The 72089-nt window shown below is 47.6% G+C and overlaps 1 protein-coding gene across 1 annotated transcript; it reads right to left on the bottom strand.

Annotated features, from left to right (window-relative positions):
* Positions 1-20363: 20363 nt before the first annotated feature.
* On the bottom strand, positions 20364-50800 carry LOC146180974 (alpha-(1,3)-fucosyltransferase C-like). Its single transcript, XM_084575677.1, has 2 exons — positions 50451-50800; positions 20364-21142 (listed from the first exon to the last, which is right to left on the bottom strand). Exons 1-2 carry the CDS (start codon positions 50798-50800, stop codon positions 20467-20469), a joined length of 1026 nt encoding a protein of 341 aa, XP_084431803.1. The 3' UTR covers positions 20364-20466.
* Positions 50801-72089: the final 21289 nt, after the last annotated feature.

The following is a 72089-nucleotide window of genomic DNA, read 5'->3' on the forward strand; positions in this document are numbered from 1 at the left end:
GAGCGATTACTGGCAGATAAACTTCGATGAAAAGCGCGATGGACTTTATGAATTCAAGGTTCTATGTTTCGGATTGTTCTCCGCTCCAGCGACATTTCAGTAAATGATGGGCGCAGTTCTATCTGGCCCTGAATGGCAGATGTGCCACAGGCACATCTGCCTGGAGACACTGTTAGGTTTTTGCAAACGTTCGAGGAACACCTCCAACGTCTCTGCACTGTGCTGCGGGCTATCAGATTTGCCGCCCTCATGTTCAAACCCCAGAAGTGTCATTTTGGTTATGAAGGCCTCCTGCTCTTGGGCCACGTCGGCAGCCATCGAGGCGTTCGGCCCGATTCCGCTAAAACTGCAGCCCTCATAAATTCCCTACTCTGTCCGACAAGAACACAATTCGCCGTTTCTAGGGCATCTGTGCCTATTACCGTAGGTTTATTGAAAATTTTTCGCGCATTGCCGCTCCGTTGCCACACCTCACCCGAGATGTCACCTTCACCTGGACAGACGAATAAGAAAGAGCATCCGACGACTTACGGTATCGCTTGCAGACAATACCTGTGCTTGCCCTTTTCGATCCGCAAGCCGAGACTCTGCTCCATACAGATGCCAGCAACGTGGGTCTCGGTGCTGTACTCGTCCAGTGGCAAGACCGGGCCGACTGAGTTATTGCATACGCCAGCAAGACTTTGTCCTGTGCCAAATCGAACTATTTCACCACTGAAAAAGAATGTCTGGCTGTTGTATGTGCGGTGATGAAGTTTCGGCCCTATCTTGTGGCCGACACTTTCGGGTCGTGAGCGATCAGCACTCTTTGTGCTGGCTAAGAAACTTACAAGATCGTTCCGGACGCCTTGCACGATGCTGTTTACGGCTACAGGAGTTCATCATGAGCATCGTGCATAAGTCTGGACGACAGCAGAACGACGCCGACTGCTTGTCCCGTTCACCTGTCGAGGCTGCGCGTGAAGACGAAGAAGCAGACTTCCCCCTTATCGCAGCCGTCGATACGCTCACTGTTTCGCAGCACGTGACGACCCGGCTCTCGCACCGCTCATCGATTTTCTGGGAGCGCGCTCTACAGAAATTCTCCGTCACTTCGCCAGAGCGCAGTCATCGTTTTGGATGCGAAACAATATGTTATAGAAGATCAACTTCGATTCGACGGGAAGATATTAGCTCCTCGTCGTGCCTTCGCGAAGAAATCTTGCAGGCATGTCATGACGAGCCCACCGCTGGTCACCTGGGGTATGCTCGAACTCTAGCCCGAATTAAGTAGAGTTTTACTGGCCAGACTTGACGGCCACCGGACGAAATTACGTGCGAACATGCCATGATTACCAGCGACAGAAAACACCGCCTGTGAAACCGACTGGTTTACTGCACCCTGTTCAAATGCCAAGATACCCATTTGAACCAGTTGGCATGGATCTGTTGCGTCCTTTTCCAAATTCGATTCGGCCAACAGGTGGATCATTGTCGCTACAGATTACCTGACGCGTTACGCTGAAACAAAGGCCCTGAAAATGCGGTACGGCAATCGAGGCAGCGAAAGTTTTCATCGAATGCATCATCCTGACGCACGACGCCCCGACAGTTATAAGAACGGACCGAGGCACTGCTTTCACTGGCAAGCTACTGGAATCGGTCATGCAGCTGAGCGGCACTACCCATCGCAGGTCAACCGCCTACCATCCACAGACTAGTGGCTTGACAGAACGTCTGAATAAAAATCTCGCCGACATGATGTCCATGTACGTGGATGTTGGACATCGGTCGTGGGATGACGTCCTGTCGTATGCCACATTTGCGTGCAACACGGTGCAGCAGGAAACAACACAAATGACGCCGTTCTCCCTATTGTATGGCCGCGAAGTTTCGACAATGCTGGAAGCCATGTTGGCCCATGACGGCCGTGACCTCGAAGTTGGCGTTGAGGAGTTTACTCAATGTGCAGAAGAAGCGCGACAGCTGGCGAGGGCAGGCATTCGTATAGGATAGGACAGGAAATAAGTTTATTGCTCTAGGAAGGTCTTATGCACGCATCCGAAACCAGCAAGGCCGAGACGCCCAGCGTTACAATCACCGCCACCGTGTAGTGACTTTCAAACCGGACGACAGAGTGTAGCTCTGGACTCCGATTCGACGTCGGGGACAATCCGAGAAAGTTTGAAACAGTACTTTGGCCTATACAAAGTGCTCTGTAAACCGAGTGACGTCACGTACGAAGTGCTTCCGGACGGCTTTTGTACTACTCGTCGCCAGCAGAAACCCGAGGTTGTTCACGTCGTGTGCATGAAGCCGCACTTTTCGCGATAACTGCCCTAAAAGACTAGTACACCGCCGTACCGCATGTTTCTTGCTTACTTCCTTTGTTTATTTTTTCTGCTTTCGAATTTATCAGGTCGACTTTTTGTTTAGAGAGGGCGGCTAATGTAGCCTGTGCAACAGCAGCCGCTGGGCGGCGGCTCATTGAGAGTCTCGTGCGCTGATTTGAAGCGGCGCCGTAACGTTCTGTCAAGGAAAACCTTCCATGGATGTGGGTATTCAGAATTTCAAAGTATTTACCATAGTTTCAAGTTCACTGTTTCTTGTTGCAACTTGTTTTTGTGAATTGCACTTGCTGTCTTGAGTCAAACAAAATTACGTGCTTAAGGCCTTGCCCCCCCCCCCCCCCCCCCTTCTTCATGCCTTTTCCTTTTTGCGTGTTGACTCATGGCCTTGAGGCATTGTTTATGCGCTCTGAAATGCAGGTCCACAGTCGTGGGCATGACATTGGGGAATGCAGAACGCACTTTAGCTATGAAACATTTGTTACGCTTTACCGAAAAAGCGTTAGGAAGCACTTCATATGTTTGCTACCTCACGTCATTGGTGCATTTGCTCATTAAACTAAGGAATTTACATATTGTCTGCAAGGAATGCGTGAGAAAGTTTCAAATGCTGAAGCATACGGCCGAAACAAGATGCCGCCCCCCTCCTCTGGAAGGCGTTGAAGTAACTAGCGTTAGCATTTTCGTTTACTAGAGTTGATATGAATGAGATTAGCGAGGTACACCAATAGAAATACGTTCTCGTGACATCGTTCTCGGTCGTTCTGCTATCTCGTCTTTCGTTCCTTTTCGCTTGCGGCCGCCCGGCGCTGTCGAAACTACAGTCGAACCTGGATATATCGAACACGGATATATCGAATTATTGATTATATCGAACACTTTCTATATCACGCGGAAAATCGCATGCATTTTTAATTTTTTATTTCGAACGGCGTCGGTTGCCAAATGGATAAATCGAACTCCGCCACCCCAAACCATGTGCACTCTGTTGACAGGAGACGAGCTTTCCCTCAACGCCCTCGAAGATAGCGGCGGCGCGATGGGCGTTCCCTGACATTTGCTGCGAAATTGGAAGTGATCCGCCGCGTTGAAAATGGTGAAAAAAAGTCAAGCGTCGCCGAAGCTTTCAGCATACCGAGGAGCACTTTGAGCACTCTGCTGAAAAACAAGAGTGACATAAAGGCCAAGGCGGAACAAAACCAGCACTCAGGCGCGCGGTGGGTGCGCAAACATGCCTTTGAAGACGTTGAGAAGGCGCTGCACAAATGGTTCATCGACGCAAGGGCCCGGAATATTCCTGTATCGGGACCGATGATACAACAGAAGGCCAAGAACTTTGCGTTCATTCTCGGTGCCGAGAACTTCAATGCCAGCAGCGGTTGGCTGCAACGTTTTAAGGCCCGCTTTAGCATTGTCGGGAAGACAGTCTCGGGGGAAAGTGAGGACGCCAATGAAGGCGAGATCAAGAAGTGGCTTGAAGAAGAGTAGCCTAAGATTCTCGTCAAGTATGAGCCCAATCAGATATTCAATGCTGACGAGACGGGCCTGTTCTGGCAAATGCGTCAAGGCCGGACGGTTTGCCTCATCGTTGACAATTGCACAGCACACCACACTGATGTCCAGCTGAGCAACATTGAAATTAAGTTTTTGCCGCCGAACACGACGTCGAAGCTGCAACCATTGGACCAGGGCATTATTCACGCTTTCAAATCTATTTATAAACGTCGGCTGATCGACATTTTGCTTCTCAAGCTGCGGATGGGCCAAGAGCTTAAAGATAGACCTTTTGGGTGCCATTCAAATGCTGAAAGCCTCGTGGGACAGCGTCAAGCAGTCGACAGTAGTTCACTGCTTTCGGCATGCGGGTTTTGTAAGCCGCCATGAAGAAGCTTCCGAGCAAGCAACTGAAGAATCAGCATTGGACGACGGCACAGAGGAAGAATGCCAGCTCGAAGAAACCTGGGGCCAGTTGGAGCGCTTTGTCGGTGCTGAGCCACACAGCATGTGCATTGATGACTTCGTTGGCGGTGATGACAGCCCCGGAACAGTGGCGGAGTTGACAGATGTAGAGATTGCGGCGGAAGTTACTGCTGAGCGGCCAAACGAAGACGCTGCCGAGGTTGATCCCGTAAGCGCTGCCCCGCACCCGACTGCAACTGAGGCTGTAGCTGCTTTGGACCTTGTACGCCGCTACTGCGGCGCAATAGAAGGCGCTGGACTATCGCTTGTGGACCGTTTAGACTACGTTGAGGACGCCGTGGTTAAGCACGCGGTTGCCAATTTGAAGCAAGCTACGCTGCTACAGTACTTTAAGCCAAAGGAATAAATACTTTGTTTGAAACTTCAAGTGAGTCTTTATTGCGCCACTGTGCCACGATTGGTTCATTGATTGATTTGTACTAGTTTTTGACGCGTTTTCTAGGTGATTTTGTATATCGAATTCCGGCTATATCGAACTACGACTTTATACCATTATGTCTGATCTCTTGGAGTGATTTCTGGGATCTTCCTAAGCAGCGGCGTAAGACGTCGATGGTATGGGATCAATCATGTCTTTCTTCAAACACACTTTGGACGTGAAAGTATCGGCAAAACGTGCGCACTGAGAGGACCTCCCGCGAGATAGACGGCTCTTTACATACGCCTGCACGCACACCGCCTAGCGTCATCTAACGCAGAAATTACGTTCACGTGATTACTCTACGCTTCTTTTCCAGGTGATTTCGTCAAATTCAGTTGTTTGGTACAGGTCGCATTTGTGTATATCTAACTGTTGTCGAATTACACCCCCCTCATGATACGTCCCAAATAGGAATTTTGCTTCGTTTCAGGGTCAAGGTCGGCCAAGAAATTGGCTTGCGGTGCGATATGTTTACGTTTCAATTAGTAATTGCATGTATACTATGTTTACGTGTTATTTAATTGGGGTTTATCTATTTACCACCCCCATAGAGCGTTATTTACATACCAAATTCGGTACACACTGTTTCAGGATACATATGCCTTTTTGGCGGTGTATAGACCGACACCATATTTGCAAAGGTGGCGCTCGCGCGGCCGGGACACGCTGGGTGTGATATGTAAGCTTAACACCGAAATGAATACATGGAAGCGAAAGTTTTCAATGTAATTTAATGGTTTCTAGGGTACCTATGAGGATGTTTTTGCTGCAGAGCAACCACGAATACGCTAGAACAGTTCGCATTAGTATCCAACCTCGTTTCGTAAGTTGTCTAAAATGCCTTGAAACGTATGGGGGTTTCAGTTGAGAGGCCTACTCATAGAACTACATGTAAACACAACTTACCGCAACAATTTTGCTGTTGCGCAGAACAGCAGCTTAGGAGGCCAGCCGTTAAATATTGAGGAACGCCTTGAAAAATGTGGCAATGTATGATATGTCTTTTCGAAGACGATATGTTTTAAAGCGCAGCCCAAAATGTGTTCTGAAGTCATACATACCACCGACAGGCTCGCCATCCACTGTGTCTCTCCGAATCTCAGGAACTTCTCCTGTACCCTGGTATGATTCTGAATGCACTCAGTCTTCATGCTTACTAATACCAGTCGTTCAAAGTAAGCAGCCTCGACAAAACCATATTCAAAAAGAACTTCTAAAACGTCATGAGAAGCGAACGAAAGAGAACAGCCCATTGTAGCAAACGGCGGCGCAGACGACGCTCAAATCGAGCGGACAGAAGGCGCAGACGACGCCGGCGTGCACTAACGCGACGTATGTGCAGGCGGAGGATTTCGTTTCGTTCGTTTATCGTGCTGAGCGAGGACTACCTTAAGCTGCCTATATTAAGGCAAAAGCGTTTAGTTGCTCATGCTGTCGTGGACAATATGTGTCCCGCTTTTGCGGCGGCTCTGATTGACCGAGGCGGCATGACGTCATAGAGATCTCGACCAATCACAAGAGCACCACAGTATGCGAGAATGCGTGTTCTATAAGGCCATGTGTCAATAAATAGGTTACTTGTTTTAATTAAGTTGGAAATATTTAATTGCTAATTAATCAATAACTGTTCAATAATTTTATTTATGAAAATAAAAATTTCTCATCTAATTATTGGATACATAATTCATTGCCTAATTGCCCAAACAATGACTAATTTTAAAATATTAATAATTTGTGCCAGTTGCATACTAGAATGCGGCACGGCTTTCGCCTTTCACTACTTTAGTCGCTAAAGTCCCTAGTAACTTTTTTGTATTATTTCACCGGCAGTATTTAGGAGGGAATGTGTGCTGCAGCCTGTCGGACAACACAGAAATACCCAGCTGATAATGACCTTTTCAGGGGTATGTTGGAAAATAGAATGTACAAATATTTAGGCATTTCAAAAATATATTGCCTTTAAAATGACAACGTCCTTAGTAACTTCTTCTAAACGCTCGCTAACGTTCAACCATTGCCCAAGTTTGTTGTCAAGCTCCGAAACAGGAAAATTATTTTGGTGAATTTTCCTTCAGAAGGGTAGATACTTGGGCTTGTTGGTACATGATCGAAGGGAAGAAATTTTAGCGCACCAAGACAAGGACAGAGAAAGAAGACACACACAGACACACACAGGTTCCGTTGTGTCGTGCTCACACTCCAATGTAATGCGGTGTTTTGAAAACTCTCCGCTTGTGTAATGAGATCATCTCATACTTTAACCATCCGTTCTACGATGTTTATAGTCACTCTGTGCCATATGACATCGTAGGTGCACTGCAAGATAAGAAAACTGCTTTGGAAATATTTTGGATCCATGAATAGCTATGGTCGCTAAGCCTTCTTTTCATTGTGTCTGACGCATGTTGGCCTTAGCTGCCTACGTGCCACAAAACCCATGGAGAAAAGAAAAACTGGGAGAGAGCATGGCGTCACGCGGCCAACCTTCGCAAGCCATGTGCCGATGAAGCCGATCCCTCCCTCATTTTTTGTTCTCCTAGTTAGACCTTCTGTTTTGATGTAGGTGCGTTTTAGTAAGCGCGTCTGCCATGGCGCGGGCACCCGGCTGTCTGCGCGCATGCGCGCGCGCCGCGGTAGTAGATATCACCGCACGCTATCACGTGGTCTAACATATAGGGGCCGACTCGTTCTCTTTTATTTCTTATAGCTAGGCTTCACGGATATTGCCGCGCACTCCCTCCTAGTTTTTCCTTCCTCCATGCATAAAACCCAACTCCACACAAGCCCAGCCTGGCGACAGCAGCATCACCGAATCTTGTTTATGTCACAGATGGGTGCTGGTCTACATATAGCGGAACGAATCCGGTATGGGATGGTTTTACTCCCATTACAGGATCTATTTGGGGGTTTAAGGGAGTGCATTTTAGTGGCGGCCATCTTGCCAATGACGAAACATCAAGCACCACCATCGTATATATTGATAAATAAATAAATAAACAGAAACTATCTCGCGATTTCAGTTATAGCCACCATATTGGACCATGACGTCATCATTGCCACCCGAATTTGGCTGCCATCTTTGATTATGATTTCATAATCCGTGGTTTAGCTTTTTATCCGCCACATGAGAATATGATGTCATCATAGGCACACCAATTTGGGTGCAATCTTTCACTATGATGTCATCATAGGCACACCAATTTGAGTGCAATCTTTCACATTCCGAAACTACGCCGCCATCTGTGATTAAGACGTTAAGTACGGCCGCAACTAAATTTATTGGTCGCCATCTTGGCTCAGCGTCACACAAGGAGCCGCTATCTTGGATTGGGTTAACCAAAAATATGGCACCATTTTGTCTCCTGGCACCATAATAGCGTGGTTCCACTTCTATTCAATATATGGTATCGTAACAACATCATTGACACTCGAATTTGGCCCCCTCTTCTATTTAAGACTCCGAAACTGTGCTCTTAATTTATTATGTATCATAATTACGTTGTTTCACTCCTATCAGCCATATTGTATTATGACATCATTGGCGGCCTAATTTCGCCGCCATATTCCTTGAATAACACATTGCGGGCTAGTTGGTTGATTATCACAAGGTAAAAGAGCGCAAAAACCACACACAGGACGCAGAAAGGTGAGACGAACACAGGCGCTGACTGACAACTAACGGTTTTTGTTCTGATACCTCAGTAGATATACAGCCGGCATCAAAAACAAGAAAAGGAAAAAGAATACAGCCACATCGCAAAAAGAGATCACGCAGGAGCGCTATGATCGCCCAGGTCTCGATAGGACAAGCAGCTGTTTATCTAAAAGGGCCATGCAAGAGGTTTTTTTAAACAGGCCTTTTCAAAGCAGCAGCGCGAAGCAGATCTTTAGGTTTGTTGATGATTATCTCGTAATCCTGGATTGCGAACATAATGCCCTCCGGTCCGAAGCGTCCAACGTTGTTTGCAATTTTTCAAGCATCCTGAACCCTTTGATAAGCACCTACGAACTGCCTATCATTGGCTTCATCAGATTTTTGGAATTAGGATTGTATTTTGGCTCCAATCATGTGTGCTGGGCTTTTGAACCTCAAGCCAACAAACCGCTTCTTCCCTTCGATTCAGCGCACTCGAAGTGGGTTAAGCGCTGCATCAGTTATTCATGCTTCATCAATGCACTCAATCAATCGTGCGACCACAGGCTGCATGATAGTTTTCTAAACCAGACGCGCCGATTCATGCAGGTTGGATACCGGCAGACGCTTTCATTCTCTGTGGAAGAGAGCTTGCTAAAAAGGGGAAAAGGGACACAAATAAAAGACAAGAAGAGAAAGATCGCTGTCATTCCTTACGCACACGGAATTTCACACATTCTAAGAAAAATAGGTAAGAAGAGCTGTTATTGATGTTATTTTTTCCACTCCGGAGCGCTTGACCAGCCTGTGCAAGCGTGTGAATGAATTGCGCCGAACAAGGATTGGTTGCAACATGAGACATCGCGATCGGTTCGTAACTTGTACTGAGGGCGTAGTCTACTCGATTCCGTTGTCTTGTAGCCATGCCTATGTAGGCCAAACTGGTAGATGCCTTAATAAAATATTACTAGAGCATAATTACAATGTGACAGAGTGGATATCAGGCCATTTTGGCATTCACTGCCGGGATTGTAAATACACACCCGGCTTGAGTAACACAACTGTCCTGCGCAGCTGTGGCGACAAAACCAAGCGAGAAATTATCGAGACCCAGAATATTGCGAGCCTGCAAAATCGCTGTGTGAGCACTCCTTCTATAGCTTTTTTGATAAGGAGCTGCTTTTCCTGTCGGGACCTGTGCGATCATAGCTCTCCTGCTTGATCTCTGTTTGCGATGTGTCTGTGTTCTTTTTCTTTTTCTTGTTTTTGATGTCGGCTGTATATCCACTGGGGTATCAGAACAATAAATCGTTAGTTGTCAGTCAGCGCCTATTTTCGTCTCCCCTTTCTGCGTCCTGTGTGTGTTTTTTAGGCCATATTTCGAATTCCAAAATTTGTCGCCATTTTTTTTTATGATGTCATAATCAACGTTGTTTCATTTCTATCCGCCGTATTACCTAGTTAGAAATCCCGTATCACTACAGACCGGTTTTAACCCGTCCTGTATTAGCCCGTATAAATTTCATTCGGTGCGACCAGTCCTTTATGCAGGTTAAAACAGTTTTACACCGGACAGCCCATTTCCGGTATGAATCGCAACCAGAACGGACCAGCCCGATATGGATATGAAACCAGGTGGACTAGACCTGTATGTAGCCATATACAGGACAGACCATGTCCGGTTTAATTGTAACCGGACATGGAACTAGAATCGGACAGAGTATTTCCACTTCTCAACACAAGCCGGGCCGATCGATAAAGCTCAACCAGAATTACCATGTAGGAGCATGCCTGTGCACTAAATATGCACGCAACAATACATATTAAACGTTACAACTTTTCTCCATGTATCTACATACATACGCATTGCTTCACAAATACCACGAGGATATGAAGCCGTCGAAGTGTGCTCTAGCAAATACATATACGCACTGCGTCGCTTTTGCGCGTGCAACAGTTGCTGCAGTTTGTAGGACCTTGCGGCGAATCTTCATATTTGAGACTGAAGATCTGCCGCCTTCAACGGGAAAGGGCAAGCAAGGACGTATTGTTTCTTTAGCGAGGACACAAATACGCTCGAGAAAAATAAAACACATCGCTGACCATCGAAATATGCACAGCCACACATCGGGTGACGCTTCCTCGAATGTTCAGGCATGAAACAACTTAGTCGGAAGTGTATTCCTTGACGTCGCTGCTGCGCTGGCAGCATGTGAAGCTAAACGCAGAGTATTACAAGTAATAATGCGCCGGATATCTGCGCGTAACAAACATTACATGCGTTCGAAGACGATGACAAAACCCATCAGCACAAGTAAATTACAATGTTTTCAGGTTTGCCTGCAAGAAAGTGACGCACTATAAACATGTGGGTTGGTGACCTCTCGTGAAAGTGAGGAAAAAGGTTAACCGCGTTCAAACAGTGATTCGTGAATTACGATCACAAATTCTACACCCCAGAAAAATATACAAAGTACGAAAGAGTAAAGTTAACTACATAAACCGAAATATAACCGCTGTACCATAACCAGCGTGAAAACCGAGGTTCGAGGCGAGGCTTGTCGACGGGAATTTTTATTTTGCTTTTATCTGTTCTTTCTTTTCAAATGCAGTCTAGTTATTTTATAGCTCGGCTTGCTTTATCAAGCCTGGCGACGGGTTTGTAGCGTGAGCTACAGTACGCGGGTTGGAAGGAGTCTCGCGCATCCTCTGCGCTGACCAAGCTGCGCATGCGCGAGAGCCACGCTACGTCACAGGGACACAGCTGCCACTGCCACCGCCGCAACCCTAGAGAAAAAAAGGAGAAAGGGTGTGTCGAGCGAGAGAGAGGGAAAGGGAGAGCAACCATGCCCATAACAGTATAGTTAAAAAAGAGGAAGACGAATAGGAGAAAGAGGCAGTATCGATCAAGAGAAAGGGAGAGCAATTGTGCCCATGACAGTGTAGTTTGGAGTTCGTAGCTCGGTGTTCTGTCTGTCATGGTTCACCAACTCGCCCAATCAGCCGTTCTTCTACAGTCGGTCTTTGTAGACCAGCGTTCGTAAACCACCGAAGTTCGCAGACCGGCGCTCGCACACCAGCGTTTGTAGCATGGATGAAAGAAGGAGAAGAACGCTGTCGCGTTCCACTCTTAAAGGTCCCCAGAAAGGGGTCTCCAAGAAGGGTAAACAACGCCATAACACTGATAGTTATTGAACCACCCATCATTCTCCCGCAAAAATTTTCGATCTAGCTTCTGCAACACCAGAGATATCGGCGATTAAAAATGACCCTTCCAATTTTCCGTCTCAACTCGTACGCCGAAGGGAGCCATAAAAAAACAAAGAATACAAGCAAGTTCAAAGCTCCGCCCAGACATACGTCACTTCGACGAACTTCCGGTTGCCGCGCGCTCGCTCGCTGGCGTACTCCGCCAACCCGTCCTCGCTTGCACACACCTGAGGAGTTCGCCAGTTCGCGCAGCGACGGTTAGTGTAACCGCGAACCCGTGGTTATCCTATGTTACACGGCGGACCAAACCATGGTTGCACCACTAACCGCGGTTACCGCAAACCGAGCTTGACGACCTCGGTTTGCGTCGTTAACCGAGGTTATGACGGCGTCTGTTGACGGAAGCTACTCGTCGGCGCCCGAGTGCGCGAAACGTACGAGCGGGTCTGCTTCACAAAGTTATTCATTTGCGCACTGTATCACGTTTAAAGATCGATGTATAGATTATGGTGCCGCCCGACGTCTTCGATTACGGCCGACAGCGCAGCGACTGCGTACTGAAGCCTTGTCGTGCCTACAGTATCGTTTGAACGGCTTGTTGCTGAGCAGAACGCCATAAAAAATACGCGGCCTTAGCTATGAAAGTACGCGAGTTTGCAACGCTTGCAGCACGGGATGCCGCGAGCAGGCTGAGGTACGTTACACAATTACCGCGGGGGTGGAACGTGCGAGCGCGGCGAACGCCGGCGCCGTGCGTGACCGTCCCTAGTCGTCGCTAGGCCTATTGTTTCGCTTCGAAGCCGCGGCGGTCGACGCTTTGGAACATGATCAACGCTGTCGTAAATCGTCTACTTATGAAACTGCCTTATAGTGATTCCTATCCTGCCATAGTAAAATAATTATAGGATTAACTCTGCCGACGCATTAATCGCAGAGCTAGTACGAGCAGATCGGATCAGCCGAAATGCACCAGCGGCAGCTGGCTTGAGCAGAAACTAGCTTGTATCACGGCTATCGCTCTTACCAGCAATTTGCTGCTGGTCAGCGATCCTCACGAGGGCTTCATACTTGATATTCGGCTCAATATTCCAGACGCCGACAAATTTTAGCACGCTTTATTTCGGACATCGGTGCTAACGATCCGCCGTGTGGTTCGCGAACGGTATGCGGGAGGAGGGGCCACAGCGGCGATCTTTACGGCGGTCAAGGAGGTGCTGCCATCGTGCGGTGCTTGACCGTGCTGTTGACGCCTCGTCGGACGACACTCCGATACTCCTGAAACCACGTTATATAAATGATATTTGTAAATGCAGCTTCGTTCTGCCGATCCCTGCGTCGCTTCGGTTGTTGCACTTAATGGGCAATGGCCACCTAACCGATAAGGGCGGCGAGCTGTAACAGGCCGCACAGAGTTCGAGCAGCGCACGAGCAGACGACTTTCGCAGCTACCGGAAGTGTGTTCGTGACGTCATGGTTGCAGTGACCGCAGCGAATGGCAGCTTCTAGCAAGCCTTGCCAGTCAACCGTCCCGTGACGTCACGGGATTAGGAAATAGTTCCATGCGACACCGCCAAGCGACATTCCTCTGCCCGCGAATTTCATAAAACGCTGTTTTTAAAAATTAATAATAAATCGCTGGCTTTGTTCCAAGGAGTTATACTTTGCGTTCATGCTCAAAAGGATGTGTTCTACATACTGAACACGTTTATCAGTGGTTTCTTGGGGGCCGTTTCTGTGGACCTTTAAGGACATAGCGTAAATGCTCTACCAAACACTACCTTGTTGTTGTTGTGGCTGTAGGAAGAAGGAAACAAAAATACAAGGGCCTGCTACTGACTCTGTAGCTGAACCACCTCCGCTGCCTCGTGCGGACAGAAGAAAGAACTGATTTAAAAAAACTGATTTATTTATAGGAAGGGAAAGGCGCGGTAACTGTCTCACTTGTTTTCTGTAGACACCGCAACCGCGCCGTAAGGGAACGGAGGAAGGTGGGAATGAACAGAAGAAAGAAAGTAGAGAAGAAATAAAAAGAAGAGGGAGAGAAAAATGCTCGCCGCAACTAAAGTCCGGGCTTTAGCCGCAACAGCCGTCGTCCGCCAACTAAGCGTGGGCGGGTGCCATGACGGCCTACAATAGATAAAAATTTGATGGCAGGCTAGCACCGGTGGCTGATCCTAGCCCTGATAGGACTGGGACAGGTAGGTCACCGCTGCTTGCGGCGGGGGCTCCACTGAATTTTTATCTGTTGTAGGCCGTCATTGCACCCGAACCGCTGTACCCGAACCGAGCGACGGCTGTTGTTCCGTCGCGCGTCTTTCTCTCACTATTCTTCTTTCTTTCTTGTCTATTTTCTGTCCGCACGAGGCAGCGGAGGTGACTCAGCTACAGAGCCAGTAGCAGGCCCGTGCATTTTCTTTTCTCTCTTCCTACAGCCACAACAACAGTCTAGCACCCACCGCAAGCGGCGGTGATCTACCTTCCCAGCCCCGTAGGGCCAGGAACAGCCACCCATCACCACCTACCCTGAACACCACCTTGAAGAAGAGGGTGCTGCTTCTTCCGGGGTGTGTCAAGCGAGAGATAGAAAGAGAGCACAACAGTGCCCATGAGACAGAGTTCGGCGTTCCTAGCTATATTTTTAGGGAGTGTGGGGACTACCAAGGCGTTCCTAATCTCCCTCTGTAGGTCTAGTTTCTTTCTCAATCTTTGCTCCGGGTTTATTCCTACTATCGCAATAATTGCCCTTCCAGCATCCGTTCAGTTTGTGGGATTTAACGCCCAAGGCGACTCAGGCTATGAGAGACACCGTAGTGGAGGACTCCGGAAATTTCGACCACCTGGGGTTCTTTAACATGCATTGACATCGCACAGCACACGGGCGCCTTGCTTTTCGCTTCCATCCAGAAGTGGCTGCCGAAACCGGGATTCGATCCCGCGTCCTTGGGAACAGTAGTTGAGCACCTTAACCACAGCGCCGGCCCGGCTTTTTGTTTCGTTATTGCCGGCGGGGCGCCAGTATTCGTCGCGCTAAGTCTCTCTATCTGAGGTACTTTAACCGCCTCTGCTAACTCCCTCCACGTATTATGTACTCCCAAAGCGAGCAGTCGCTCCGTTGAGGTACACATAAGTAGCCCTAGAGTGCTCACTCTATGCATTTGCGTATGAGGGCGTCTATCCTGCTTCTCTCCGCCACTTTGATATCCAAGTATGGCGTCGCAGAGCTAATTCTGCTAATCAAGTACACTTTCATCCGGAATTTAATAAAGAACGAAGGGAGAAGCGAGCTGAGGCCTTATAGCTAAGGTTCGGAAACATGGATGACAGTGAGGTAGCCTACGTTGATGCGGCCGGAGGCCAAATAGGGGCTGCGGTGGCTTCGGTCGTAAACAGCTGAGGGGTGTCAGTTTACGCTGCGGCTAGCCAGGGAGGCAATATAAAGGCTGCGCAGGAAGTGGAGATCGCTTTAGCTTGCGCAGGAACAAAAGCAAAATTCATCACAAACGACAGCAAGACTGCCATTCAAAATTTTGGAAAAGGCAGGATCTCACCGGAGGCGGCAAAGATCCTTAGCCAACAACCACTGAACAGGAAAATTCAGGTAGTCTGGACACCGGCGCACACTGCCGTCCCTGGAAACAAAGCGGCCCATGAGCTAGCTCGAGCACTCTACGTCTGAGCAGACATGGCACCCCCCGACGACTTTGGTAACGATGAGCGGTTGCGAAATTATGGGGAAATAATCAACCACTATCGATTGGCACGTAGGCTGGTGCCCCCCCCCCCCCCCCACCTCCCAGACCCAAAATTGAAGAATAAAGAAGCTGCTGCATGCAGGAGGAGGAGGACTAAACATGTATTGACGCAAGAGTATTCGGGGCCCTCTGGCCCCCTGGGTCTACGCACGACCCCACCGCACTCGAACGTACGTTCATGTTCAATCTGTCCATGACGTGGGCAGCCCGGCGAACTGCGATCTTTGGCTTCGCCGGGTCCTTGGAGAGTAGTTTGGTCTCCCAGTCTTCTCAAGTCCGGAATGACACTGATCCGCCGGGGGGAGGAGACGCCGAGTAGGTTAGTAGGATATGGATCAGTTTCGCTTTAGGGGCTTGACAGAGGGGGCAGGTTGGTGGGATTGATTGATAGTGAGATAATAGGGAGGGAGTAGGGAGGTTGCTCGTTTGAGACCGGATTTATGAACATATTAGTCTGCATGCATGCGCTCGCGTTCCACTCTTAAAGGCCCACTGTCCACCCTCCGGTCGAAAATATTTTCTTCCCCGGTGACTGTGAGACTTCGCCCCTAGAACGCAAGGCCGCAAAATGTTTTTGAAAAGAGTAACTAATAACACAGTTACAGCCGCCGCAATCACCCGATTCTGTCATGCTTCTCTCCTTCCGTTCCCTCGCAAAGGTGTTTCACTCTCCTGCCCGAGGTCGTCTAGCCTCCGCAAGACAAATTGCCCTTCCTCCTCCGCGTTTGGCGGGAGGTGGGGCGTGGCACTCCACGTGCGCGAAAAAAAGGGGAGAAAGCGCGCGCCGCTGGATTCAGACTGGCCGTGGCAAGGGAAAAGCACGCAGCGAGCGGTAGACACCCATGCTTCTCCCCTCAGTCAGCGAGACGGACCAGTGGACGTCGTTCTCAGGGCCAGCGCAGGAAACGGGGAAGCTGGCTTCCCGAATGAGAGCATGAGAGAACATTGATTTGTATTTTCGTTGCTTTGCGGCGCGCGTGTCACTGTAGCATTTTGCAGACTATCTCCGGTACCTGATCGATACACTGAGCTCCTTTGCTTAAAAAGTCCTTCCCTAGACAGTGGGCCTTTAAAGACAGCTTAAGCGTGCTACAGGGGTGTGTCGAGGGAGAGAGAGAGACAAACGGAAAACAGCCGTGCCCACGACAGAGTAGTTCGGCGTTCCTAGCTCATATAGTTTGTAGACAGGCGTACGTAAACAACTGGTGTTCGCTGGTCGGCGCTTGGGAGTGGCTACTCCTGGCCCTACGGGGCTGGGACTGGTAGATTACTGCCGCTTGTAGGGGGGGGGGGGGGTGGAGGGGGGCTAGCCTGCCACCATAGTTTTATCCTTCCTAGGCCGTCACTACACCCGCCAACATATCGGTGGCGGACGATGGCTGTTGCCGACGAGCGTCTTTCTCTCCCTTTTCTTTTTATTCTCTATTTTCTCTTCTGTCCGCACGAGGCAGCGGAGGTGGCTCAGCGACAGAGCCAGTAGCAGGCCTGTGCATTTTCTTTTACATCTTTATTCAGTCGCAATAACAACAACCGGCACTTGCGCACCAGCATTTGTCGCACAACTGGCGCGCTACTGCGCATGCGCTAGGAGATTGCGTCGTTCGCGTAAATGCGGAGAGACAGAATCTTTCTTGGGAAGCCGAGGGGGTAATGAGTGATAAGCCTTGACAAGCCAAGGTAAACAATAAAACGCCGAGATAAATTAAAGGAGTATAGACACGATTTTTTGAAGCGTCGGAAGGAATACGATTGCTTTCCTGGTTATACAGAGATGCTCCCCAAGCAATCCCAACCTTGCACGTTTCCGCGAAGATATTTTAATTTGATTTTAAAAACAAGCCAGGCAAGTACTCCGTTTTTCAAAACCCATTGGCATCGACATCTCTGTGACGAAAACGTGTACATAGGTAAACAACATGACGTCATCAAACAACTCTGACGTGGAGTAAGCAAAGCAAAGAGCAGTGACGACACATGGCCGGACTCGAACAGCGCCGCCGCCACTTCCGGCCGTGCCCTGAGAAAGAACTCCGCTTCTGCTCGCTTTAATCGTGACTGATAGTCCTTTGTACAAATAGTTATGTAAGCGAATGAACAGCGATTAGCGATAGCTAGAGTACCGATAGCGGTTTGAGGCAGCTATGACTTGGGAGCCGATCGCGGCGGCCACGGCTTTACGCATCCAGATTGCCTTGACTGCGCCAGATGGCGCCACATGCTTGGACGGAGGCACGCATGTCTGCCGCGTCGGGACCAATCAGCGCGTGAACAGGCGTGAGCACGGGAGCCATCGGGAGAGCTTACGGGTTACGGTGGCTGATCGCGTCATTACTAAAACATTTTTTTAGAACAGCTTGGCTCACAGAGTTGGTCAACCGGACTGATAAAGCAGCATCTTTACGGTTCCTTTGTTCAACATTCCTACCAGTTGACATTTCCTGCGAGTCAACCCACCAAGCTTTCGTGGCTGCTGCTGATTCCAGCTTCGTCTCTTGAGTCGCATGCGAGCGCGTCAGGATTAAAGTGCCCGGCAATGTTAGCAACATCCACGCTATTGGGCGAAGCAACGTCGCAGTACTAATTATGCTACGCTGAAGCGCTGCTCGACGACATTTTCGTGCACGTGCGACAGTAAGCAGACGAAAAACGCGACCCGAATGCGTCATCAGATTTTGTGTTTACGTGATCACCAACCTTGCCAGTAGGGGGCGCTCGTGTGGCGTTCTCGTATCTTTGACGTCATCGCGCGCTCGTGTCTGGAGAGATCGAAACCGAAACTGGCCCTGATAAATGCACTGATAACAAATTCATTGGTTTGTGCTGGGGCTTTTTGGGTCGCAGTCCCTCTGTTTTGAATCACTGTGGATCGATTAAAGCAAAAATACCGGAACAGAAAATGTACGTGTCTATACTCCTTTAAGATAAACCAAGGAAGAGCCTGGACAAGCCACGATAAACCAAGCTCACGCTAGGTATATCCTGGCATGTCAGAGCTAAGCCACTGCCGATTTTTTTCCGGTAATGAGGGTCACCGACCAAACAGGAATTTCGAGAATTAGAGCTCCTCACAGTTTCATACGGGGCTTTCCCGTTCCAGTACAGGAATTTACTGTACTACCTAAAATGCGGCATCCCAGATACTGTACAGTAAACCTGTATACGATATTCAGTATGAATTTTACTACGGTTTTCAGTAGGGTTTCATTATGACTTCATCATTCTCACGCTAATTTGGCCACAATCTTGGAATATGTCATAATCACGTGGTGGCCTAAGTCGGCCGCCATTTCAGATTAAATATGAGCAATCAAATATTTACCATTATTGTCCGATAACCTGAATTTATAGTGACATCACCAAACAATCACCAAACGGGTTGCTTTATAGATTTACTATGGGGGCGCAGTTTTTAAATCCTCGGACTAAAAATTTCATGCCGACGGAAAGTAGTAGCGGATCCCAAGAAAACGAAAAATGTGATGAGTAAGAGCTAAAGCTCTTTAATTTTTTGCCGCTGCTTTTCATGTTTGCGAGCGACTTCGGTCTTCTTTTTATTCAGTTTCTGTATTGTCCCTATTTTATTCTCTGCTATGCATGCTACCTCTTAGAATGGGTGGCAGATGTTCGTTTATTTGTCCAGAGACTTTGCGCTCAGTAAGCGCTTGTAATCAGTATGAGTGGTAATTTTGCTATACAACATTTTTTTTGAAACCATAATAAAATTACAGTGCTTTCTGCACAGTTTTTAATGTTACTTCCTCTGTTCCTGGTATGGTTTGTGTATTGTTTACCGTCCTGCAGCACACACAGTAGACCACAGTCAAAAACTGATTTGGGAGGTTTTGGCGGCAGCCATTGCCATTGCTATTAATTTTGATTGAGTTTCGTTATTACAACAATTGCACTGCCGCCATGGGTCTTTTCTTGTTTGCGCTGGATGATGCGGCGATACGCTTTAAGTCGCTGTGACGTCGTTTGTGTGGTGAAGGAACAGTGCAAGGGAAGGAACAGCGATTGTTATGAAGTCGTCTGCATACATTACACCATGATGACCGAAGCCGCCACCGAGAAGTACATAAAGGCAGCGATTCAAACTGATTTTTGACGTGTTCGCCCTGTTCTGACAACACTACTTCTTAAAGTAGGCAGAATATTCCAAGTTGATATATCCCACCATCTAGGTTCTTGAGCGCTTTCAAAGTTCCACCAGTTAGCACAGCTCCGCGTATATTTTACGAACAGGGCGAGAACGCCAAAAGCAAACCGTATTGGAACACTGACTTTATTTCTTTTAGGACGTCGTTAAGGCGAGTTTGTGGAGGCGTGCACAAACATTAGGCCGCTACCATTCACACTGTATCACCGTACTCGTCAGAAACAAACTGCGACACTTGGCGGTGGTATGCGCTCCGGAATTGAGAAATTGAGTCGAGCATAATAGGTCTCGTAAAGGCCGCGGTAAAATACCTCATATTAACCGCAACTGAACGTATTTTTGCAGTGAGCATCTACTCTTTTTCCCGACCGTAAATGCTCCGTATAATTTGGGGCTAAAACTTCCCGCATATCAGCTCTCACGGCCAGCCGTAACTAATCCGCTTTTCTTGGGATGAAATAGTACCCAAGATCTTGCATCTTAAAGCGAACCCCATTTAAGACGCTAGATGACAAGCCATTTACTCCAGTTTGTGTTGATTCGTGTTTAGTGTGTATAGCTTACCCTATGCACTACATCTGGTAACAAGAACCTTTATCCTTACATTGCGCTTGGAAAGATGCTGTTAAGGTATCAATGTGCAGCTTAGAAGCCAATTTGACTATTAGAAGTCTTTTAGAAATGCACCTATACATGGACACTCCAGCGTCGACAAGTAATGGTTAATTTGGTCGGGCTGAAACAGGAGCAAACTGTTTATTTCCTGTAGAACCTTTAAAAAAACAACGTAGGAGAAGGCCTGTTATGGCTTGCAGTAATGCGTTTAACACAGAACCTTGCACCTCTGAGGCAGCTGCCCTTCCTGCGATGAAGATCTGTCCATTTACCACCGTTCTAAAATGAATAGTCTGTCATTGTCTGCACAGCTTGTAAACATTAACGCGAGTGCACCTCCGACGCCAATACACAAATGAATTTATCAGTGGTCACTCGTAGAAGATATTAGTGTTTCGGTTATAGGCCAAGCAACGGGACGAAGTGTTCCACCAGTGAAGTAGGTCTGGAACCACCGATTTTTCCTTGAACGATTCACTATGCAGCTTCCGACAGAGTTCACAGTAGCTGTAATAATGCCAATATGTTGTGTGATACTTGCCTTTCCATTCGAAATATTTTCTGTAGAGTGTGAAGTTCTTGGCCACCTTCTCAAGGTACTGCGCCAGTTTCTTCGGAGACTCGAAGCTCCGGGCGTCAATGAAGGAACCCGGCGGCGCAATGCTGCTGTAATTGGCCCCACCGAGCACAATGGGGACAATGTCGAACTCTAGAACTCTGAAGAGCTTTTCTGTGACGTAGTCCTTGCAGATGCAGTTCTCGAAGGACAAGTAGAAATAGTAGTTCGCGGCGAACATACGATAGCATTCGTCACTCCGAGGGCACACCTTGTCACCGCACCGGCCGTACACGTCGACGAGTGTGTACTTCTGCAGCTCACGCACGTAGTCTTCGCGCTTTCCGGACGTGTTGCACTGGCTCACGCCCCAAGCGGCCATCTTGGACTTGTTTTGCCAGATACGCTTCAGTGAATCGTTTGGGTACATCTCAATGGCAGGATTCTTGAGGGTTACATTGCCGTAGGCATCAAGGACATCCGAATCAAGCCTGCGAATGCGGGAAAAAAGTTCTCTTTTTTGATCTCAGCTCGCATTATTATTTCCCAACGTTATTGTATAAATAAATACGTGGCTTACAAATCTTTCACATGCATAGAAAGCACTTAAACCTAATTTTACAGCCTAATTGGAAAATATGTGTTAATTTTCGAGAAGAAAAGCGGTAGTTTTCAAAATGAGTCGATTTTGTAATGTTCTGCTCACGTGCAGGGCACGTAAAGAGCACATAGAGAAAATTATTCTGCTGGCTCCGGGGCTTGTGCAATGCCGCCATGCACGCAAAGAATTCAAGAAAGGAACCCACTCCTGAATCGGTGAAACCGAAAAGATCCTCTTATGATGATCACCTAAAGCTCATTGGATAGGTGATGTAAGTATTTGAAGCGTAGTTCTCAGCGATAGCGCCTATCTATATACTATACCTTTACCCATGGCAAAATGATCCAATGAAACGGACTACGAAGTCAAACTCTGTCTGATCTATTTGGTTACTAGTACGCACAGCTCCTTGCCGAATGTCACCTAGCACAAACTGCACCGTTGCCGGTGTAATTATATTTATTTTTTCAAGTAGCGCACATTTCTTTTACCGATTTTGTCGGTCCAAGATGTCACAGTTTAAGTGCTTAGCGTCTCCACTGCTGTCGCACAATCACCATTCCCCAGCCCCTGCAAGGTTTTTAGAGGTATAGTTGAGACGTATCAGCAATGAAGTGCTCGCCGAAATGGGCCGTCGAATTGACTTCGTAAAGGCGCAGAAGTTTGCCCCGTGGCGAATATGCTAACGGCCGCAGGCTATACACAATCGTCAGCCGAGAGACAACGACATCTTTGCTTAGGACATCTATATGATTGCATTTCAGTTTTCGCCTATTATTTCGAAAATAATCGCATATGAAGGCTGCCTCATATCTCTGTCATAGATGTATAAATCCGTGCTACATTTCTTTCCTTGCCTCTTACAGTCCATCATGTCGTGGGGGTGATCCAAGTAGAAGCAATCCAGGCCTAATAACGGCATTACATGGAGCCTGCAGACCTCTTCTAAGGGCAAACACGAGGCAAAAGAATCACGTAGTCCAGGTCTGGCTGCGCATTAATTAACGTCCAAATATGCTCCTGAGCTAGTCATGGCTTCTGCCGATCCGCGATCATCCGTAGTTTTGGCGCTGGTCCATTTGAAGATTAAAAACACCGCAACTAAGTGCATCACCGTTCAAAAAACAAAAGTTGTTTTTGAATCATGTGCAAGGAAAGCTTTAGCGAGCGTGCTTTTTCAAACACTGCAAGGAAGTCCCGCCGGAGTGATGCAGTGGTTACGGCGCTCGACTACTGTGTCCAAGAATGCGGGATCGAATCCCGCATTCTTGGACACAGGACTCGGCGGAAAAGCAAGGCGCCCGCGTGCTGTGCGATGTCAGTCCATGTTGAAGGACTCCAGGTGGTCTAAATTTCCGGAGTCCTCCACTACGGCGTCTCATAGCCAGAGTTGCTTTGGGACGTTAAACCCCACAAACTACACTGCAAGTACGAAGTCATTGCCAAAAATTTATTTCATGTAATCGGCTCATCATCATCATCATCATCATCACCAGCCTGATTATACCCACTGCAGGGCGAAGGCCTCTCCCATATTCCTCCACTTAGCCCGGTTATGTGCTAGCTGCATCCACTTGACCCCTGCAAACTTCTTAATCTCATCCGCCCACCTAACTTTCTGCCGCCCCCTGCTACGCTTTCCTTCCCTTGGAATCCAGTTTGTTACCCTCAGCGACCATCGGTTATCCTCTCTTCGCACTACATGTCCTGCCCATGTCCATTTCTTCTTCTTAATTTCCACTAGAATGTCGGTAACTTGAGTTATTTCTCTGACCCACTCTGCACGCTTTCTATCTCTTAATGTTACCCCTACCATTTTTCGTTCCATAGCCCTCTGGGTTGTCCTCAACTTAAGTAGAATTCTCTTGGTTAGCCTCCACGTTTCAGCCCCATAGGTGAGTACAGGCAAGATGCAACTGTTGTATACTTTCCTCTTGAGCGATACCGGTAAGCTGCTAGTCATAATCTGCGAGTGCTTGCCAAATGCGCACCATCCCAATCTTATTCTTCTTGTTATTTCCTTTTCATGGTCCGGATCTGCGGTTACTACCTGTCCTAAGTAGACATATTCGCCTACTACTTCCAGTATTTCGCTACCTAATGTAAACTGCTGTTCCTTCCCGAGGCTGAACATTACCTTAGTCTTCTGCATATTGATTTTCAAGCCTACCTGTCTACTTTTTCTGTCTAGGTCATCAATCAGTATTTGCAGTTCATCCCCCGAGTTGCTTAGCAAGGCAATGTCATCAGCAAATCGCAGATTACTGAGGTATTCTCCATCTACCCTTATCCCTAACTGCTCCCATTCCAAGTCCCTGAATACTTCCTCTAAACAAGCTGTGAATAGTACTGGGGAGATTGTGTCTCCTTGCCTAACACCTTTCTTTATGGGAATTTTGTTACTTTCTTTATGCAGAACTATGGTTGCTGTGCAGCCACTATATATATCTTCCAGCACTTTCACGTACGGCTCGTCTACCCCCTGATTTCGCAATGCCTGCAACACCGCCGAGGTTTCAACTGAGTCAAATGCTTTTTCGTAATCAATGAATGCTATGTATAAGGTCTGGTTATATTCCGAGCATTTTTCTATCACCTGATTGATGGTATGGATATGATCGATAGTAGAGTACCGTTTCCGAAACCCTGCTTGATCCTTTGATTGATTGCAGTCTAAGGTTGTCCTGATTCTATTAGCGATTACCTTAGTAAATACCTTATACGTAACAGACAGTAAGCTGATTGGTCTGTAATTTTTAAGGTCCTTAGAGTCCCCTTTCTTGTGAATGAGGATAATGTTTGCATTCTTCCATGGTTCCGGTACCGTCGATGACATCAGGCACTGCGTATACAGGGTAGCCAGTTTCTCTAGCACGATATCCTCCCCGTCCTTTAGCAAATCGGTAGTTATCTGATCCTCTCCAGCTGATTTCCCCCTTTTCATAGTTTCTAATGCTTTCTTGACCTCGTCTTTCGTCACTGGTGGAACGTCTGACTGTTTTTCCCTACCGCCAATCTCATTACGGTCCTGACTACTTTGGCTACTGTAGAGATCTGTATAGAACTCCTCGGTTACTTTGACTATCTTGTCCATATTAGTGAAAGTAGCCGAGGAAAGTAATCGGCTATGGTACACCAAATCTAAAAAAAAAAAATACTGCACAGCATACGTCCGCTGGCACCCAAGCTTTCAATTTGTTCTGAGAAAATTAAATACTGGTCGTCGTCCTGCGGCATTAGGAAATTTCTTATTGACACGAACGTTTTGGGAGCGAAGTATCTATCCTTAGTCGGTTATTCGCAGTGCCCAGCATTTCGATGTTTTTTATAACGCGAAAGCCTTTCTTGACTCGTCGGTGGTGGAAGTAGCGAGTGTCTGAAAAAGAAATGCTCTCGCAACTGAAAGTTACGAAATAAAGACCGCGATTCGAGCCACCATTCATTCCTACCACATCCGAGCGCAATACCGAACATGGCAGGTTGAGTTTTTCATTTTTTTTTTTTTTTTACTGAGTACGCCATGGCGGCAGCCCTAGAACGTGTCTGCAAGTCTCCTTTTCTAGTGCAAGGACGCCGGAGGAAGCTGAGGAAAAGGACAACAACGACAAGAACAAAGAAATAAAAAAAAATCAACAAAAATTAAAGCAATCTGTCGTAGAATATAAGGTAAGGCGGCCAATGAAAGCATTCAGAAATCTGCGCTTGACAAAATCAAAATAAAAAATAAACACTGTTAATCTCCCGTTAGGCCGACGGGGTGCGCCATACAGCGAGGTTGACAATGCCACAACGCAGCAAATGGGCGAAAGAGAAAAAGGGCTTCGCATTGTCGGGTCATGAGCGATCATGAGAGCAATCCTTTAAATAATTCTGAAGACGGCATAGAACCTACTCATAAGTTTTGCTCCGCCATTTCTTTGGCTTGGGTTTTCCATCCTAGATTATCTACCGTTATTTGCCTGCCTTGGTAAATTTCTGGCTCATTTCTGCTTTCACTTCCACGCATGTACCGTCTTTGCAAAAAATAACCAGGCAGCGTGTTTAGTTCTCACTTGTATTATAAACCAATAGGGATTCCTACCTTATCACAACTAGTTAAGTGAGGACAGGTGCTCATCTTTACATTGTACAGATTTAGAGCATCAGAAGTGGTATGAATCTGCTACCACATGGCTGAGAAGCTGATCGTGCAGCCTGGGTACTCATTCATAATATCTTTTCATGTATAGGGCTGCATATTGGTACATAAGCTACCTTATCATAGATGATTTTGTTATGGTTCGAGTTGTATCACTGCAGCGTATCAGACTGCACTGTCGCACTGTGTGTTTTAGAATTGCAATGCGTAGCACTGTGCGAGGCCTAAAGCATATCATCCTTTGTTTGCTATTATCATACCATTCATTGTTGAAGCACTCAGATTTTTGGCATTATTTCTGGGCGCATTTTATAGCAGAATACCGCATGTTTAAATATTTTGCTTTAATACCCATTCATACAAGCCGTAATTCCTTCCAAATCCTTTTTTTTTTTTTTTTGAAACGCCTGCAGCCCTCTCGAAAAAACAAATGCTGCCTTGTTTAACGCTTCCCTGCCTCCTTTAATCTCCCATTTCGAGACGGCCGAAATTTACAATATGTATGCGGATTTTACACTTAACATTCAGGTTTATCGTTCTAGGTTCTCAACTAAACTTTTTGTTTCGTACCCTAATCCCCTCTCACTACAAATATTAATGTGGTTTGAGTGGAAAGTCTAATATCGTCCTTCGGCTCCTACATGAAAACATTTAATATCGTTAATTAGGTTTTAATTGGGGTATTACATGCTAAGCGTCCCAGCCCAAAAAGCGACCAGCGCGAATCCTGAAGCATTTGACCGTATCGGCGATTGTGGGCAAGGCTTTTCATTGAAGTATTTTTCTCCAGAAATTTTGTTACAGACATCCGCACATTTCAAAGTTTCCACGAAGAAGCAAAATTTGGTTGTAAGAGAAAAATATTTGAATCAAGAGGGAAGCAAGATGGAGGAAAAATAGTATTTTGCAATATATCATTTTCGATATATCTTTCATGTGATTGAAAAAAAAAATAAATGAATAAATAAGTAAATAAGTAAAATTGTCATTTCTTGATTCTCAGAAAATGCACAAAAATGCTACGGATTAGAAAATCGTATGCATAACCACGATAATACTTCAGCTGAAACAGTTGCACCTTTATGGGTTGCTCTAGTATAAGTGCAAAATAGTTTATTCTTGTTTAAGGGAGCCGTTTTTAAACAGGGTATGTTGCTGGACGAGTTGGTTAATCATTGTCAGGGAAAGAACGCTAGCAGACGGCGGACCAGGAAGAGGAGGACACACACATATGTGTATGTGAGCGCATATGTGTGTGTCCTCCTCTTCCTGGTGCGTCGTCTGCTAGCGTTCTTTCTCTGACCGTTTTTAAAAAAAATTTTCCACCCCTTTTTATAAACTGACTACTTCTTGATATTCAGTTCTGTGATAGGTCTAACGACCCTCAACGCACGAGTCGTATATGAAAGCGTGAGTGTCTGTGCCTAATCTTACGGTTCGCCTATTAATTCTGGAAACCTGCTTTTCCGAGTCATGAGTAGACAGATAAAAGAAGCCGCCGAGAAGACTACCTTTGCGCTAATTTATGGCATTTTTTATGCCTTTCTTGTTCACATTTCAGAAAGCAATATACTCTATAGATTAGGAAAACACAAGATCTGCTAGAAGTAAAAATATCCAATGATAGAGTCGAACGTCGAGCTAGTTGGTCATACATCTCTTGGAAGAAGGCAGCAGAGCAGATAACAACACAAAGCATAAGAAGAACACACAAACACAAGCGTTGTCTTTGTGTTTGTGTGTTCTTCTTATTCTTTGTGTTGTTATCTGCTCTGCTGCCTTCTTCCAAGAGATGTAAAAATATCCAGTAGTGCATCTAATTCCGTTTAACGGCAGTAATGCGAGAGCATTACGAGTTCTCTGACGCCACCTGTTGGATTCGCCCGACAATACGGTAGCGAATGTTGGCTGAAATCGGCCAGGTGAGATATGAGCAAGACGTATTTACCCAGGTAAAACGAAGGATCGGCGCTGATGGAACTTCATGAAAACTGCACTGCGCCAGTGTGTTGCGGTCGGAACTTGAAGAAGGCGGCGATATCCACAGCGCAGCGTGTGTTGCAAGTTTACACGAGTGATCGACACCGGCGATAGCATTGTGTTCCTTGCTCAGATGGTATTTCTATTCCTGACGGTGACGTGACACTTTTTCTTGAGCATTAGTTTGCGCAGAGATGCCCTAATGACAGACTCTTTCTACGCCCCCCAGCAGCCAGAAATTCCCGTCACATTAAATGGTATTCTTAAGATGGGGTTTCTTCAAAATAAAGTATGAAAGAACAGACTGAACCTGAGGACTTTGAGCTGAGAAATATAGTTATTAGCAGAAAAATATTCCTTCGGGACTTCAAACGCTCCCACGCTGTAAATTGTGGCAACAAGAATATTGTTGTTTCGACTGTAGTAAGAAGGAAAAGAAAATGCACGGGCCTGCTACCGGCTCTGTAGCTGAGCCACCTCCACTGCCTCGTGCGGACAGAGGAAAAAATAGACATTGAAAAAGGAAAAGGAGACAGAAACACGCGCGTCGCCAACAAGAATAAGCTTTCAAAAACGCGATGCTCAAAGATGTCGCAGAACCAAGACGATAATTTTTTGCGAGGTTTCTGCTGTGAATTTGTTATCTAAAACATGCACCAACTAGTCCCCTAGAATGTATTATTACAAAGATAAAGCTCGCAGATGATATGTTACGGGCGTAAATCACGTAAGAGTATATATGGCTCATCCAGAAACAGCACAAAAATACTGCAGTTTATCACGGAATATCGTGCAGCAGCTGGGCGTTTTGATAGGTTTGTGTTTGCTGTGTCTCAATTTTTAAACGTTATTTTTGCGGCGCAATCAGGCGGCCAAGTTTCCAGACTACACATTTCATGTGTGCCGCAGCACTAAGCATTCTGAAAGCACTGCTGTATCTACAGTGGAGAAATGCGAAAGCCTGAGTGTAGCTGCAGCACACGGTACATCGCGCGCCCCATTGTCGAACACAACCAACGTTCCGTTGAAAGCATGAAAGTTCACTGGGGTTCTATAATTGGCTACAGGAAAGAAAATGGGCAGTATTTTTCACACTCGTTTCTGTTCCTCGGAAAGTTCAAAGGTCAAATCTGCTTCAGACATCGTGTTTTTGCGAGAATGCGGGTAGTAGTCCAGCAGCCCTAAAATAATTGATTTAATCTGGCTGCCATATTACATGATAGAAGTAAAGAGAACTGCCCTAGAAATTCGCTGTGGTAATCACAGCCATAGAAATGTGACAGTTCATCTATGGACCTTTTGCAAAGATGCAATTATGAAAACTCGGCCATTTTATGTTATTAAAAATGCCCACACTGATGCTATGCTAATTTGACCGAGTGCTCCTAGCATTCAAAGTGAGATGTGCTGAACTGAAGATGTGAACCTTAAGATATATTTACATTAGGTGAAGCAACAAAGCAACTGGTTCGAAGCATGTCTTCATATGCGAGGCCTAATATTATGCAATGACACACACGTTTTATGCAGTGAAGTCACAGATCTGGACTGCCTGCCAGTGTGGCTTGTTATGGAACGCAAAATATATATTGTCCTTCAAACAAATTTCCTCGCATAGGATATACTTGCTTAAAAGCTGGACATTTGATGGGTTAAATGAGCCATCTGAAGTGTTTTTATATGAAGGGCCTTTTTTCCATGCAGATGTCTGAATATGTAGAAAAGGCATACTTTGCATAGTTTGGAACAAATTGTTTTAATGTTTACTTCTTTCAAGAGGCTGAAGCAACTTTTATCTACCAGTGCAACACCCTGGGCAAGCCTAAATGATTATTTCTGCTTAAGTGTTATTTTATTTTATTCCCAAGTACTGTTAGCCCCTTCGGACTAACAGGGTGGGATGGGTATATTCATCAGTGTAACACAGTTACAATACCTTTTGGAAGGTTTCTACGGAACAAGTTCTATGAGATACACGTTGGGCAAGGTTATTCCATTCTAAAATTGATTAAAGCAGAAACGATACCTTATACACGTTAACACTAAGCACATAAGGCATAACTGCAAAGGGGTGGTTAGTACGAGATGACAGTCTTTCGGGTGACTGAAGGTTAAAGTAAAAGTTATAAATTATTCCCTTTTTTACATAAGTAGAGACGTATCAAAATGGGGAAATTTGTTGCATTGTTTCAGTAATGAAGCGACATGGAAGAACAACGTAAGTAAACAATTCTAGAATACATGTTATGGCCACGCGTGATTTGTTTCTTCTTCGACTCGAAACTAGGATGAGTCAAACGTGCGGACTTTTCAGCATAACATTGAACACGCGCACTGGCGAAACAGTGGCCAAAATTTGTTGGAAGGTGCAATCTTTCGTGTTTAGCAAATTCGCACCCGTCCCAACGTGCCTAAAGCTTCACAAGGCAGCGAAAGAGAAGCTGGACATCAGTATTTGAATGTGGAGCAAAGCAGCCTTCCTCCAAAAGCGCACTAAACGTTCTGATCCTCGCACTATCCAACAGACCTGTTGAGCTGGTAGAAGCGGCTCTGGCATCGCAATACAGCGTATATCTGCGGCGTCGTACGGGAAGAGCATCCTGAAGTTGCTTTGGCACGATCACCGAACCTGGTCAAAGAGTATGGACGCTATTCCCAAAACGGCCAGAGAGAAGCTGAAGGTGCCACCGCTGCTTCCAAATGTGCACCAGGTTCATGACCAGCGCACATCTAGGAACAGAGCCTAAGCGCTGTAGGCTAAGCTTGAAGAAATGCAGGAAGTTTTCTGTATGCATACGCGTCTAAATGTGGGAATGGAAATGCCGTTGCAGATTCATGGGAGAGCGGAGGACCGCTCTCGTGCTGCAGCCTTGGACGTAGAGACGCGACCGAGGCAGCTGAGGTAGCCACTAAGCTGATTCTTCGTCGGACCAAAATCGTTGTTAGCAATTCTAAATCGCCGATCCCGAATTACGACGCGGGTAGAATATCCACGGCAGCAGTAAGGAAATATCAGTCGGCCATATGTGCCTACAGCGCAGGTGGCTTTGGTTTGGACGTCAGTGCATCTAGGTTACAACGCAACGAGAGTGGGCACACGCTGGTGCGAGCTCTTGCTTTGCGATATCGCATTGCAGTTTTGTGAGGAAAGCCCCTGCAGGTCGTTGAACAACTTGATACAAAGGATCTCATTATTCATTACAGGTTGTAATTTCAGTCGTATCGTGCAAAATTATGAAACGCCTTGTAAGAAATATTGTTGAGGACATCATGTTCTAGTACTCTCACAAAATTAAGTAGTAAAATAGACCCTCGACATGATTATGCTGCTTCTACAAACAGGAGTTTGTCAGTGTCAGTACTCCAGACCTAAACAGATTTGAAAAACTCCTCCTTCGGTGTATTGGCCGTTGCCCGCCTCCTGACGGCAGCTTATTCTTCGCCGCGCTAGCACGTTACAGCGCTCTCATCGCTGCTGGCTCGTTTCTTGCATCGGCTTGTGTTTTTATTGCGAAAGCAATACTAGTCTTCGGTAGCCACGTCCACGGCCGGACTCGAGGGAGAGTGCGCGCTCTTTAATACGGCATTCTCAATCGCCGCGGAAGCAATGGGAACTTTTCTCCTTAAGTTACGCTTTCCGCCGCCGCAAGGTGCGCGACCTGCTCACTCTTCGCTCCGCGTCTGCTTCACCGGCGACGGGTGGTTTCGCGCTGTCGCCCGCGGGTTTCGTGGTGAGTGCAGCCCCGAAATGAAAGAACACCGAACGTAGATGCTGCAGCGGCATGTCGCCAGTGTACTACAGACATGCACGGAGTCTTATATATATATATATAAACATTGATCGCTCAGCGGAAACTCGACAAGCATATGACATACACTGCGGCGTGGTAGCTACTTTTGTTGGTTTTAATCCGAATTTTTCCCAACCCTGCACAATAATAGCGATAAAAATGAAATGAGCAGTGGTCACATTCAAGCTTCTTGAAGCCTAATATGACAGCAACTCGTCTGCAACGGCAAAACCGTCTTTCAGCGCTATATGCGAAACCATCCAAATAGTCCCGAAGATGAAAATAATTTTAAATATGTAATTGAAGTTGCATAATGCTTGCATGACAAAGTATTAGTATAACAGTCAAAGTAAACGCTGTAAGTTTGAGTTTTCAATGTTATAAAAAATTATTATTTTCATTCTGAAAGTACACATTCCTTTATTGAAATCTTTACAAGATATTATGCTTATTAAGAAAGCAAACAATGATTTGATATTCATGACACCATTTGTGCTGGAACGAGGCCACTAAACGAGGCAGGTAATAATCGATTGCAGTGGCTAACAAATAAGTTATATCAAGGGGTTGCAATTTTCAGTTTTTATTTTCAGAGAAATCGGCGGACGTTTTTCGGTATTTATTTGAGAACTCAGCTTTCGTTTTTTTTTTTTGGTTAAGATTATTTTCTGCTGAAGAAATAGCGGCTTTTTCGATGAGATAAGAGGCATTCGTTTACAGTTTCAAGTGACGTAGTGTTCATTTCGGCTTTTCTTTTTCTTGCGTGTTTTTTGTACTTTTATTTAATGTACAGTTGGTCGTATATACAGCTAAGCTCCTGGAAGAAAATGATATTACATTGGTGAAAAGTAGCGTTGTGACAAAATGCGTATGTAAAACAAATTCACACTCTGGACAAACGATTAACTGAAATATTATTCATTATGATCAAATGTTTACATAAACCAAATCACTTAAAAACAAATGCATTCTCTCGGCTTATGTCTGAGAAGTTTCACGTAACAAGGAATTGGCGGGCTTTGGTCTTCGTGATTGCCTGGAAGCACTTGCGCTGCAAACGCTCTCTCTCCTTCGTCCTTCGAAGTGCCTGCCTTGACGCAGGCGCCTCTCCTCGGACGCTTGATATACTGACCCTTTTCGGTTTAAACTGAATCTTTTAAAATGATTTCGGCGTACGTTTATCGGTATTTTTCGGCTTAAACTGCAAAGTCCACCCTCTAGATATATCGTAGGTAGCAGTTATATCTGCTATATCGAGAGTATATCCAAGAAACTTCTAAAGCGTTAATCAAGGACACTCTCACTGAAGACTCATTTCAAGCCCTATTTCGACCCCATTGAGGCTCTCTTGGGGAAAGTAAGGCTAATGTGCGGAAGGGAACGACGTGCTAGATGCGACGGCCGTAACAGGGGCACTTGACTACATTGTCAAGACAGACGTTTCATGTTTGAGCAAAATGGAGGCGCCTTGCGTCGATGCCGAAGAAATCATTTCTGCTCTGCCGCAATCAGTAACCGAGAAACGGAAGAAAGTGATGGAATCTCCTGCCATATCCCATTACCCAGTGTCACATATATTCCGGTTTAACTTACGTCGCAGGATATATTGCTAAGTTATTCAGTGAGTTCGGGTATGGCGTACGCTTGCGCTATTCTTGAAACTAGCGAAAGAAGACCCATGTACGCTCTTTTACGAGGACAATATTCTAGTAGACTGCATTATCCGAAGCCAGAGTGTGTTGCCGTATTGGACAAGATTTTTTTTTTGTTTTTTGAAAAAGGTGTCGTGCACCTACTACACACAAATGCTCTCGAAGTAAGATCCTGATTCAACCAGCACTTGAGAACTCACCATTGAGTTGCCCGGAAGTAATTGACAGCAATCATGCTATAAGGTCCGCTTCCTTAATATCTAAAAAAATTCTCAAAATCCTTCTTGTCAATTAAGTCAAGAAAGTGAGACAGGAACGAGAGGCCAGCTCCTTATGTGCACAAGCCGTCCAGGAAAGTTTTTGAGACTGTGAATTTTCTATCCGCAGGTTGCATTTTGATGAATAGATGAATATGCAGTACGATGTACTTTTAAGGATAATGTTTTTTTTACTTGCCGCTCTTTTCAATTGTGCATAACTGTTTATGCCCATTTCCTTGATTAAACGTTATTTTTTATCTATGTATTAAACCGACTACGTCTGTCATACATGTGCGTCAGTCGCAAGACTATACATATACATATTCGGTCTTTCAACCGACATTATTAGGTTTGATCGAAGCTAGAACAACCCACTCCACAAGATAACTGAAATTTTAACTATATGCGTAAATATTTGCTCCTTACTCTGAATCAGACACGCCATGAATTTTTGCTGGTGCTGCTTTTGCTCTGAACGAAAACAGTAGCGGTTGACAAAATCTCCACACATCAGTTTACCATGCACTCGTGTCAGGTCGTCCTACATCTACTTACAGCTTTCAAAGGCACATTGCATAGCCTTGTACATTTATTTTTCTACGAAATTTAGAGGCAAAAACTGTTCAGGTAAGTGTAGCCGAAGCTTTCTTCGACCATGTTCGGCCGCACTGAAGAAGGCGCGCACGTGCGTTCGCGGATTATTGACATTCTATTCCTCATACACGGTAAATCACAGACGCTGAATACGGCGTCTTTGTATAAACCATAAGGAGTGAAATGTCGGAACCTGCCGGTTGCAACTGATGCAGGAGGAGCGAAGGGCGAGCGCGCGTTTCCCTTGTGCGTGAACGGCGGTAGCAGAAGAGCAGCAGTGGGGCGGTGGCCACCCCACCGAGGCGCAGCGGGAGGTGGAAATAGACCCCATTCGAGAGGCCGTAAGAGAAGAGAAGCGCGCTCTCCCTCGAGACCGGCCGTGCCACGTCTTACACACGTGACGTTGTGACGTCACACCCCACGTGACACTAGGGTGTGGGCTGGCAGGAGCTGCCAACTCGGGTCTCTCGTTTCACATGGGACGGTTATGCCAGAATCAGCAGAATCAGCCTGCTAGGACCCTGGCATTCGCGTTACCTCTGTAGGCCACGAAGGCACGTTCATGCGGCTTGGCTAAAGCGGGGCTTTAATGTGGGCTGAGGAAGAAGAAAAAGAGAAGAAGAACGCTCGGTCACCTGCAGCTAATGCTTTCGCTCGATATTTGGTTCAGCAGCGTTGAACTCTTGTAATTTTTATTTGGCGCGTGCTTATCGTGACACGAGGCACTGGGTTACCGACGATGCTGCACAGACTACCTCTGAAGACGCCGCTGAGTTCACGAAACGTTTTATGCTGATTCTCCGGCATTGCCGACCCGCGAGAGGCCTAGCCAGGACAAGCTTCGCCAAGCTAACATGGTGGTGTGCAAAAACTCGGCATCCTTGCCACCGTCTGCTCTCCGACCGCTTTTTAGTGGGTGATTGCCGTGATACAAAGACTGTAATCTATCGACTGTGAAACAAAGTGCTCCAAGAAACGGTGTTGAAGCCTCGCTTGAACATCTGTAGTCTGCGTAACAGTCAAATGTTCACTGCTGCCACTAAAATGGGTTGAAATCTATGGGCGGGTGACTCGTGTTCCTCGGTGCAAACATCCCCTCTTTTATTCGCGGTTACATTACGTGCAGCGACCGAGATAGCCAGTATAACCAGCATTTTTATGGACTTTTCCATCCATTGACACATACGCAATTATGCCAGTTCCTATTCACTGTGCAGCGACAGGCTGCTATGTCCGCAGGGAATTGGGGGCTGCCGAGGTGCAATGGCTTTTTCATCGCCCCGGGAAGCCAGCTTATCCAGTTGTATCTAATTAAGTGCCTTGGAAATATTTGTTTACTTCTCGTAAAAGGAAGGCAATCTCCAGCTAAAGGTATCAACAGTCATTCTGGGAAGCAAACTTCCTGATTGTTAATTTACGTCCTACTGATACGGTATCGCTACCATGGCAATGGTTGCGGTGAAAATTTATGATTATATCGGGCCTCATGTATTTTGATAGCTTCATGAAAGACACGACAAATATTGCCTGTACTAATGAGTGGTTTCCTCCGTGTTTTAAAGAGGCCCTGCGACGCAATTGAAGCATGTAGTGTTTATTATTTCTATTCGTAACATACTAAATGTCGATGTCCTAACGAAGAGGGACATTTGATCTCAGGCTACAAAAATGTTCCTTTCGGCTTGGTGGTATCGAAACGCAGCAGGGATTTGCGGTAGCAAACATGAGGTAGAAGAGATTGCGCGCTACCTATGGTTGGCTGAGCATCTCAACCAAAAATGGGTCAGCTTTGAGCGTCGTGAACTAGTCGCATCGCAAAAGTGCGACAATTGCGCTGTTTCCGGTTTAAGAGGTATTTCGGGTTCCTGCTCAAACTTCCAGTACCGAGATGGCAACAAAGGAAAACATAAAAACCAGATTACAGACTTTGGCCGAGAATGGGAGGGCAAGTGCACAGTGGAAGACGGGCTGCAAATGAGGGTGTCAGGGCCACGGTGGACAAGAAATGAATTACAATGTGCCTTCAAGTTCCCCTTACTTGTACTCATTGCGACGTATACGCGTAACGACGACGCCCTAACAACACGCCTCTGAGGGTTACCCAATCTTCGCTACCTTTGCCCAAGGCACGGGTTTTCACTTTTCGTGCTGTCAATGCAATACATATTTTAAACTGTCCTCTAGAGCGCATGAGGAACTCATTATTTGAAAAACTCTTCAGGGCAAAAACAGTCACACTGCTCTTTTCTGTGTAGGAAACCAGGCAAAAGCAATGCGAAAGTACCAGTGCGTTTGTAACAGTTTTTTTTTTTCACTTTTATTCCTTACAAGGAAACGGTTCCTAAGTGACGCTTTTTTCTATTCGCCGCATCGCATCAATGGTGGGAAAGAAACTGTGTAGTTTCTAATTCGTGAAAATCATGTCCAGCAGCTCTCAGCCAACAGGGAACCGGTAGATTATATAATATACACGTATGTAGTAATGCTCATCGTAAAAAGGAACTATCTTCAACAATTGCAGTTTTATTAAAAGATTCTAAATTGGTTTATGCGCACATGACTTAAACTGAACTTGAATCGTCTAATATTATGCAAGCTGAAATGTGTGCAACTGCTTTAGTGTTTTTTTTTCTTCTTCTCCTTTGATGTCCGCACATGCAACCAGCGATAGCAAAAAATACCTGAAAGTGGGCAAGCAATGGCTCACTGGTGTCCTCTGCGGTTAAAATGTACCATCTCTGATTTCTTTCGTTTTCATGAATTTTAGACGGAATGCACAAGGTAGACGCAGTTCATGGCACTGCACATGTACAGGCACCCTTTCATCATCTCCACACTTCAAAGCTAGCTGCCAACTACTGGGTTCAAAATGCGGTGCAGCAATGAAAACGTTCATTGAAATCTGTGTAATTCCACCAATTCATTCACTCTGGCCCAAAGCTTCGAAATAGCCTCGTGTGGAAGTATAACATTGAAAATGAGCTCTATAATGAAGAGACCTATACTCCTTCGTCATCCTAATAATAATACAATAATTGGGTCACAGGAAGGGAAAGGCGCAGTATCTGTCACGCTCGCTCTGTGGACACCTGCACCACGCCGTAAGGGAGGACAGAAAGGTAGGAGTGAAAGTGGAAAGAGAGAAAGGGGAGCCTTAGTGAAGTGCTAGGAAGTAATTTCGACCACGTGGGGATCTTTATCGTGCGCTGACATCGCACAGCACACTGACGCCACTTTAGTTTCGCCTCCATCGAAACGCAGACGCCGAGGTCGGGTTCGAACCCGGGAAATCCGGCACAGTAGTCGGGCGTCTTACCACTGCACCACCCCGGTGTGGCTCCTTTGTCATCTTTAATGCCACATTATAGCAGCAAACATTACTCCCCTTGTTTAAACTCCTTCGGAGGAAGGAGCCAAAATACTTATCAAAGGATTACTTAAGAGTGTTATTAGGTGCCACGATAACTCCTTAGGCCCCGCCGGGGTGGCGCAGTGGTTACGGCGCTCGACTACTGTTCCCAAGGACGCGGGATCGAATCCCGGCCTCGGCGGCCGCCTTTCGATGGAGGCGAAAAGCAAGGTGCCCGTGTGCTGTGCGATGTCAGTGCACGTTAAAGAACCCCAGGTGGTCGAAATTTCCGGAGTCCTCCACTACGGCGTCTCTCATAGCCCGAGTCGCTTTGGGACGTTAAACCCCACAAACCAACCAACCATAACTCCTTAGTGACACGGCATATACTCCAAAAAGAGCCCTTGTCCTGAGAGAAGTAAAATGTTTATTCTTTTCGGCAGATGAGAAAAGTGCGTGCGGCGTCAAGCATATTTGGCCTTTTGTTCCATGCTCTAAGGGGGTGGTTCACAAAATTCCCCTCTCTTGCGGCAAGTGCTACGTGGAGCAAACTGGGCGATGCCTGAATGAAAGGCTTTTGGAGCACAGCAGGAAATGTCGTTCCCTGCAGGGTGCAGAAAACTTGGCGAACCATTGCCTGAAACACGAGTGCAGCCCATATTTCCAAAACACGGTTATTTTGGCGCGGGCAACAGAAAAAAAAAAAAGCGTGAGGTAATTGAGGCCTTTCGGATGGTTTCTGGCAAAGAAGGCGATTACGTTAGCACCCCTTCCGCAGCCCTTTCCCGCCGGGAAATAGATATTTTGAGAAGAGACAAAAGACTTGCATGAGGATCACCCGCGCGTGTCTGTTAGATGCGAAGGGGGGGGGGGGGGGGGCGGTTGAATGCGATTTCATCCCGGGCTTATATAAGGTGTTTATTTTTCACATTTTCATGGTTTCATTCCTTAGTTGTTCTTGCTGGTACAGTGCACTGTTATGATTTATGTGTATACACGATCCTCAGATTACGTCGCGTGCTTGTGTTTCCTTTTTCCTTTTCTAAGAAATAAAACTTCAATTGGTAGATTACGCTTAACCTCAGCATTTGTCCTGTTCCTTTGTCCGCGTAAAACTAACCAGCGCAGCATTTGTGAGGAGATATACGTGAAAGTGTGTGAAGGTGCCTAAAATGTGTGGAGCTTCCTTCTTGGCTTTATAAATTACGCGTGCTCCCTCCCCTTCATCTTGGCTCGCGCGAAGGTAGCGCTACAAGTTCTTACTTTATATGCTCGGCTTGAGAGTGAGCCTTGAAAGGATGGCAGAAAGCCAAGAACGAGGGATTCCAAGACAGCGAGGCAGGGAAGCGGTCATGCTGTCAGCAAGCGGAACGATGCATCCGTGGCGAATACGGAAGACGGAGCGGAGCCCTACCAGGACGAAGACGGAAGTGGTGCTCCCTGTAAAGAGGTAGGCTGCTTGCTTGAGTTGTTCGCCACGCGTCAATGACTCTGGTGCCGCTCCTGGTTCCGTTAGGAGCCGCATCTCCCTATTCGTGCCCTACTTTGTTTTTCATTGTCACGCCGGGTAAAAGCACCGTCCTTCTTCTTTTTGTGATCTAATTATAGCGCTGCCGCAAGCCTCGAATGTATGTTTCACTCTGCAGTGTCTTGTGATGTTGTATCGTTCCGAAGGGCTTTTTTCTTAACCCTGAATAAACTGGTGTTTTATTGCGAAAGCAATACTGCTAGCACTTCGAGTCTTTGGCTTGTCGTGGCACCTCCATACATGACCTTTGACATGACCGTGTGACGTCACGCCAGACCGAGAGACGGGGCCCCAGCTCGTGCCATCGGATGGTGGCGGTGAGTCCATACAGGATTGATTGATTGATTGATTAAAACTTTAATTTCCACCGATTTAGGAGGCCCCCACTCCCCGTTCCTGGCACACAGGAGCCGCAGCGATGACGTAACGTCATTTTCACGTGACCGTGTGACGTCACGCAAGACCTAGTCCTTAGTCGCGGAGGTTCCAGCCCCCGTTCCTCAGGCCTGCGTGCCAGGAGCGGGGAGTAGGGGCCTCCTAAATCTGTGGAAATTAAATTTTTAATCAATCAATCAATCAATCAATCAATCAATCAATTAATCAATCAGAGACGGGACCCCAGCTCGCGCCATCGGATGGTGGCGGCGAGTCCATACACGGCGCTGTGCCGCAGCCGAGAGAGGGTGCTCGCTGTTTGTGACGTCACGCTAGGAGGATAAATGGGGCTGTGGCTCGGCTCCTCGCAGTAGTCGGGGCGCAGCCGCCAAACAAGGCGCAGCCAAGAGTATTAATGCTTTCGCAATCTTCCAGGCTTAACCAAGCTAAGCCTTCAGCCAAATTTTTTATACAAACTGTGAATTTGTGATTCGTCGGGTGAAACCATTTCTCGTGGACCCGTTTTCTAGAAGGCGGAGCTTTCAATTGGGTGCACAGGAACTATAGTACTACAAAAAAAAGTCGATCCCGACCGTGGCGGCGACGTTTCGATGGAGGCAAAACGAAGTGGCGTCCGTGTGCTGTACGATGTCAGCACACGTTAAAGATTCTCAGGTGGTCGAAATTTTTCCGTAGCCCTCCACTACCAGCTTGCCGTTCTCTCTTTCCACTTTCAATCCCACCTTACTCCCTTTCCTTACGGCGAGGTTCAGGTGTCCACAGAAAGTGTGACATATACTGTGCCTTTCCTTTCCTGTTAACAAATTATTATCATTATTATTATTATTAAATTTCCATATATGTTTAAAAAAAGGTGTTAAGCAAGGAGGCCCATTCTGCCCGGTTATTTAAATGTTTTTTCTTTCCCTCTCTCTCTTAGGCAAACTTCCGCATTTTGCGTGACTTCAGTGAGCGTTTACGTCCGTAAACTAGTCTCGATCAAAATTCTTAATAGTAATATTAATTGGTTCACAGAAGAGGAAAGGTATCGTAACTGTCACATGTTTTTCGTGGACACCTGACTGCACCGTAAACGAAGGAGGAAGGTGGGAGGGAAATCTTCGACGGATCCCTTTCGCACAAGTGCCCAAACCCGTAATTTTTAAATAGAAAGTATTACTAGCCTAGCGGCGCCGATTTAGCCTGCCTTCGCAAATGACTTTGAATGGCTGCAGCAGAGCTATGTGACCACGCGACGGACCACGTGACATTACGCATCTGCAGCCGCGTGCGCCAACACCTGCCTGTTGTTGTTGTGGCTGTAGGAAGAAGGAAACGAAAATGCACGCGCCTGCTACTGGCTCTGTAGCTAAGCCACCTCCGCTGCTGATTTATTGATTTATTTGTAGGAAGGGAAAGGCGCGGTAACTGTCTCACTTGCTTTCTGTGGACACCGCAACCGCGCCGTAAGGGAAGGGAGGACGGTGGGAGTGAAAGTAGAAAGAGAGAAAGGGGAGCCGTAGTGGAGGGCTACGGAGTAATTTCGGCTACCTGGGGATCTTTAACGTGCGCTGACATCGCACAGCACACGGACGCCTCTTCGTTTCGCCTCCATCGAAACGCAGCCGCCAAGGTCGGGTTCGAACCCGGGTACTCCGGCACAGTAGTCGGGCGTCTTACCACTGCACCACCCCGGCGGAGCACCTCCGCTGCCTAGTGCAGACAGAAGAGAAAATAGAGAAGAAAAGGAAGAGGGAGAGGAAGACGCTTCTTCGTTGGTGGACAACGGCTGTTATAGCGGCGCACCTCCGCTGCCTCGTGCAGACAGAAGAGAAAATAGAGAAGAAAAGGAAGAGGGAGAGAAAGACGCACGCCGCTACAACAGCCGTCGTCCACCACCGAAGCAGTGGCAGGTGCAATGACGGCCTACAACAGATAAACATTCGGTGGTGAGCTAACCCGCGCCGCAAGCGGCGGTGACCTACCACACCTGCCTATCACTGCAGCTGCTGGGTTGTCGCAGCGGTTCAGCCTCGCCACGCTGAAGCAACCGCGCAGCGTAGCCTACTGTCTCGATGCAGTCTTCGCTCGCTTAATAAAAGCTGGTGTCTGTGCGCTGCTTATTGAGCATCTCGCAAGCTGGTGGACTTGCGTCCCGTCTCCAAAGCAAGTCGGCAGGAACAGACGTCCTCGAAAGCGTGTGCTTACACAAGTCGGGCCAACTCTCATTATCGGCAAATATTGCTGACCGTGCGAGAGATTCAGCAGTCGACACGGAGCAAACGATCTAAAAATTCTAGGGGGCACTTAGCATCACTAAACCATAGCATGTTTCATTCACAGTGACTAAACCCGCGCGGTGGCTCAAAGCCCTCCACTATGGGACCTCTTTCTCTTTGTTTTCACTCCCACCTTAACGATGACGGGCTAACGTAAGCTACCAGCCACCATACAAAGCCTCGCTTTAACCGAGCCGTATAAACATGCATGCGTGGTCGAGGGATTACGTGAATGCAAGGATCTTGGCAGGCTGATCTGATATCAACCTCCGTTAAGACAGAAGCCCGAGTTGGAAACTCTTGCTGAACGCAATGTCAGGCAACTACGTCTAGTCAGTGCCTGGCCTTTTCACCTGCAATATACCGCCTCCCATGTTGCAAGGACGGACGGAGGGGCACGATCCGCGAGCAGAAGCATTAAATGCTATTGCCTTAAAAGGCAGTCGAAACCGATGAGGAGCGGGAGCTTCGCCTGGCTACGTAAAAGCAGTATCACGTCACTTGTGCATAAAGGTTTTCAAATATACATAAAAAATATTTGACAAAGCGTTTACCTAGCTAAGCCGAATCGAAGTCAGCGGCATAATAATAATAATAATAATAATAATAATAATAATAATAATAATAATAATAATAATAATAATAATAATAATAATAATAATGTTACGATGAAATAGCAAAGGGGTGTTTATTTACAGTGATATGGCAGTGGGATAAGGTGAAGCCTACTAGCCCCAGGCACCAACGCTTTTTTCTTTTCCTCTCCCAGGCCATCACAACCCTTCGTCGTCGTCAGTGGCGTGACATTTCCCCCCTACTCAGACGAAGCCCTCTGGGCGTGTTCGTGAGTCGTGCGAGGCTGACACGGCTTCAAGCGGGCAACATGACATAGTTCGGTTTTGGCAGACCGACGACCCGATGCTGTCAGGCGGGCTATTGCATAAGTTAAGTCACTGATGCGTTTGACAACCACATATGGTCCGTCATAGTGGGCCAAGAGTTTTTGATGTAGGCCACGGCGCCGAATTGGGCGCCACAGCCAGACTAGATCACCTACAGAGTACGTGACCCTCCGGTGACTGGCATCGTATCGCACTTTAGAACGTTCTTGTGAAGCACCAGACCGTAATCGGGCGATTCTCCGAGCTTCTTCGGCGAGACAGAGGGTCTCAGCCAGGCAGGGATCTTCACGGCTTGTGAAGGGCAGGATAGTATCCAGGGGGTAGCGTGGCGGTCTGGCATAGAGAAGGAAAAATGGACTGTACCCAGTCGTCTCATGCGTGGCGGTATTAAACGCATACGTGATGAAGGGTAGTATGGTGTCCCAGTTCTTATGCCCTGCGTCCACATACATGGCTAGCATGTTGATAAGCGTTCTGTTCACGCGCTCAGTCAAGCCATTTGTCTGGGGATGGTATGGCGTCGAGTGTCGGAAAGTTACGGAGCATAAACGCATGAGCTCTTCGATAACATCAGCAGTGAATTGTCGGCCCCGATCAGTGATGACAATTCGTGGCGGCCCGTGTCGTAAGATGACTGAGTGCAGCAAGAAAAGCGACACCTGATGCGCCGTAGCAGATGTAAGAGCGGCGGTTTCACAGTAACGTGTGAGATAGTCAACGCAGATTACAATCCAGCAATTTCCATCCACGGACTTCGGAAACGGACCTACGAGGTCAATGCCTACTTGATCAAATGGAGCTGTCGGGGTCTTCACAGGGTGCAGCAAGCCAGATGGAGTTGCAGTTGGACGTTTGTGGCGTTGACATTGCTCGCAACTGGCAAAGTATTGTTCAATCGTCGAGCGCATTCTGGGCCAGTAAAATCTTTCTTGAGCACGGTGGAGTGTTCTAACCGATCCCAAATACCCAGAAGTTGGATTATCATGCACAACATGTAATACGTCCGTGCACAGCGTCTTGGGAACTACGAGTAAGTATCGCTGGCCGACAGGCGAATAACTCTTTTTCCATAGGAGGCCATCACGCACACAAAAACGGCTTGTAGGTACGCTGGCTTCGGCGGCGGCAGAGGCTGCAGACTGCTATCATTTTGCTGTTCCGTTTTGAAAACACTCGTGTCGGGAAACGCTGGCTCGAAGGTCGATATATAATTGTCGAAATCGTCACTGTCAGGTCCACTCGTGGCCATTGGCATCCTAGAAAGACAATCTGCGTCTGCATGACGCTCCCGCTTTTGTACAACCCGGCAATGTCATATTCCTGTAACCGGAGGGCCCAGCGTGCGAGGCGACCACATGGGTCTCGGAGGTTCCGCAGCCAACAGAGTGAATGATGGTCAGTTACGATAGTAAATAACCGTCCGTACAAATATGAACGGAAACGCTGCACAGCGAAAACTACAGCCAGGCATTCCTGTTCGGTGACTGTGTAGTTTCACTCCGGCTTGCTCAGGGTACGACTTGCGTACGCGATAACATGCTCTCGTTCATCGTGCCGTTGGACAAGGACTGCCCCGAGACCAATTCCACTAGCGTGCGTGTGCACTTCTGTCACTGCAGCAGGATCAAAGTGACGTAGGATGGGTTTCGACATTAAAAGAAACTTCAGCTGACGAAATGACGCGTCGCAGTCTGGTGTCCAGTCAAAAGTGGAGTTTTTGTTGAGAAGGCACGTCAATGGGTAAGCAACGTCAGCAAAGCGATGTATAAAGCGTCTAAAATACGAACACAACCCTAGAAAACTGCGCAACTCCTTCACTGTCTGCGGGGGTTTAAAAGACTCAAGAGCGGCAGTTTTCTGGGGATCCGGCATTACACCATCACCATTGACAAGGTGTCCTAGCACCAGCGCTTGGCGCTCTCCAAAGCGGCACTTTTTCGAGTTTAGAATTAGGGCGGCGTAGTGCAGACAATTCAAGACGCGTACTAGACGGTCATTGTGTTCTTGGAAGGATTTCCCAAATATGACGACATCGTCCAGATAGCAAAGACAAATGTTCCATTTTAAGCCGCGCAAAACTGTGTCCATAAAGCGTTCAAATGTGGCTGGCGCATCACACAGCCCGAATGGCATAACATTAAACTCATAAAGACCATCTGGCGTTACGAAGGCTGTTTTTTTCTTATCCGCAGGGTCCATTCGAATTTGCCAGTAGCCAGATGTGAGATCAAGAGAAGAAAAATAGGACGCACCAGAGAGGCAGTCGAGGGCATCGTCTATGCGAGGAAGAGGATAGACGTCCTTTTTCGTAACAGAATTTAGATGCCGATAATCGACGCAGAATTGCCACGAACTGTCTTTCTTGCGTACAAGAATAACAGGGGCAGCCCAGGGGCTAGATGACTCCTGTATCACCTTCTTTCGTAGCATGTCCTCCACTTGCTCATGAATGACTTTGCGCTCAGATGGCGACACGCTATATGGCTTTTGACGAATGGGACGAGCCGAACCTGTGTCGATAGTATGATGGGTCCGATGTGCAGGGCGAGAAGTCGGTCCATCTGTTTGAGAAAAGTCAAACATATGCGAAAAGGGTAGAAGAATATCCACAAGAGTACGGCGTTGAGGTGAGCTGAGATCGGCGCTGATCATGCGGAAAATCGAAGTTTCATCAATAGGCAGAGGTACAGTGGCACTCGTAGCATCTGTGACCAAAGCAACGATGTGAGGCGCATCGGGTTCAGAGGAGGCAAGCTTCAATCCCGTTGGTAAAACTGCGGGCTCGGACGATGGATTGATTGTCCATAACGAGGCACTACCGTGATGCACGGAGATCATACAGTGAGGGATAATAACATTTTTCTTCGGGCATGCTGAGTGAACAGGGTGCACCACGGCCTGAAATGAAACCTGGTCAAGACGTGGAGCGGACACGGGGACGAACATGGCAGACAAAGGTGGAACTACTGTGTCTTCGGTAGTACTAAAAACTTTCTTCATTGTGGCCACTTTCAAAAAGAGTCGGCAGATGCGAGCCGTCAAAATGAACCTCTTGACTTCGGCAGTCCACGGTAGCGCCACAAAACTTCAAGAAGTCCATTCCTAAAATGATGTCATGCGTAGAGTGGGTTAAGACTACGAATTCGGCTTGAAAAACTGCACCCCCCACAGACACTTGCGCACTACACACATTCAGTGGCCGCAACGCCTCTCCACTCACACCACAAAACGTTGAAGCACTGTCATATTCAAACATCACTTTGCGTCCCAACAAGCGCCTAAACTGATTACTCATCACAGACACAGTCGCACCCGTATCCACCAAAGTTAATGTATACACACCATCAATAAACACACGATTTTGTTTTTCAGCATTATAGTTGGAGGGATGTTGGCACACAGCACATTTCCAGCGGCCTCACCCCCATTGGTCGCGCTGGTTAGTTTTCCTGCTGAGGATGCTGAGGCGACATGGAGCGCCGTCATGGTGATGGAGAATGACGCGCACGGAAGGCGGGTGTTGGAGTAACACTTCTATCAGATGCAGGGGAGTGGTCGCGGATATTCTGGTTATGGATGTTGCGGTAATACCCACGCTGAGTATTTGATTGTTGAAAAACGGGATTGTATTGTCGATTGTTGGGCACTGTTGGAAGCGTCGGACGGTTATAACGAGGTGGGAACCTACTGCGGCAGTATCTGGCGATGTGACCTTCGACGCCGCAGCGGTAGCATATCGGCGGAGAAGGTAGAAAATGCTGTTGCGAATAAGAGCAGGGAACAGCTGGGTGCGTCGTAGGTCTGGCTGAATGCTCATACTGCTCAGGAATTCTGGTGGATCGAATGGAAGATCTATGTGCACTTGAGGCGACGTCATACCTTGGGGCGTCAGGCACCGACGCATTCCGGTTGGCGAAATGCATAGGAGGATAGACAATGGAAGCTGCAACTTCAGGAGCTTGTGGGAAAGGCTGAACGGTAATCGCTTATGGTGGTGAAGCCGCCCGTCTACATACCCTCTGGACAGAGACCTCAGCAGATTCGTGCAGGGGAAGTGGGTTGAGCCGCAGGAGTTCTTCCCGCACGATTTGCCGGATCGTCGACGGAAGATCTAATTGGGCGTGGTCATCAAGGCTGGCCACGGTAGGCACGTTGGCCAGCCGCCCAAATTTTGGCACAATACGACGCGTTTTCAGAGCTTGAAAAGCGCGGATGTGTTTAATGACATCGGAGGCGGTTTCAAGGCTGTCTTTGGCGATTAAAAAGTACACGTCAGCCGCGATACCCTTCAAAATGTGGCCGACTCTGTCTTCTTCGGTCATGTTGGAATTGACACATCTGCACAATCTGAGGATCTCTTCTGTATAAGTGGTACAAGTTTCATCCGGCAATTGAGCTCTTTGGGGAAGGGTCTGCTCAGCCCACTTTTTGCTCGGTACAGAGTCACCAAAACGCTGTTTGATCTTGGTGGCAAACCGTTCCCAAGTTGTCAAATTGTCCTCGTTATTCTCGAACCATGTCATAGCCGTGTGAGTTAGAAAGAAGACATTTGTGAGCATGGTGATAGGGTCCCACGGGTTGTACCGACTAACTCGTTCATAATGAAGTAGCCACTTCTCAACATCTTCACCTTCCTCTCCTGCAAACGGTCGTGGTTCCCGGTAAGGCTGGCAGGGAATAGGGCTGGAGGGGGCAGGCCTGTCACCAGCCTGGCTTGCAGCGTCGCGGCTGGCACGGTTAAAATCGGTGTGGTCCATGATGGTTGGAAGCGGTGGCAGTCCAGCAAGGCGGCGACTACGTCAAAACTCCAGTTGTTCTTGCTGCGCCGTACTTAGGGATCGAACGGAGCACCTTCCACCAAGTTGTTACGATGAAATAGCAAAGGGGCGTTTATTTACAGTGATATGGCAGTGGGATAAGGTGAAGCCTACTAGCCCCAGGCACCAACGCTTTTTTCTTTTCTTCTCCCAGACCATCACAACCCTTCATCGTCGTCAGTGGCGTGACAATAATAATAATAATAATAATAATAATAATAATAATAATAATAATAATAATAATAATAATAATAATAATAATAATAATAATAATAATAATAATAATAATAATAATAATAATAATAATAATAATAATAATAATAATAGTAAAAATACTTGGTTCACAGAAACCAAGTATTATTACTCTTTTTTGTGAATGATTGATTGATTTATAGAAAGGGAAAGGCGCGGTAACTGTCTCACTTGTTTTCTGTGGACACCGCAACTGCGCCGTAAGGGAAGGAAGGAAGGTGGGAGTGAAAGTGGAAAGAAAGAGGAGCCGTAGTGAAGGGCTACGGAGTAATTTCGACCACCTGTGGATCTTAACGTGCGCTGACATCGCAGAGCACACGGACGCCTCTTCGTTTCGCCTCCATCGAAGAGGCGTCCGTGTGCTGTGCGATGTCAGGGCACGTTAAAGATCCCCAGGTTGTCGAAATTACTCCGTAGCCCTTCACTACGGCTCCTCTTTCTCTCTGTGAACACCTCAACCGCGCTGTAAGGGAAGGGAGGAAGGTAGGGAGTGAAAGTGGAAAGATAAAAAGAGGAGCCTTAGTGGAGAGGTACGGAGTAATTTCGACCACCTGGGATCGATCTTTAACGCGCACTGACATCGCACAGCACACGGACGTCTTTTTTGTGGGCCCCTTAACCATTCCGTAAGAAAGAGAGGTAAGTGTAAAAGTGGAAAGAGATTAAGAGGAGCCGTAGTATTGGGCTACGAAGTGATTTCGGCGACCTGAAAACCTTAAGCGTACACTAACATCGCAAAGCACACGGGCGCCACAACATTTCTCCTTAATCGAAATGCAGCCGCCGGTGGTCGGATTCAAATCCAGGTCCTCCGGAACAGTGGGCGCTCCCCCACGCTGGTGTAGTGGTAAAACGCTTGACTACTGTCCTGGAATACCCGGGTTCGATCCCGACCGCCGGCAGCTGCGTTTTGATGGAGACGAAACGAAGAGGCGTCCGTGTGCTGTGCGATGTCAGTACACGTTTAAGAACCCCGGGTGGTCAAAATTTTCAGAGTGCTCCGTTATGGCTTCTTACCATCTGATGCACTTTGGGACGTTAAACCCTACGAACCAAACCATTTTGTCAACTCAAAAGACACACGGAGCTCACGAGGCCGGGCGCCTGGATCATCTATGGCGACTGCTGTTTTCAAATTGTCGAGAACTGTTTTCTTTCGTTGGCACCTGCTAAAAGCATTTAACCGGCATTTAAAGGTCCCTGGTTCGTTCTCGGGCTTTGGCAGCGACATATATGGCCTAATTAAAGAACGCCGTCAGCCGCAAGACTATGTGACTTATCGAACCTCGAGCCTATGCGCAAGCGCGTCGCTCGAGCCAAGGCTGCGCACTTGATCTTTATTTTTCACAGCAGCGAAGTCTATGTGGACAGTGCGAGCGCCATCTGCTTCAGCATAGCAACGGTTGAGTTATGGTTATCACATGACTAGGTCGTCATAGATGCCGCGTTGTTTCTCCTACGGATAAAACACGCCCGCACGGCGAAGAAGCTACGGAGGGGATTAGTAAAAGCTTTTGCTTTTAAAAGATGTCTCCCAATACTACGACTCTCCTTTCTCTCTATCCATTTTTGACTACCTCTCCCTCCCATCCGTTTAGTGAGGTGTCCAAGGGAGCAAGTGCGGCAGATACTGCGGATTTCCTTTCCTGTGAACCGATTATATCACTTAAGAGGAATCAAATTATATGGTCGGAACATCGATGGTGGCAGTGAAAACTTTATTTCTTGAAGACCAAAAGAAAATTGTTTTGCCGTCGGGCACTGTAGGTAACGAGTGCGTACAGTCTACCAGCCAGAGCTGCTCCAACTATAAACCCCAGTACCCATCTGATATTCGTAAAAATTAAAGAGCACTGCAGAATTTACATTGGAGTAATGCGAATGCACGGATGCTGCTATTGGTTGCTTCTGACTGCTTCTAGTAGCTTAATTCACTTCCTGTTTGCCCATTTTAGTCTTTGGTACTTTCAAATTGCGCGCCAATCTCTTCCTATGCTCTTTTTTTCGGCTCTACTTCCGATTGCGTCACATCACATCCTTGACGTCATATCCACAACGGCACCCGTTTTCCTCTTTCCGCTTTCACTCCTCTCTTCCTCCCTTCCCTTCAGGTGTCCACAAAACAAGTGTGGCAGATACTGCGCCTTTCCTTTCCTCTGAACCAGTTATTCTAATTAATTACTTAATTAACTTATCGGCCTAATTATTTTTTCTGCAGCAACATTAAGTCAGCCTCTATCGATTGAAACTACTCATTAGCCTCTACCGCTTCTCAATTACCCGCAACTGCTGCGGACACGGTTTGTGGACAAAAATTTGTGAACATAGCTAAGAAAAGGACCTCGGTTAACAGCATTTAATGGCTATAAAAGCAGGTCTGGTCTGCCCCCCACAAGCTAAAGGCTTGCTAAAAATCCCAGAAATGCAACTTGGGAAGGCGGAGCTTTTTGAACAGCATTTCTAAACTACACAAAACAAAGGTATGTGTAACTGGGTGGACGCAGGCCTATGATTATATCGTATTGTCTTTTGGAAAGAACAAAGCATTAGTAGCCCGACACCAGCCAAGAAGAGCGGTGTGGGAGGCCTCTTGACAGCAAGAACTTTGAGATCCTTGGAGAGTTTTTGCTTGAGCCATTAACTGGAACTATTACCCGGAAACTAACGTTTATTTTAAGGAGAGAATGCAGCAATGATCTTGAGCGCTTGTACATCGAATTCCCTGAATAATGCCACGGCTTAGGACTTATCAATCCGCATTTACTGTTAAAACACATGTAAATGTTTCTCGTTCACAGTATTGAAGACATGTTCTTCAAATCTACTGCACAATTCAGAGCGGTATTTCGCTGCTGTGGCTTGTACTTCAAAAGGCTGTTTTTACTTACATTTACAGAACCCCAGATGGTCGAAATTTCCGGAGTCCTCCATTACGGCGGCTCTCATAGCCTGAGTCGCTTTGGGACGTTAAACTCCACAAACCAACCAACCAGCTTCATGATACACTCAAGTTTTAGAAAAGGCAATTGTAGCCAATGTATATGCATAACATGAGGAGGAAAAATGATAGCGAATGATAAAAGGAAGAATGATAAATGCAGCGCATTTCTTCTGATGTCAAGGGTAGTTACCTTTTATTTCAAAGAGTCTTTGGATACACCACGAAAGAATTTCAGCAAAGTAGAAGACTGCTTTCCATGGACGGAAATTCAACAGGTGTCCTAATAAAGTAAGACATTGTTATCTCGCACGTCATGAAATGATGCCCAGAAAAAACTCACCTGTATGTAAAGGTCCAGTTGAAGATTTGCTTGAGATCCTTGAACGTGTCTACAGGAGTGTGCCAAGGAGGCTCGAGGGACCAGAAGACCCATTTCTGGAACGGGGCCCGCTCCTTGGGCAGGTCGTTCGGCCTTAAATCACGGGAGTAGAAGACCACGGCGTCACTGACACTCAATGTACTACGCACGCCGCTGAGATAGCAGCGATAGGTGCAGCCTTCATTCTGGAGGTGTGGGTCTTCTTTTTCTAGACCTGACTGCCAGCCACGTTCCACTTTAGTCCAGAAGAGTATCCTTGGCAGGTCACGCTTCACACGAAGGTAGAATGGAGTCCGAGCCCACTTCTCCATTTGGTCCTCTGCAAGCAGAGCCGACCGCTGTACTGGCTTCCAATTTCAAGTCAAGAAAAACATTACAAAGCGAAATCACCTCTAGGTTATTCGGGAAAGTCGTGTCCGCAAATCGTGACCCCAACCATTGTGTCTTTCTCATGATCGTAAAGGGGGACTCCAAAGCGCTTTCCACGTGCCGCGGCGCCAATGCCAGCGTCACGGCAGGTGTCGCAAAATGGAATGGACCTACTACATGTTCCTGGCACTGGCTCGCGCGGACTCTGAAAATTGCAAGCCGTGAAACAAACAAAAAAACAGGGAAGAGCTAAGGCACCCAATCCGTGAAGAAAATGAGCAGGAGGAGCGAAGTAGACTTCAGCACGAGAAGAAAGGAGTCGCTACATCCCTACGCGTGTAGCGCTCGCGCTCACGCGTCAATACATTTGCATGGCTTAGCTCTACTAGGCTAGCACATGCGTAGGGAAAGCATGTGTGCCTGGCGCTGGGCTCTAATCCCATCCAAACCGGTGTAATCCGACAAAATCCAGTCTAATCTAGTCTAATCCAAACCAATCCAGTCGAATCGAATACATTACAAGCACATACAGTTAATTCCTGTCATATACAATACAACCAATCATGTTCAATCCAATTCAGTCTTGCCCAATCCAAACCAGTTCAATCGAGACCATAGAGTTCCTTACACCAACTATCACTAACTAGAGGGAAAGCCGAGGGCGCAGCACTTCAGCCACCATGGGCGCGCTAAGAATCATGGGCCGGTGCGCTACTTGTTGCGGGACAGTCTGTTTTTCTCGGGTACGTGGAGTGGCGTTCATCATCATCATCATCATCATCAGCCTGATTATACCCACTGCAGGGCGAAGGCCTCTCCCATATCTCTCCACCTAACCCGGTTCTGTGCTAGCTGCATCCACTTGACCCCTGCGAACTTCTTAATCTCATCCGCCCACCTAACTTTCTGCCGCCCCCTGCTACGCTTTCCTTCCCTTGGAATCCAGTTTGTTACCCTAAGCGACCATCGGTTATCCTCTCTTCGCACTACATGTCCTGCCCATGTCCATTTCTTCTTCTTAATTTCCACTAGAATGTCGTTAACTTGAGTTATTTCTCTGACCCACTCTGCACGCTTTCTATCTCTTAATGTTACCCCTACCATTTTTCGTTCCATAGCCCTCTGGGTTGTCCTCAACTTAAGTAGAACTCTCTTGGTTAGCCTCCACGTTTCAGCCCCATAGGTGAGTACAGGCAAGATGCAACTGTTGTATACTTTCCTCTTGAGCGATACCGGTAAGCTGCTAGTCATAATCTGCGAGTGCTTGCCAAACGCGCTCCATCCCAATCTTATTCTTCTTGTTATTTCTTTTTCATGATCCGGATCTGCGGTTACTACCTGTCCTAAGTAGATATATTCGCCTACTACTTCCAGTATTTCGCTACCTAATGTAAACTCCTGTTCGTTCCCGAGGCTGTTGAACATTACCTTAGTCTTCTGCATATTGATTTTCAAGCCTACCTTTCTACTTTTCCTGTCTAGGTCATCAATCATTATTTGCAGTTCATCCCCCGAGTTGCTTAGCAAGGCAATGTCATCAGCAAATCGCAGATTACTGAGGTATTCTCCATCTACCCTTATCCCTAACTGCTCCCATTCCAAGTCTCTGAATACTTCCTGTAAACATGCTGTGAATAGTACTGGGGAGATTGTGTCTCCTTGCCTAACACCTTTCTTTATGGGAATTTTGTTGCTTTCTTTATGTAGAACTATGGTTGCTGTGCAGCCACTATATATACCTTCCAGCACTTTCACGTACGGCTCGTCTACCCCCTGATTTCGCAATGCCTGCCTCACCGCCGAGGTTTCAACTGAGTCAAATGCTTTTTCGTAATCAATGAATGCTATGTATAAGGGCTGGTTATATTCCGAGCATTTTTCTATCACCTGATTGATGGTATGGATATGATCGATAGTAGAGTACCGTTTCCGAAACCCTGCTTGATCCTTTGCTTGATTGCAGTCTAAGGTTGTCCTGATTCTATTAGCGATTACCTTAGTAAATACCTTATACGTAACAGACAGTAAGCTGATTGGTCTGTAATTTTTAAGTTCCTTAGAGTCCCCTTTCTTGTGAATGAGGATAATGTTTGCATTCTTCCATGCTTCCGGTACCGTCGATGACACCAGGCACTGCGTATACAGGGTGGCCAGTTTTTCTAGCACGATATCCCCCCCGTCCTTCAGCAAATCTGTAGTTATCTGATCCTCTCCAGCTGATTTCCCTCTTTTCATAGTTTCTAGTGCTTTCTTGACCTCTTCCTTCGTCACTGGTGGAACGTCTGACTGTTTTTCCCTACCGCCAATCTCATTACGGTCCTGACTACTTTGGCTACTGTAGAGATCTGTATAGAACTCCTCGGCTACTTTGACTATCTTGTCCATATTAGTGATGACGTTGCCCGCCTTGTCCCTTATCGCATACATCTGGTTTTTGCCTATGCCCAATTTCTTCTTTACCGCTTTAAGGCTTCCCCCGTTCTTTACAGCATGCTCAATTTTCTCCATGTTATACTTCCTTATATCGGCCACCTTGCGCTTATTGATTAGCTTTGATATCTCGGCCAATTCGATCTGGTCTGTTGGATTGGAAGCTTTCATACTCTGGCGTTTCTTAATCAAATCTTTCGTCTCCTTAGACAGCTTACCGGTATCCTCTCTAACTATCCTACCGCCTACTTCTACCGCGCACTCAGTAATGATATCTCTGAAATTATTGTTCCTTGCCTCTAGGGTAATGTCGCCATCCTCAGTTAGAGCTGAATACCTATTCTGTAGCGAGATCCTGAATTCTTCTGCCCTCCCCCTCACCGCTAATTCGTTGATGGGTTTCTTTCTTACTAATCTATTGCGTTCCTTCTTCAGATTTAGGCTAATTCGGGACCTCACCATCCTGTGGTCACTACATCGAACTTTCCCGATTACCTCTACATCCTGCACAATGGCGGGGGTTGAACACATTATGAAGTCGATTTCATTTTTAGTCTCTCCGTTAGGACTTTTCCATGTCCATTTTCGGTTCTTCCGTTTGCTGAAGAAGGTATTCATGATTCGTAAGTTATTGCGCTCTGCAAACTCAACTAGTAACTCCCCTCGGCTATTCCTAGAACCAATGCCGTAGTCACCTACTGCCTTGTCTCCTGCCTGTTTTTTCCCTACCTTGGCATTGAAGTCGCCCATTAGTACAGTATACTGCGTCTTTACTTTTCGCATTGCCGATTCTACATCTTCGTAGAAGCTTTCAACTGCCTGGTCATCATAACTACATGTAGGTGCATAGGCCTGTACAACCTTCAGTTTATACCTGGGTGCAGCGGTGGCGTAGCGGTAGAACATCCGCCTCGCATGCAAGAGGACCGGGGTTCAAATCCCGGTGCCGCGCAATTCTCCACCGGATGAAAAAAAAAAAAAAAAAATCCGCGTGTCGATGGAATTGCATATACAGGTTTGGGGTGCGACCTGATGCCGGTGAACACCTCCGGCAACGCACTCCCTCACCAGAACAGGAGTTGGCCACCCTGGTGCAGTAATTGGCCACAACCTCCTATGATAAGCTCCATAAAACCACGGCCCTCAGTCACCAGCGGCTGCGGAACAACTGACCACGGCGGCGGTCAGACCTGTGACGCAGCAGGGGGTGCTAAGAAAGCCTGGCTCCGCTGGACAGGCCGCCATTGGAAACTGACCTTGGCAACGTTTAATGCTAGAACTCTAGCTAGTGAAGCTAGTTTAGCAGTGCTTTTAGAGGAACTAGAAGGCATGAAATGGGATGTCATAGGGCTTAGTGAGGTTAGGAGGCCGAATGAGGCATATACTGTACTGAAGGACGGGCATGTACTGTGTTATCGAGGTTTACCAGAAAGGCGACAACTAGGAGTAGGTTTCCTTGTCAATAAGTATATAGCGGGTAATATAGATGAATTCTATAGTATTAATGAGAGGGTTGCAGGCATCGTAATTAGGCTTAATAAGCGGTATAAACTGAAGGAGTGGCGTTACTGCGATGTTTCTTTTTCGTCATCATCATCATCTGAAGGCGCGTACACAGACCGCGAAAGCCATAGTAGCGAAGGCGCAAAAGCAGACGTCGCCAATAAATGGTTTTTGTTTCCCGAAATGCCACTAAAAACTTCCTTAAGTGATTGCACAACCATAGATATATTTATACCGTTTTTCTGTTTCAAATTTTGCCTATTAAGTAGCGAAATATTGGTATTTGTGCTGCTCAAAACTAAGGCAATAGGAGAAAGAGCCATATCGCTTATATTGGATGAATATCACACTGACATGCCGTTTCTCTCTGTTTTTGTAATTTATAGTGACAATATTCAATCTTGGGACATTATTTACGGTAGAACAACGTTTATCTTTGCATTAGTTTTGGCCAAAAGTTGCAGTTCTGCACTCGGTAGCTCTCCGGCCCATGATGCTTTGAGCGCCCATGGTGGCTGAACTGGCCGTCTGGAAACTCCATGTAAACTCCCATAGACGGCAGCACAGCTTTCCCTCTAGGTAAGAGTAAGGAACTCTATGATCGGGACCGATGCAATGCAGTCCAATCTAATTTATACCAATCCAATCCTGTAGAGCACTAGAGATCTCGAGACAAGTTGTGAGCAGCCTCATTGTTATTAACAGATTCGTGCGCTGGGGTTCAAATAAGAATATTTGTCCTGTCCAATTCTTTTTGCCTTAGAACTTTGAGTGGCATGGGAGATATCCTGCAATTACCAAAATTGTGAATTATAGTTTTACTGTCGCTCAGCACATACGTGGCCTTTGCGCCGACGCAAGTAAGAGCTATTGCAACCTCTTCTGCCAAATCAATATCATCGCTCTTAATTGATAGTGCAGAAATAGAGCCCCCTCCCCGTCAACTAATACCGCTAAAGTGCCTTCTCCCTTTTTTCCGTCCGCCGCTTCTACAAATGCGACCTGCTCCATCGGCTTCCTTGAATATATGCGTTCAAGAGTATCAGCCCTTTCCCGCCTTCTCTCTTTATTGGATTCCGAGTGCATGTTCCTCGGCAACGGGAGGACTCAAATACACTGTCGTGCCTTCCATCCTATGCTGGTCTGCATGCCCCCTTCCCTTAATTGAATTCAGCCCTGCTTTTCTCAAAATTACTCTCCCCACCCCTGCGATGCTGACCCTTTCTAGCTGCGAGTCATTTACCGCCCATGCGAAACTCCTAGTTCGTGGACAATGTAGCTTTCGCTAAAATGTCTGGCAAGGATAGATCGGAGCGTCAGCGCTCGCGATGCTCGCGTCAGGTGCCGCGCGCTTGCGCAGGTCACCGTTAGCTGATGCGGAAAGCCTTGTTTGAACGCTGTCTTCTCGCGGTCTCTTCCGACCCTGCGCAGCTTATACCCTTGCCCGATAGAACATAAGTCTCGTTGTCTACCGTGAGGATGATAGTAGCGATGACAATCATGGTTTAATGAGTGATAATAACAATGATGAGATTAATAATAATAATGACGGTGCATTTAGTTGATACCGATAATGAGACCAAATGTGATGCACCGTGTGCGCCAGCAATCTGAGGCGCTCGCATTTCTGCAGTGTAGATTCCACAGTGCTCCTGGAATGTTTTGAAGGTTAAATCCTTAAATACGGCGCCAAACCGAAATCCCAAGACAAGAAATTTGGACATCGTTATAACCTATTTTCAGTGAAATATAACGATCAAGACGGGATATAATAAAGTATCGTAATTTGTGGAATCTAATCCGATATCCCATCGCCGATCGCTCGCTTAGCAGTTCACCTATCTAAAGAGCCTCGATGCAGCCCTTTTGGCGGCACACTACATCGAGGTAGTCTACAAGTAGAAACTCTGACAACCGCCGTTTTCAATCCGACTAATCGGCCAGTACGGCGCGACGTCATGAGGTGTTAGAGAAATTTATTATGAATAAAACTTGCTAGGAAAGACCTTTTGTGATGAAGACGATCAAAGTGCACAAAAGAACGCTTTCTGAGAGTACTGTAGAATTCGCGCTGGAGAAATTGGGAAGCACTCAGTACAAGACGTACTGCTTTTCCTGGCAATGCCATGGCTCGTGCCTCACAGTACGAATTTCCATTCTTTGAGCGCATTTGTTGCAGTGCTCTTGCGAGCGTGACATTGGAGGCAGACGTCACTGCTGGCGCGCGTAGTTCTGACAGCCACATGACAGTCCTTGCTATTTGTAGTATGACATTGTTATACCATCATCATCATCAGCCGGACTATCCCCGCTATAGGGCGAAGGCCTCTCACATAATACTCCAATTAACCCGGTCTTATGCTAGCTGCATCCACTTGATCCCTGCGAACTTCTTAGCATTATCCGTCCGCATAACTTCCTGCCTCCCCCTGGTACGATTTCCTTCCCTTGGAATCCAATTTGTTACCTAAAGCGGCCATCGGTTGTCCTCTATGCACTACATGCCCTACCCATGCCTATTTTTTCTTGATTTCCACTAAAATGTCATTAACTTCTGTTATTTCTCTGACCCACTCTGCTCACTTCCTATCTCTTCGTTACACCAGAAATTTTTCGACCGACATCCCTCCATATTGTCATCAGCTTTACCATAAAGTTTTCGTCAGTCTCCACGTTTCAGTACCATAGGTGACTCCAGGTGAGATGCAACTGTTGTATGCCTTCCTATTGAGCGATGCCGGTAAGGTGGTAGTCATAATCTGCGAAGACTTACCAAATGCGCTCCATACTAATCTTATTCTCATAGTTATTTCCCTGTTATGGTCTTGACCTGCGGTTACTATCCCTCTTAATTAGACATTCGCCTGCCACTTTCAATGCTTCGCTATCTCTGGTTAACTGCTGGTCCTTCCCGAGATTGTTGAACATTACCTTAGTCTTCTGCATATTGTTTTTCAAGTCTACCTTTCTGCTATTCCTGTCCAGGTAATCAACTCTTTGCAGTTCTTCCCCTGAGTTACTTGGAAAGGCTATATCGGTACCGACCCGCATATTACTGAGGTAGCTTCGACGAACCCTTATCCCGACCTGCTCCCATTCAATGCCTTTGAACACACTCTCTAAGAAAGCTGCAACTAGCACTGGGAAGATTGTGTCGCCTTGTCTGACACCTTTCTTTACGGGAAGTTCAATGCTAAAGCCTTCATTGCTCATTGTTGTCATCAGCAAAAGTGTCACGCTTTTGCGGCGTCTCTGATATCAATGCTCATTGTTGTCGTCAGTAAGTGTTACGCTTTTGCAGCGGCTCCGATATTAAAAAATAAGTTCTTAAACCTTGTCTCCAACCGGGATACGAAGAGACGATCTTCACAATTCCCCTTGCCTACAGTGAGAACGCTAGCGAGATTTCGCTAGTGACAGATACAGCGCCTTCCCTTTCCTGTAGCCGAATTATAGATCGCCGGTGAACTTTAATGCTTTCACGCAATGCTGGTTGTGTTCGACAAGAGGCGTGCGATGGACCGCCCCGATAGGTCATGACATGACAAGGCGATTAATGCATATACGACGCTGACCCCATCAGGCGTCCGATCCAGGCGTCTTTGCGCCCTTTCATTTGCCGCTTCCTCGCCCACAACACAACATACGCGGAGGGAATCGCGATGGCGCTCGCCCTCTCCCTCCGACAAGTAAAACACATCATTAACGACTCCAAGGGGGCCTGTAGGGATTATGAGCTGGGTTGGATACCTCCTCTAGCCAAGCGCATCCTACAAAACTACTGTCTGTCCAGCGAACCTGAAAATTGTAATCTCATCTGGGCTCCCGGCCATCAGGGATTCCTGGGCAATGAATTAGCCAATCAGGCTGCCCGCGCGCTCTTTCCCCGGGCACTCAAACTTGCTCGGGAAGTGTACTCCGAGCCCACGCAATGTCTTATTACATTTAAAGAAATTACCACATATTATACGGACAGTCACCGCCGCTTTCCGGAACCTTGTAAAGGTCTCCGGAGAGCGCACGAAAGGCTCCTTCTCAAACTTTTTACAAATACAATGCTGTGCCCGGCAGTCTTGAAGCACTTTAATACAGACTTTGAAGGCGGCTGCAGCCTGTGTGGAGCGACCTTCTCGGGTGTTTTCCACATGGTCTGGGCCTGTCCATCCAATCCCCACCGTTCCCAATCCTTCATTACCCACCCTTCTAGGGAGGCCTGGGAGGCGGCGCTGCCCAGCAGGACCTTGGTCGCCAGGGTACAAGCGGCGTTAGAAGCCATTGGGGCTCCGGAATAGGAGCTCCGCCTAGATTTGTGAGGGCCTGGGCCATTAGGGGCTCGGTCCAAACACCTGCTTGTACAAAGAGTAAATAAATGTTTGTCGCCACCACCACCTCGAACGTCATACCACAGCAAACAGAGACAAACCCAGATTTCTAGGAAGTCCACTAAGTATAGCAGGCATCAGTGGCGTTTGAAATCGATTAACTGGATAGAAATGCGCAGTATCTGCCACATGTCTCCGCGTACACATGTACCATGCCGTAAAGGAAGGGAGGAATGAAAAACAGTAGTCACCATCTTCACTCGAAGCATCATTCACCGCCACATTTGCAACAAATGCGTAGCAGAATGAGAAACTCAGGCTATCCCCCTTTAGGCTATCACCCCTCAGGCAGTTCACCCTTTAGTCACCAAAGAGTATAGGAATTTTTGTTCCTTTCTTTACTCGGAATTACTTTTAAATGGCAGCCAATATAGGTATGTACAGCCTTTGCCAAAAGTGTAGAGCCCGAGGGGTCGGCTTCTGAGCCGTCTAGTGGCGATGATTTAGCATTGGTCAAGTTGCTTCCTAATGAAGAAGGTAGGACAAAAGTTCTTCTTACCATCAAGAAAGTTGGAAAACTGGAAATGCTTTACAAGCCGCACGAAGTGGCTTAGAAGCAAACAGCCTGGGCTCTACACTTTTGACAAAGACTGTATCAGTACTTTCGCACAAGGTTCGTCTACATCCCGATTTTTCAATGCCTACATTAGTGCCGAGGTTTCTACTGAGTCAAATCGTAATCAATGATTGCTATGTGTAAGGTCTAGGTATACTCGGAGCATGTTTCTATCACCTGTTTCATGCTATTGATATGATCGATAATAGATTACCCTTTCCGAAAACCGGCGTTATCTTCTGCTTGATAAAGTCCAAGGTTGTCCTGATTATGTTAAAGATTACCTTAGCAAACACCTTCTACAAACCAGATAGTAAGTTACGAATTAAGATAATTTTAGCGTTCTTCCATGATTCTGATACCGTGGATGACACCAGGAATTGCGTATAGAGGGTGGCCAGTTTTCCTAGCACAATATCCCCCCGTCCTTCAACAAATTTGTAGTTACCTGATCCTCCCTAGTTTTACACGCTGAGCCCTCTGACAGCTGCAGAGACGCTTTTGAATATTTTGCCATTCGTTTTGAAGTGATGACGTGTTCATGATGGAGCAAGCTGCTCGATGCTTGCAATTCGGACTTTTCGGACCCACGCGCATTCACTATGAAGAAATGCTTTCAACGTGTGATTGTGTCGGCTCATACACCTGCGATCGTAAGTTAAACACGGCGACGGATGGCGATGCGTTTAGATACATAACCGAATGAGGCATCGCGAACTACCTAAGTTGTTTGTGCGACTTTGTAATAATGAAATAAATTAAAACGTTGAATTAGAGCTGTCCAGTTACTTCCACCTGTCTGGCACGTGGCTCGGCGACCAAGGCCGCGAGGAAAGCATATAAAATATGGAGGAATTGCAGCATATTATCGATTACAGAGAACGCTAGAAACCCCGCCAGATTTCTCATTCAATAAAATCCAGGCAGTTCAGTGGGAACGGCTCCAAACATACATTTTAACATATAGTTTTGAATCATATTTTAAGCGCACGTTAGATCACATCCATGAGTAAACAGTGGTTTTGAGGGTTGCCCGACCGCGTAAATTGGTAACGCCCCCATTCTCCAGGTTGGTTGGTTGGTTTGTGAGGTTTAACGTCCCAAAGCGACTTAGGCTATGAGAGACGCCGTAGTAGAGGACTCCGGAAATTTCGACCACCTGGGGTTCTTTAACGTGCACTGACATCGTACAGCACACGGGCGCCTTAGTATAGACAATTAGGCAACAAAGGAGAACCTGCTGTGACCCTCGGAACTTGAGGCTCTATTTCTTCCTCATTCGATTGGCCGAAGCGCCGCTACGAAGTATGACCTCTCAGCCCGAGTCTCCAGGCTCTATCTCTCCTCCTCAGGTTTAGCTCCGGTGGGCAGGCACACCTGATTCCCCAAATGGCCGCGGAGTATGGCTCGCCGCGCAACAGGCAGGGCTCTCTCTCATCACTGACCCCACTTACCCCACATGTATCGGCAATAGTGTGTGTAAAGACACCACACCAGACCTTACCTTCACTTACCTCCCAGAAACTACTTGGTCTTACCTCCCAACAGCTACTTGGTGCAACACCAAGGAGTGCATAGACAGTGATCACTGCATCCTTGAAATCCTTCTTATCACTCACCTTCCTCACCATCCACCTAAGGGATCCACTCTCACCAAGTGGAATTCCCTTCGGAAATTCAGATATACCAGGGGAGCTGCTCCAATCACCGACATCACTGCTTTGACTACACAATTACAGAAGGATGTCCAGGCAGTAACACGAAAACTTCCTATTGACTGCCCCACTGACACTATTGATGCTCGCCACCTACATCTCTGGGAAGCTAAAGCCAGTCTTGAAAGACGCTGGCAATGTCATAGATGGAACAGGACCCTCCGCCGCAGATCTACTTGAGGACCTCAAGGATACGTACTTTAAACCTTACAACCAATCTCCCATCTGGAATATAAAGGGCTCCCTAATGACCTTATAAGTCTGCCTATCACTGAAGCAGAAGTAATTGCAGAACTTCAGAACCTAAATACCTCTTCATCAGCTCCCGGGTTACGGTATAAACAATAAAACTGTGTAACTTAAACACCCCCTCCATAACTGCCTTAACCAATTATTTTAAATACCAAAACCAAGCAAACCGCTTCTGCCCACCAATCTTCGACCTCTATCCCTCACTTCTTGTGTCGGATAATTAATCGAGCATATCATTCATACACGACTAAGTAGCTTTCTGGAGGCACGGGAGCTCTTGCCCAACTACATATTTGGTTTCCGCCCGGATCTGGCCACTTAAGGTGTTTTCCTACAGCGAAAGCACCATATCCTTGATTCAAAAACTCGCGATACACGAGCCATTCTTGGAGTCGACCTCACCAAAGCATTTGATAACGTAACAAACTCTCCCATTCGTAATAATCTACAAACGCTACAAGTAGGCAGCCACATGCATAACTATATAAGGGCCTTCCTCAGCTGCCAAACAGCAACTCGCACACTGGACTCTCATACGCTTCCAAACATCAAGCTCGGTGCTCGGGGAACACCTAAAGGAGCGGTCCTTTCTCCGACACTCTTTAACATTGCCTTTATTCATCTCCCAAAACACCTCCCTGAGATTCCAGACATACATTTCGCCCTTTATGCAGATGACATTACTGGCTGGGCATGTCGAGGCAGTGACGCCACCATAGAGACTGGCCTTCAAACAGCCCTCAACCCTACTGACACCTATGTGAAAGAGAGAGGCCTATCATGCTCACTGTCTAAATCTCAACTCATCCATTACCGACCCAAACACACTCAGCCCGCCTATCACTGTGACACTCGGTACACAACCGATTCCCGTAGTAACTCAAATCAGAGTACTAGGAATATCTGTACTCCCATGGAGCACATGGAGATGTAATCAAAGCAGTTCAAACTCATTCTCATTAAACTACTCGGCTCATCCGTCGTGTAGCAGCTCGGAAAACAGGCCTTCATGAAATAAATACACTTCGCCTCACACAAGCATACGTTACCAGCAGAATCGCTTACGCTGTTCCATACTTACCCCTCACTACCAAGGAACGCGATCGAGTGAACGCTTTACTCCGCAGTTGTACAAAAACAGCCCTGCGCCTCCCCCCCCCCCCCCCCCAGCATCTCAACATTTCGCTTACTAAAACTTGGGGCCCATAATACGCATGAAGAACTCCGTAAAGCCCCGCTGATAGCCCAGACGGCCCGCATTTCGCGTAAACCAGCAGGTCGCGCACTGCTCTCTTCTCTACACATATCCCCAATAGGACTCCCATCTTAACGCACCCCATCACCTCCTGCAATTCGCTCCTAATTTTGATACCCCCCCCCCCCTTTCATAAAAACATCAACCCAGAACGGGACGGGAAACGTAGAACAGCCATGGCGCAATAGATATATAGATGGATTTATTGAAAGGAAAAGACAGAGAGGTTGGCCCGAATAATTCAAATCTGGCCTGCTACTCTGCACTGGGGAAGGGGAAGGAGAGAAGAAGGAAGGTCATGATGGGTGACGATGTGGGAGAAGGCATATGAAATATATATTGCCACCTGGTGTCCCAGATGTTTTTAGGTGGCACCTGGAAGAAAAGGACGCCGAAGTTGTCTCGCGTGCTGTGCGCGGATTGATTGATTGATTGAAAACATCTTTATTTATTCAGTATTCTCAGAACATGTGGGTGGGCCACCTAGTCCGGTAGTCCATTGGCTGCTGCTGCTGCGCTGGCCCTCCCCACCAGCCAGTGCTGACGGTCAGGATCATCGCTGAACAGAATAGCCTCCCACTGCTCCTCCGAGGGGTTGGGGATGGGGTCAACTAAGGGATTAAATTGGCATGCCCACACCATATGGTAGAGGTTAGCTACCTCTCCACAGTGTGGGCACTGCGGAGAGTATAGTGTAGGGTACCACAGGTGTAATTTAGCTGGTGTTGGGTATGTGTTGGTTTGTAGTCTCCTAAGGATGTTCTCTTCTAACTTATTGAGGGATTTGTGTGGTGTTGGGTACTCCTTTCTGGCTGTTCTGTATGGCGCGAGATTGTCAGCATACACTGCTAAACCTATCAGGTCACGGCACCCTTCATGGTCATCAGGGGGAGACGCCCGGTATAGAAGAGCTCGGGCATGCCTGTGAGCGGCTTCGTTTCCTCCTGGTAGTTCCAGGTGACCGGGAAACCAGATGATTGATGCTTGGTTGGGTGGGTGCTTAGTTAGCAATGATAACCCTGACTTATGAATTAATCCGTAATTGAAGTTGCGACAGGCGTTTTGAGAATCAGTGAGCACAACGGCGTTGGGGTTAGATGCTACAGCTAATGCAATAGCTGCCTCCTCTGCGTGAGTGGGGTTAGATGTTTTCACCGAGGCGCAGTTCACCATCTACCCCGCAGGCGTTGAGACTACGATAGTCATGACTCCATTGTGTGGTCCTGCTGCGTCCACGTAAAGGGTGTTAGTCTGCTTGTCCCATTTCTTCTGCAGGGCTTCCCCTCTTGCTATCCTCCTCTCGATGTTATATGCGGGATGCATATTCCGCGGAATGGGGTACACGTTGATGCGTCTTCTCACACCGCGTGGGACCTCTTCCCTTTGGTCAATTGTATAGGGCTGTGCGCGGAACTTTGCCTGCTGGTTGAGCTTCGTCCCGTCGTCTTAGTCACATCTAGTCCTGTTGTCCGTGACATATTTTGGTGTCGGCGCAGGGTATCGATCCCAGTATATGTCCCGAACTCCTCCGCATACCCAGGATTCAGGTCCTGTGCCAATCGACACTCCTGTTCACCGCGCTAGCCGGAGGATCCTAGGCCTACCACCTGAGCACGGGCCGTTGGAGTTTAACACCGCAGGCGCCCCTCGACCGGCTATGCAAGGAGCTCCAACTTACTACACCCTGCAAAATCCACGACTGCCTCAGCCCTTCCACGGCAGTCAGAGCGAAGACGTCGAAGACTGGCTTATCCAATTTGAACGCGTCGCCTCGTTTAATCTGTGGGACGACGCCGCCAAGCTTCGAAATGTCTTCTTCAGCCTGGAATATGGAGCTCGTACTTGGTACGAGAACCGAGGAGATGCCCTAACATCATGGCGTGAGTTCTGCCGACGAATTCGTGAGACCTATACCAGCGCGGATCGGCGAGAACGCGCAGAAAGGGCTCTACAGTCTCGTATACAGATGCCAAATGAGACTGTGACCATGTATGTGGAGGACATGACCCGGCTCTTCCAACGTTCTGACCCGGCCATGACCGAAGACAAAAAGGTGCGCAACCTTATGCACGGTATTAAAGAGCAACTGTTCGCTGGCCTCGTGCGTAATTCACCAAGGACTGTTGCTGAGTTTCTTTCGGAAGCTGTCACAATAGAGAGGATGCTCCAGCAGGGGTCTACCACTTACGACAGGCCGGTGGTCGCCACTTCAGTTGTGGAGCCGTTTTCGGCCTTCGGGGCTACCCCGAACCTACGCGACATCATCCGCTCAGTTGTACGCGAAGAGCTCCAGAAGCTTTTCGGTGCTCCACAGCCGATGGTCGGCTCTGTAGCTAGCATTGTCCGCGAAGAGCTTCAAGCGTTGAAGCCCTCGGTAGCGTCCGCTGATCCACAACCTTTCCCCACGGAGTACCTGCGTCCAACTTATGCAGATATGGCGCGACACCCTGCCCCTGCTTCAGCGCCATTACCGCCACCCGATCAAGGCTCACTGTATTCCGCACACACTGAGCCGTTCGTCGACAACCGACGACCACCCCAGCGGAAGGCGGACCTGTGGCGCGCCCCAAATCGCCAGCGCCTGTGCTTCCATTGCGGGGAGCCAGGTCATCTCTATCGCCAGTGCCCCTAGCGACACCTTGGACTTCACGGATTTCCCATCGACATGCGTCGCCCTCCAATAGGCCAAGGACCCCGGGAGATTGAAGACTACTTAGCGCAGCAGCGCATGGCGCCAACTTCTCAGCGGCAGTCACGATCCACGTCCCCACGCCGACCATCGCCGCAGCGCGGGCCATCCTGGACGGCGCAGCGACGCTCGCCAAGTCCCCACCGGGAAAACTAAAGACAGCGACCTCCGGGGGCGAGGCCGCTTGCAATCGACGTGACGAAGACCCCCTTACAAGGAGACCTGTGAGCGATCTGGATTTTGCGGCACCGACGACAGTTCTCACGCATGAACATCGACTCTAGCTGGACATACCCGTGCTTCTCGACGGCCATAAGGTTAGCGCATTGGTGGACACTGGCGCGGATGTTTCGATTATAAGCGGGAAGCTAGCAGCGCTTCTAAAAAAAGGTCATGACACCATGGTCGGGCACGCAGATTCGCACCGCTGGCGGACATGTCGTAACTCCTAGTGGCCTGTGCACGGCACGAGTTCAAATTCGCAGCTCCACGTTTATTGTAAGCTGCCTCGTTATACCTGACTGCTCCCGTGACGTTATCCTTGGGGTTGATTTTCTCCGGGAGTATGGAGCTATTATCAATCTCCGAAAGCGCACAGTGACATTTTCAATCGAGAAAGCTGCTGATACTGACGTCAAGAATCGCCAACGCCGCGCCGCCCTTCGAACTTCCGCCGAGAGCGTTTCAATTCCGCCACGCGCCAGTGTTTTTATGACTGTTACTTGCGACGAACTGCGTGACGGGCATGCGGTCGCGGACGGCAACCAGTCACTTTTGCTCACCCACGGCATCTGTACAGCGCGCAGCCTCATCCACCTCCGCGACGGCCGGTCTGATCTCCTGGTGACTAACTTCACCAACGAACCCCGGAATCTTTTTCGTGATACTGCCATCGCGTTTGCTGACTCCTTAGCGGATGTTTCTGAATGTTTTACGTTTGGGGCTTTAGCACTGTGCAGCCCCCACTTGACCGTCTTGATATTAGTGCGGATCTCTCGGACACACAGAATCGTGAGCTACGTGCCCTCCTACTAGAGTTCAACTCTTGCTTTGCGTCCTCATCGAAAGTACGGCAAACGCCTCTCGTGAAGCACCGCATCATTACTCCTGACGACGCCCGCCCTATCCGCCAGCAGCCGTACCGTATCTCAACGACGGAACGTGAAGCGATTCAGACACAAGTTCAGGAGATGCTTTGTGATGGTGTCATACAACCATCCAACAGCCCGTGGTCATCCCCTGTCGTGCTGGTAAAGAAAAAAGATGGGACCCTTCGCTTCTGTGTCGATTATCGAAAGCTGAATGTCATCACTAAAAAAGACGTCTACCCGCTGCCCCGTATCGACGATTCGCTCGACAAGCTTTGTCGCGCCCAGTACTTCTCCATTGACTTGAAGAGTGGGTACTGGCAGATTGAGGTTGATGAGCGGGACCGCTAAAAAACAGCTTTTGTCACCCCAGATGGACTGTACGAGTTCAAAGTGCTGCCTTTTGGCCTATGTTCAGCGCCGGCAACTTTTCAGCGCATGATGGACACCGTCCTCGCCGGCCTCAAATGGCAAATCTGCTTAGTCTATCTCGACGACGTTGTCGTATTCTCTGAAACCTTTGAAGAACACCTCGAACGCCGGCGCGCAGTATTAGATGCCCTCCGGTCAGCTGACTTGACGCTCAAGCCCGAGAAGTGCCACTTTGGCTACAAAGAGTTGAAGTTTCTTGGTCACCTTGTGAGTGCCGCAGGCATTAGGCCAGACCCCGACAAGACTGCTGCTGTCGCCAAATTTCCCGTTCCTGCAAACAAGAGAAGTTTGAAACGCTTCCTGGGTCTCTGCACGTACTACCGCCGCTTCATCGCCGATTTTTCCAAAGCTGCCGCCCCCCTGACTCACCTCACGCGCGATGATACACAGTTCGTGTGGGGCGCCGAGCAACAAGAGGCTTTTGCGGAGCTGCGCAGCCGACTGCAAACAAGTCCTGTTCTTGCGCACTTTCATGAAAACGCTGACACCGAAGTCCACACCGACGCCAGCAATATCGGCCTTGGCACTGTACTCGTTCAACACCAAGCTGGCGTTGAAAAGGTGATAGCGTATGCCAGCCGCACGCTCTCCCGCGCCGAGACAAACTACTCCACTACGGAAAAGGAATGCCTTGCGGTTGTGTGGGCAATCATGAAATTTAGGCCTTACCTCTACGGCCGCCAGTTTAAAGTTGTCACCGATCATCATTCCTTGTGCTGGCTGGCTAACCTCCGCGACCCATCGGGGCGCCTAGCACGATGGAGTCTTCGCCTCCAAGAATTTCAGTACACCATTGTGTATAAGTCTGGCCAGAAGCACGAAGATGCTGACGCGCTGTCGCGCGCACCCGTCGGTTTAGTCGATGAGAGCACGGACGATGAGAGCGGTTTTCTTGGACTGGTGAGTGCTTCAGACATAATGACCCGACAGCAAGCTGACCCGGACCTTCGACCTGTCATTGACCACCTGCAGGGTCGCGCTGCTGATATCCCTCGGCAATTTGCTCGAAACCTGTCTGCTTTCTGTGTCCGGAATGGCGTTCTATACAAACAGAACTCCAGCACTGTTGACCGAGCGTTCCTCCTCGTAGTGCCAGCCGACCTCCGTGCCGATATCCTTTTTACCTGCCATGATGAGCCCACCTCCGGCCACTTGGGCTTTACACGCACACTCGCCCGAGTTCGTCAAGCCTATTATTGGCCTAAACTCGCTGACGCCGTTCACCGCTACGTTAGAGGCTGTCGTGAGTGCCAACGTCGAAAGGCGCCACCTCTCAAGCCAGCGGGTTTGCTCCAACCTACTGCGCCTCCCCGAACACCGTTTGACCAAATCGGCATTGACCTTCTGGGCCCATTTCCGCTAACATCGGTCGGTAACAAATGGATTATAGTCGCGACCGACTATCTCACACTGTATGCGGAAACCAAGGCGGTGAAGCGTGGCACGTCATCTGAGATCGCCCAGTTTTTTATGCAGCAGATCGTGTTGCGCCATGGCGCACCGTCCAAAGTAATCACCGATCGAGGCACGGTGTTTACGGCACAACTTATGCACGACGTATTTGAGCTGAGTCACACGAGACATCGCAAAACTACTGCTTATCACCCACAGACGAATGGCCTCACGGAGAGACTCAATAAAAGGATCGCCGACATGATTGCAATGTACATAGACTCCCAGCACAAGACCTGGGACGAGATTCTCCCGTACGTCACATATGCCTACAACACTGCCATCCAAGAGACTACGCGTTTTACGCCATTTCGCCTGCTCTATGGACGCGACGTTCAGACGATGTTAGATGCCATGCTTCCGTGCTGCACGGATAATCCTCTCATCCCAGACACTGAGCAGTTTGCTCAGCGCGCCGAGGAAGCACGTCAACTTGCCCACATCCACATTCAGCAACAGCAGGGAAAGGATACGCGTCGCTACAACCTCCGTCATCGACACGTCACATACCAACCAGGAGAGCAAGTTTGGGTGTGGACACCGGTGCGCTGGCCCGGCTTGTCTGAAAAACTGATGTCGCGATACTTTGGACCTTACAAGGTTCTGCGCCGTGTCACAGAAGTGACATACGAAGTCCTTCCAGCGGGTACTGTGCAGACCTCGCGTCGGCAACCACGCTCCGAGGTGGTGCACGTTGTCCGCATGATACCGTATTTCACGCAGTAATGTGCGGTGTACTATGCACTCGTTTAGTTGTGTAGGGCACCGCCTCTGTTTTATATTAGTTTTCTGTACTGACTTGCATTGCCCATCGCTCGCGCCCAGTCTGTGCTTTCGTTTTTGTAGGAGGGGGAATAATGCCGCCTGGTGTCCCAGATGTTTTTAGGTGGCACCTGGAAGAAAAGGACGCCGAAGTTGTCTCGCGTGCTGTGCGCGGAACTTTGCCTGCTAGTTGAGCTTCGTCCCGTCGTCTTAGTCACATCTAGCCCTGTTGTCCGTGACAATATACAGACACAGCAGCTTGCTTTACAAACGTGAATCAAGTCCGCTGGCGCTCAAATAACGGCAAAGAGCGCGCACTGCCTGGACGCCCTTCCCCTTGTCCTGCCCAACTTTATTTAACGTTGCGCTAATTGGCCTGGTGAGTGAACTGCCAACTAACATCCACATAAGTGCATATGATGACGACATCTGCATCTGGGCCTCTGGTTCGACGCGCCCACAACTACGTGCGAGACTGCAACGAGCTGTGTCATCAACATCGATGTACTTACGGCGTCAAGGTTTATTTTTAGCCGCAGAAAAGCGTGCAGTGATCGCGTTTACGGGAAAATATGTCAGCCGCTACCCGATTACCCTTCATGGAGTCGTAATACCATACGTCTCCAGGCACAGATTCTTGGGAGTAAATTATTGACCACCGACTATCTTGGTCGAAACATATTGCTATGGTGAAGAAGAGGCTAATTAATTTTTGCCAGTACTTCGTTACATAGCTGGCATCAAATGGGGTCCAACTGAGCGCTCCTTAATACGGCTTTACGAGGCTCTGTTTGTTGCTACATCGGGTACAGTCTCCCAGTACTCTCTAGTATGAGCATTTCCTGCTTGCGGACTTTAGAGAGCGTGCAAGCGCAGTCACTGAAAATATGCCTTGGACTGCCCAGATGCACCTCTAACAAAGGCACAGTTGAAGAGGCACACGCTCGCCCAATGTCCATATACTTGTCACGCGAACCACTTCGTGTATATTTACGAGCACTTACAAGACACCGTTTTCACCCACTCAGCAAGATTCTGGATGAGAGGCCGGACTGCAGTTTTACAAGTGCACTCCGCTGCCATCAGTCGCAAGTACCGACAGGATATGCCCTCCCATATCGTCCCACCCAACCACCATGGACGATGGATAAACCTTTGGTGCACCTTCGTGTTCCCGGAATACTAAAGAAATCAATGGTACCAATTAGTGGACTAAAACAACTTACTCTGGCACACTTCTGGTCAGAATATCCCAGTTATATTCACGTATACACCGATGGATCTGTGTCAGCACAGGCATCCGCTGCAGCTGTGGTCATACCAGCTCAGAAAACGACTCTGCATTTCCTTTTGGGACATACCTCTACATCAACCGCTGCCGAACTTGTAGCCATTCGGGAATCTATTCGCTATATATGTGGGGAGCCACCTCAAAAATGGTGTATAATCACGGACTCGAAGACTGCATTACAAATTTTGGAAAACTTCTTACGCCACACTGCCTATCAGTCCCTGGCACTAAACATTATGGAGCTCATCACATCTGCCCAGCTGCAAGGCCACATGATAATGTTTCAATGGATTCCTGCCCACTGCGGCCTCCATGGGAATGAGCAGGCCGATGTTGAAGCGAAAAGCGCACTCATCAATGGCTTCCAAACAGCTATGCCTTTTTCAAGGGCGGATACGACGTGTCTTATAAAGAGTTGTATGAATATTGCTACAGCCACTTACTGGGCTCAACCAGACGCCCGACACATCCGTCTAAGAAGGCTCGATCGAACATTTAAATTTATTGTTCCGCGTGATATTCCGCGTCATCAGACATGCTTGATACATCGACTTCGTTTAAACGTAGCTTTCACGCGCAAGTACTTACATTTAATTGGACAGATGGACTCACCGGAATGTTCAACTCGTGGCATCCCAGAGACTGTGGACCATGTATTATTGGTGTGCCCAGAGTATGCGAACGAAAGAAATGTGCTAGCTGCTTCCTTGAAGGGTTTAGACAAGAGGCCTCTGTCAGAGGAACTGCTGCTTGGCCATGGCGCAAGCCTTAAGCAGACAATATGGAGAAGACCCCAGTGTAGCATATATGGATGCAGTTACTTAGTGCGCGGTTGAAGTAGGTGGTAAGATAGAGAGGATACTGGTAAGCTGTCTAAGGAGACAAAGATTTGATTAAGAAACGCCAGAGTATGAAAGCTTCCAATCCAACAGACCAGATCGAATTGGCGGAGATATCAAAGCTAATCAATAAGCGCAAGGTGGTACATATAAGGAAGTATAACATGGAGAAAATTGAGCCTGCTGTAAAGAACGGGGAAAGCCTTAAAGCGGTAAAGAAGAAATTGGGCATAGGCAAAAACCAGATGTATGCGATAAGGGACAAGGCGGGCAACGTCATTACGAATATGGACAAGATATTCAAAGTAGCCGAGCAGTTCTATACAGATCTCTACCGTAGCCAAAGTAGTCAGGACCGTTCGGGCATGTGGCGGATAAACAGCCAAGGTTTGGCTGATGCGACTGGATGTTCGATGAATCGGCATGATGACTGCTGTGCTAGATGATAAGGCATGATAAAATTTATGAACTAAACAGAGTCTAGATATTTTACGGCGTGCTTGCAAGCTTGGGAGACCGGCATTAGCTTTTAGATTAGTGGCGCTAGTATTACGAGGATAGTCAGAGACGATAAATCTAGCTGCA

This window comes from Amblyomma maculatum, chromosome 8 (genome assembly GCF_055883805.1).
Source record: "Amblyomma maculatum isolate TAMU_Amacu chromosome 8, ASM5588380v1, whole genome shotgun sequence".
Lineage (NCBI taxonomy): Eukaryota > Metazoa > Arthropoda > Arachnida > Ixodida > Ixodidae > Amblyomma > Amblyomma maculatum.

Bases quoted from the DNA above. Each gene is read 5' to 3' on its own strand.
- LOC146180974 (XM_084575677.1), bottom strand. From the start codon at position 50,800: ATGGAGAAGTGGGCTCGGACTCCATTCTACCTTCGTGTGAAGCGTGAC. The intron at 21,143-50,450 runs GTGAGTTTTTTC...CCGCATTCGCAG, and splicing joins AACTGGACCTTTACATACAG to GCTTGATTCGGATGTCCTTG.